Source organism: Chlorocebus sabaeus, chromosome X (genome assembly GCF_047675955.1).
Source record: "Chlorocebus sabaeus isolate Y175 chromosome X, mChlSab1.0.hap1, whole genome shotgun sequence".
Lineage (NCBI taxonomy): Eukaryota > Metazoa > Chordata > Mammalia > Primates > Cercopithecidae > Chlorocebus > Chlorocebus sabaeus.
In genome coordinates this window covers 49,970,976-50,043,064 of record NC_132933.1, presented here as the reverse complement: position 1 = coordinate 50,043,064, position 72,089 = coordinate 49,970,976, and the positions used below count along the sequence as shown (strand labels likewise).

The window sequence follows — 72,089 nt, the reverse complement described above, 5'->3', positions numbered from 1 at the left end:
ATTGCTCTTGCAAATTGGCTGCCTTTCTCTCTTTATACCATATTCATCATTCCACTGGTATTCCATTTAACAGTCAAGGTCAAGCAATTATTGAAAGAGCCAATGCTACCTTAAAATTACAACTTTTAAAACTAAAAGGGGGAGATGGGCGAGATTCCCCAAAACATCAAATTCTGAAAGCCCTTTTTACTTTAAATTTTCTCAACCATTGGTGCCAATTACAGCAGTCTGCAGCGGTGAAACATTTTCAACAGCCTTTAGAAAAACCGCAAAACAGTAATCAGTGGGTGTATTATCCTTCATTACAAGGGAAATATTTAAAAGGAAAAGTTTTACAATGGGGCCGAGGCTATGCTCTTGTCCGTACAGGTGCCGGAGACGAGTGGTTTCCATCTCGATGGTTGAAACAGTGCCATGGCGAAGAGGAGCCAATCCAAAGAGTTCCTGAAGGAATTCCAGGAGCTAAATCTGAGCGCTCAGAGAACATTCACCTTCGGAACTCGACGTGCGGAGCCCCCGACATGGGGACAACTGAAACAGTTAAGAAGCTGAAGGGGTTGTTCAACAAGCTGGGCAGCCCAAAACCCCACTGACTTTATTCCTGGCTATGCTGGCCGTAGTAAACTGTCAGGTAACAGCTGGAGAATTTACATACTGGGCTTATATTCCTTTTCCACCCTTATATCAAGGTGTGGCCTGGGGAGTCAGAGAAGTCCCAGTATTTACTAATGATACTGCTTGGATGCCATCGCCTTTTTTAAACCAGGATCCTGAATTAAACACTGGCACAGTAAATAGTTCATATCAATTTGGGGTTGAAGGGTTACCTATATGTCTTGGGGGGGTAGTCCACATTGTCTGCATCTTTCTCATGAGGCTTGGGCTGTTCGCTATAACCATAGTCATATCTCTGCCTTTACTATGATTATTGTTGCTCAAAGTTTTAAGTATAATCATACTGCAGTACTTAATGAAACTCTGCCAAGTACATTATCTTTATGCCCTATCCCTGATGTGTCCGGAGGTGTTTCCCAACTAGAGTGGACTAGATGTAGAGGTAGTGGTCCACAATTGTTGTTAGAAGTAAAAGGGAAGAGTCGTAAATACCTTGTTACAGATTGGAGTGTACATGGAGATTTTCAGACTAAATTCAACCATGTCAACCTGCGTTGGCATATAGGTAATCACAACATCGCTGCAGATGGCAATGAAACTATTATTTGGCATGATGGTGGTCTATCACCCCCTTGCCACATTTGGCTAATACCTCACAAATACAAGGTCATATTTGGAAGTCGCTAGCTGCTGGTAAACCAATGTTCACTTTCACGAGAAACATGTCCTTAAATCTTACTAATATTGCTAACCCTTTCCATATAGCTTTGCATCGAAATAGTTCTAGATATGTTATTGCATGTGTAAGAAAGCCTTACTTGTTGTTGACAGGAATTTTTAAATGGTATAATAATACAGGGGTAGTTAACTGTACAAACAATTGTACATTCTTAAGTTGTATAAATACTACTTGGTGGAATAATAATTGGAATGAGTCTCATTCCGATTTGTATATACTAAGAGCCAGAAAAGAAACCTGGCTACCTGTAAACTTAACATGTACTTGGAGTGAATCTGCTGGGGTTACTCAAATTTACAAGGTTATGCAAGATCTTGTCCACCGCAGTCAGAGGATGGTTGGAATCGTCATGACCGCGGTGATAGGACTTGTAGCAATTGCTTCCACCGCCGCTGTTGCTGGATTAGCTCTACACCGGAGTATACAAATGCAGAATTTGTGCAACAGTGGCATGAACAATCACATTTGTTGTGGCAGCAGCAACGAGACATAGATGCTCATTTGACTGAACGAGTGAATAATCTGGAGCAAGTGGTTTCTTGGTTGGGAGATCAGCTAACAGTGTTGAATACCCGAGCTTTGTTGAAATGTGATTGGAACACTACCCAATTTTGTATTACTCCTGTTCCTTTTAACAGCACTGTACATAATTGGACTGAGATAAAGAGACTTTTAATTAGTCATAATAATCTTTCCCTAGAAATACAAGAATTAACAAAGAACATTTCTGAAACATTTCGCAATCAGTTACCGTTGCTGACTGGTGCAGATTTGATGACTGGCATTGCACAAAGTTTGACGTCTTTGAACCCTATGAGTCCTGTAAAAACTTTGCTGACCTCTGTTTCTAGTAATGTATTGATTGTTGTTCTTGCCTTTGTCATTTTTCACAGTCTGCTGGAGACGGTGCCAAAGGGCAAACACCGAATCCCAGCGAGCCCAACATGTAATGATAGTTTTAAAAGAAATTGAAACTTGTAAATAAGGAAAGGGGAAATGTAGAGGACTACGTGCTCACAAACAGGGTGTTCCTGCTCTCGCAAATGAAGCAGGGCGTTCCCCATAAGTCCTGCTCTTGCAAACACAAACGAAGCAGGGCGTTGGGGGCCTGTTTATATGTAAATATCTTGAAAATCCGGAAAGTCAGGGAAAGGTCAGAAAAACAACAATGTGTCTTGTGACTTGGCAACATTCCACAAACGACTGTATAAAATAAAGCAGAGCGCACCATTTGAGGTGGCCGCCATGTTTGTCTTGTCGTGTTGTCTTGTGTGTTCATTCCTTTGTTTAGGAAACACGCGGACCCCAACATCTGGCGCAGCGAGCAGGGTTTATCAGGAACACCCTGTTTGTGAGCACGTAGTCCTCTACATATGTGTTTTACACATCACCCTCAGAGGCCCAGTTCATCTCAAAGAGCCTTAAGATACCTCCCTCGGTCTCTGTGTAGTGATGTTACTTCCCTACTGTCACTTTTAAAGCAAGCAAAACTCCTGACAATGAGGAGATGCTTTGTTTCCCAAACTGGGCAGAATTCCACAAATCACCCTTGTATGAGGTTAGTTCCTCTAATTCTTAATATTTCTCAGGTGGTGGCCTGAAGACCGAAGGTGTTTTGCTTTCAGGGGAAGGCAAGAGCCAGAGGGGAGGGGTGTGTGGAGGCATTTCTGGTATGCAGGACCAGCCTAAGCATGCTGGTTGCCATAGAAACCTACCATCATTATGGCAACCGTGACACTTTTTATCTTTTTTTCTTTTTTAATTTTTTAAAATTTCAATAGTTTTTGTGGAACAGGTGTTTTTTGGTTACATGGATGAGTTATTTAGTGGTGAATTCTGAGATTTTGGTGCACCTGTCATCTCAGCAGTATATACTGTACCCAATATATTGTCTTTTATCCCTCACTACCCTCACAATATCCCCCTCCCCAAATCCCCACAGTCCATTATATCACTCTATAGAGTGATTTTTGCATCCTCATAGCTTAGCTCCCACTTATAAGTGAGAACATATGGTATTTGGTTTTCCATTCCTGAGTTATTTCCCTTAGAATAATGGCCTCCAGTTCCATCCAAGTTGCTGCAAAAGACATTATTTCATTCCTTTTTATGGCTGAATAGTATTCTGTGGTGTATATATATGCCACATTTCTTTATCCACTCTTTGGTTGATGAGCACTTTGGTTGGGTTCTATATCCTTGTAATTGCGAATTGTGCTGCTATAGACGTGCATGTGCATGTGTTTTTTTCATGTAATTACTTCTTTTCCTTTGGGTATGTAGTAGTGGGATTGCTAGATCGAATGGTAAATCTACTTTTAGTTCCTTAAGGAATCTCCATACTGTTTTCAATAGTGGTTGTACTAATTTACATTCCCAGCAGCAATGTAAAAGTGCTCCGTTTTCACCACATCCATGCCAACATCGATTGTTTTTTGACTTTTTAATTATGGACATTCTTGCAGGCATAAGGTGGTATCTCATTGTGGTTTTAATTTGCATTTCCCTGATGATTAGTGATATTGAGCATTTTTTCATTATTTTTGTTGGCTGTTTGTATATCTTCTTTTGAGAAATGTCTATTCATGTCCTTTGCCTACTTTTTGATGGGATTATATCTTTTTTCTTGCTGATTTGAGTTTCTTGTATATTCTGGATACCAGTCCTTTGTTGGATGCATAGTTTGAAAGTATTTTCTCCTACTCTGTGGGTTGTCTGTTTACTCTGCTGAATATTTTTTTTTTTTTTAGCTGTGCAGAAGCTTTTTGATTAGGTCCCATTTATTTATTTTTGTTTTTGTTGCATTTGCTTTTGGGGTCTTAGTTACAAATTCTTTGCCTAAGCCAATGTCCACAGGAGTTTCTCTGATGTTATCTTCCAGAATTTTTATGACTTCAGGTCTTAGATTTAAGTGTTTAATGCATCTTAAGTTGACTTTTGTATAATGTGAGAGATGGGGATCCAGTTTCATTCTTCATGTGGCTAGCCAGTTTTCTCAGCACCATTTATTGAATAGGGGGTCCTTTCCTCAATTTATGTTTTAGTATGCTTTGTCAAAGATCAGTTCACTATAAGTATTTGGCTTTATTTCTGGGTTCTCCATTCTTTTCCATTGGTTTAAGTGCCTATTTTTATACCAGTGCCGTGCTGTTTTGGTAACTATAGCCTTGTAGTATAATTTGACGTCTGGTAATGTGATGCCTCCAGATTTGTTCTTTCTGCTTAGAATTATTTTGACTGTGTGGGCTGGGCAGGTTTTTTGTTTGTTTGTTTGTTTTGTTTTTTTGTTTTTTTGAGATGGAGTCTCACTCTGTTGCCCAGGCAGGAGTGCAATGGCAAAATCTCCACTCAGCACAATCTCCGCCTCCCAGTTTCAAGTAATTCTCCTGCCTCAGCCTCCCAAGTAGCCAGGATTACAGGTGCCCACCACCAGGCCCAGTTAATTTTTGTATTTTAGTAGAGATGGGGTTTCACCATGTTGGCCAGGCTGGTCTCGAACTCCTGACCTCAGGTGATCCACCCACCTTGGCCTCCCAACGTGGTGGGATTACAGGCATGAGCCACTGTACCCAGCCTATATGGGCTGTTTTACAGTTGCATATGAATTTTAGGATTTTTTCTAGTTCTGTGAAAAATGATATTTTGATGGAAAATGGGAATTGCATTGAATCTGTAGATTGCTTTGGGCAGTATGGTGATGTCACAATATTGATTCTTCCCATCCATGAGGATGGCATGTGTTTCCATTTGTTTGTGTCATCTATGATTTCTTTCAGCAGTGTTTTGTAGTTTTCCTCATAAAGATCTTTCACCTCCTTGGTTAAGTATATTCCTAGCTTTATTTTTTTATTTTTATTTTTTTGCAGCTGTTGTAAAAAGGATTGAGTTCTTGATTCTCAGCTTGGTCATTGGTGTATAGCAGTGCTACTGATTTGTTTACATTGACTTTGTAACCTGAGACTTTACTGAATTCGTGTATGAGATCTAGGAGTCTTTTGGGTAAGTCTTTTGGATTTTTTAGGTATATGATCATATCATTGATGAATAGCAACAGTTTGATTTCCTCCCCTCTCTTGTCTGATTGCTCTGGCTAGGATTTCCAGTACTATGTTGAATAGAAGTGGTGAAAGTGGGCATCCTTGAGTGATGACCGTTTTTCTTTTTCTTTTTTTTTTTTTTTGTGAGATGGAGTCTCACTGTCGCCTGGGCTGGTGTGCAGTGGTACGATCGTGGCTTACTACAATCTCCGCCTCCCAGGTTCAAGCAATTCTCGTGCCTCACTGAGTGGCTGGGATTACAGGTGCCCACCACAACGCCTGACTAACTTTTCTATTTTTAGTAGAGATGGGGTTTAACTTTTGATTTATCCTCATTGTTGCGTGATTGAATAATTCCTTTATAAAATTGCTAAGTAGTATATGGATATACCACAATTTGTTTTATCCGTTTACTTTTTCATGGACCGTAGGTAGTTTTCCGTTTGGGGTTCTTCTAAATAAAGCTGCCATAACCATTTGTGTAAATGTCTTTATATGTACACATGCTTTCTTTCTCTAGGGTAAACACTAGGAGTTCAATGTCTGGATCATATGGTAGATGTGAGATTAAAATTGTAACAAACTGCCAAACTGTTTTCCAAAGTGGTAGTACCATTCCTTATTCATTCCCATCAGCAGTATATGAGAATTCTATTCTCCATAACCTTGCCAAAGCTTGGTATGGTCAGTCTTTTTTCACTTTAGCCATTCTCACGGGTGCATAGTAATATCTCATTAGAGTTTTAATTTACCTTTTTTTTTTTCAAGACAGAGTCTTGCTCTGTCACCCAGGCTGGAGTGCAGTGGCACAATCTCAGCTCACTGCAACCTCCACCTCCTGGGTTCAAGCAATTCTCCTACCTCAGCCACCTGAATAGTTGGGATTACAGGCGCCCACCACTGCACCTGGCTAATTTTTGTATTTTTAGTAGAGGCGGAGTTTCACCATGTTGGCCAGGCTACTCTCAAACTCCTGACCTCATGATCTGCCTGCCTCGGCCTTCCAAAGTGCTGGGATTACAGGCTAATATGAGCCACTGCGCCTGGCCTACATTTTCTTAACAACGATTATTGTTAAACATCTTTTTGTGTGATTACTTGCCATTTGTATATATTCTTTGGTAAAGTTTCTGTTTCTATTATTTTCCCATTTATTTATTGGAGTGTCTGTTTACTTCTTACTTTTAAATGATTTTATATATTCTGGATATAAATTCTTTGTCAGTTATACGATTTTTCAAATACTTTTTCCCAGTCATTGATTTATTTTTCCATTCTCTCAACAGTGTCTTTTGGAAGAGCAGAAAATTTTAACTTTGAGGAAGTACCATTTATAATTTATTTAGGGTTAAGATGTTTTTATTGATATCCTATCTAAGAAAGGTTTACCTATTCACAGTCACAAGGATTTACTCCTGTCTTTTCTTGTAGGAGTTTATACATTTGGATTTTATAGTTAGGTCTCAGATTCAGTTTGAATTGATTTTGTATGTTGTGATATATGGATTACAGTTTATTTTTGTGTATATGGATATCTACTTATTACAGAACCATTTGTTGAAAAGACTATTTACTTTTTCACTGAATAGTCTTTACATCATTGTCAAAAAATCAGTTGTCCGTGTGTTCATGGGTTTACTTCTGGATTCCTTATTCTGTCCTTTTGATCTACTTTTCCCCTTCAATGGTAATAGCACACTGTCTTGATTACTGTAGGTTTATAATGAGTTTTGAAATTAGGTAGTGTTTGTCCTATACCTTTGTTCTTTTTTACAGTTGTTTTTCACAGTTTAGGTGTTTTGTATTTGTATATGATTTTAACATCCACTTGCCAATTTCTTTGAAAAATATATAGAATATTTATTGGGATTGCACTGAATCTGTATATTAGTTTGTGGGGAATAAACGTCTTAACAATACTGAGTCTTCTGACTCATGAACACAGTATGTCCTCTACTTCTTTGGGTCTTCCTTCTCTCAGCAATGTTTTGTAGTATTCAATGTACAAATGTTCCATATCTATGAGCAGATAATTCAAAAATATTTCATACTTATTGATGCCGCTGTCAATGGCATTATTTCTTAAATAGAATTCTTAATTATTACATTTTCATGGAACCACCAGCAACCAGAATTTTAATAATGACTATTGAAGAATCCTGGTAAAAAGCACAGGCTACTCTAGGATGAAAAAGATATTTGATGCTTAATGTGCATGTACATGTATTTCTATATTAGCTTTTAGAAATCATTGGCAATACACTGAAACTAGGGATAAAAATGTACCCCCAGCAGTTCTACAGGTAATCTCCAGAAAAATCCATCACTAAAATAATATAGGTTAGTAGCTTTCAACTTTATGTTTCTGCTATATTTGAATATGTTAAAATGTGAGGTTGTATTTTTTTGTCCCCAGTAAACCCACCTTAAAAAATTCCTGGTATCTTGGATGGTGAGAGAGCATTGGGGAGAGGGCATGCATCCATATGAGTATTTGTGAATGTATCAATTTGTATGTTGCTGAAGCTGCCAGGAATGTGTATTATGAGGTGTTGAGACTAATTACCATGTATTACGTCAGCGTTATTCATTTCCTAGCACATGTTAGTAACAAGATATAGGGGGTTGTTTGTTTTTTCCCAGTGTTCCTTGGCTAGCCTGGTTACCATGGTGACTCCGTGACTCTTATGGGATTTAGCGTAGAGCGAGTATCCATTTATGATTTTTGCCTGAGTCACTTATTTTGATGATAGTTGTGTTGTTTTACAATTCTGATATTCCTTTCAAAACTATGAGTTGGCGTTTAGAAACGTCTAAACTTATCCCTGCTTTCTGTCACATTTCCAAGTATTCTCTTTGGTATTCATGATGTGAATTTTAATGTCAGAGGCATCGCACTGACAGAATGAAGGAGGCAAAGTTGGAGTGGGGAACTTACATTTGTTGAAGGCCTACTAGATGCAACACGATATGGGTTGTTATCTTCAGACTTTTTCTCTTCAAATGCTCAAAGTCATGCTCTGAGGGTGAGTCACTTCCCTTCCACCAGCCTCATTTATTCAACAGGATAGTAATTCCCAATCTTGGTGACCACACAAGAATACTCTGGAAATTAACAATGAACTCATATGGGAAAGCAATCTGTGATCTTAGGTGGGAGGGAAGGACTAGTCACTTTTGAGTAATTACCTTAACAGAGACAATCCAGATGTCCTAGAGTTCTCCATGGTGGGCATTAAATTAATGGCACAGTAATGTGAGGTGTTTTCATCAGAATTTTGCCAAGTATGGTTCATGGACTACTTCATCAAAATCATCATGGATTGCCTGTTAAAATAGTAGATATTTGGGTCTACCATAAGTCAGCTGAATGAAAAACAGGAAGGTGTGGTGGGAGGTATCTATATTTTGAGAAATTTTTCCAATTGATTGTAGTACTCACCCATGTTTGAAAAGCACTGCTGTGGATTTGCAACAAGGTCTATGAAAAATTTGAATCCTTTCATGTCTAATTTCATCATTGGTTGCTCCTACTACTTTGCTTTTAATATCTGTGTCATTTCTGTTTTGTGAAATAGGTACCAGTTCCTTCAATTCAGTAATTTTCATTCAGTGATTTATGTGTGAAGCATTGATCTAAGCACTGGGAAAACAGCACAGAGAAGAAGACAAACATGGTCCCCGGACACATCATTCTAGTTTGAGAAAACTGGTAATAAGCAGGTAAACAAATCAATCAGCAGAGTAGTTTCATATGGGGATTTGTGTTTTAAACACATGTAGAGTAGAAAGTGACCAAGATAAAGATAATTATAGATGGGGTTGTAAGTGAAGCTCCTTTTCAGGAAGTGACATTTGAGCTGAGTCCTGGATGACAAAAAGAAGCTAGGCACAGACTGACTTTCTGCCAGTGTGTACACAGTGTGCATGGGCACCGTGTGTTCCAAGAGCAGGGAAAAGCTCAAGTGCCTAGAGCCTGGCAGACAATGCACAGACTGGTGAGATGAAGTTGAAAGGGCAGATAGGAGCCATATTGTTTAAGCCACTGTAAGGAGTTTGGATTGTATTGTGAGTGTGGAGGGTTAGAGAATGGGAACAATATCATCTGACTCATGTTTTTAGAAAGTGACTCTGGTCACTGTGCAAAGAATGGACTGGAGAGGGAGAAGATAGTGTGTGGAGATAACCATTAGAAAATATTGCAGAAGTCTAGAGAGGAGCAAGCTGATGGTATCAGTGCTGCAGCCATGTGCAGAGGGAGAAATGGACCTTGACAGGATGTGTTTGGAGGTAGGGAAGGTAAGACCTGTAGTAGCTGTGCGTGTGCGTGTGTGTGGTGTGTGTGTGTGTGTGTGTGTTTCTAGCTAGTCTAGCTCCACCACCTCAAGTACAGCTCACAGTTGCAGTATTATCTTCAGTTCAGACCAGGACTGGCTTCTGATCTCAGATTTAGATATCCCACAAAAAGTGCTTCTGTTAATATTCCAGAAAAAATGATGGATACAGAAGGATAGCTGGACGTAAGTGAAAAGTTCCAGAAAACCATGTCTGGTCCCATTAATCAAGCTCCCAACTTGCATCTCTCCCTGCCCGCTGCTGAGTCCCCTGGTCTACACTCAGAGTTGCAATCCTGACTCTGGCCACCAAGAGGCATTACAGCTATCTCCACGTTCCTTGCTCTTTCTTAATGAAAAGGGGTAAATTTTGCAGAGTAAGTAATGTTATGAAACTTTTCTTTACTGTGATACCAGTAGTTCGGAATACCCATTTGTATACTAAAGCAGGCCAATTTGCTGTTGATTCCAAATCTACAGCGCATTCAGTAATTTATCTTTTCCTTCATTAGTGTAGGTTGAGATGTCCACACTGTAGGGGGGGTCCCTCCTGGAGAGCAGGGTGTTCACCACCCATCACTCCAACCCTGTACAGGTTTCTCAGACCTTCTTCCACCCCTTCCCACTGACCCCCTCTCCAGGACATTATGGACACAGCTGCCCAGACCCCACTCCAGTGCCTCATCCTCTCAGTCACTTCCTGCTGCCCTGGGCTCCCCCAATCCTGCCTCCCAGCAACAGCCCAGGTACATCAGACCTACGTGGTGTTTCATCCTATGGATGTCCCGCAGTATGTTTTTACACTCTGTTTTACACCTGTCAGGGTGGGTTTTTTCCCAGACAGATTTAGAATCATTCTGCAGTTCTTTTCATAGACTGGGTTTTAGGGGAGGCTACCGTATTTTTCTGCTCCTTGCTTTGTAGAGAAGTTTGATAATAGTGGTACAGTGATGCCCCCTCATGACAGAAGCCTGAACTGCAGCAGCTTGAACATCGCTGAGCAGGAAGGTGGGAGGGAGGTGCTGTGGCCCATGCACACTCTGCAGAGTTTTCCGGAAGTGTGGGTAGAAAAAGGGGCATTCCCACTGTACAGGGGTACTGATGGCCACCAGACAGAAAGTGTAGCCTCTTCATGTGCTATGTGAAAGCACAAAATGATCACTTCTATGTTTATGCTTTCTTTTTTTTTTTTTTTTTTTTTTTTGAGGCGGAGTCTCGCTCTGTGCCCCAGGCTGGAGTGCAGTGGCGCAATCTCGGCTCACTGCAAGCTCCGCCTCCCGGGTTCACGCCATTCTCCTACCTCAGCCTCCCGAGTAGCTGGGACTACAGGCGCCCGCCACTGCGCCCAGCTAATTTTTTTCTATTTTTTAGTAGAGACGGGGTTTCACCATGGTCTCGATCTCCTGACCTTGTGATCCGCCCGCCTCGGCCTCCCAAAGTGCTGGGATTACAGGCGTGAGCCACCGCGCCCGGCCTTGTTTATGCTTTCAAACCTCTGGATAAGTAGCTATAGACCTATATAAGCAAAAATGCATCTTGGCCACTAAATGATCTTTGTGACCCACATTTGCCCTCATTGTGGTCATCTTTGCATACACATGCGTTTCCATAATAATGTTTTAAGTTTCTTTCCAAAAATAATTGTAGTCTCTTTTTTTATCAACCAGGTGGTTCATCACGTGGGTGCCCCAAAATTCATTTAATTAGTGTCCTAGTCATAAAAATGTAGTTGCTTTAACATTTTTTCCTGTTACAAACAATAGTATACTTAATATCCTCCTCATATATATGCAAATATATTTGTAAGTATTTCTGTCAAAAAAAAAAAAAAGTTCCTGGAAGTGGTCTTTCAAAACCCTGGAAACTGTAAAATTTTATGTTAACATAATGAAATCCAAATACTATTTCTAACTTATATTCCTTATATAACAGTATGTAAGGACCTTGTGTCTTCACACATTAGAAATAATGTGAATCACTGCTAATCGTATGGGCAACAAATCACCTCTCATCGTTATCTTCATTAAAACTTGTTTTGCTGAATTCTAGAATTCCATCCTATGGATATGATATCAGTTTTCTCAAACCTGTGTTATTCAGATTCCCTGTTATCTACACTGTGTGGAAGACATCTTTTCAGAGTCTGTGCATGGCTGAAGGGCACAGTTCCTGTAGCTGTTTACACTGGTGAGCCAGATGGGTCTTCTTAGAGCCCTACCAACTGTCTTGGAGGAATTCTAGTATTGTAATAACAGAACCTGGTTGCTGTACATGTGTGTGTATTTGTCACTGCTTGTGTGTGTGCACAGCATTTCCCTCTGCTACCTTCTGCCCCTTCATAATTTGGTGCATCTGGTTGGTCTTTCTTCCTAAATTCAGGCCCAGAAATAAAGGAAAAGAATTTTCAGAATGACAGTCCTTATAACCAGATGCTTATCAGCATCCTTCACAATGCCCTGAAGATAAATTTCTACAAGGTAAGTTATTGGCGCAAAAGGTGTGCACGTATGATGCTACATATATTTTTTGTGCAAGTTTTTATGTAGACATAGGTTTCCGTTTCTCTTGAGTATGTACCTGGGAGTAAAGTTGCTGGGTTATATGGCAATTTTCTGCTTGACAATATGAGGAACTCTCAGAATATTTTATTGACCCTGATAGTCTTGAGGAGTACAGCCTTAATCTGTTGTCTTTTTCTCATGATTAGACCGGCATTATGGAATTTGAGAAAGAATACTACAGAGTTGAAGTGCCCTTCTTATCACGTAATATTTGGGTTTACATGATGATGTGACCTCACTGGTGATGTTAACCTTCATCACGTAGTTAAAGCAGTGTTTGCCAAGTTTTCCAGTGTACGGTAACTTTTTCAATTCATGTACTCTGTTCCTGAGAAGTGAGTCACTAAGTGTGACCTATATTCAGGGGTTGAAATAGAATTAAGCTTCACCTCTTGGAGGGTTAATAGCTACAAATACTATTTGGAATCATTCCATAAAGACAGTTTGTCTTCTCACACGCTTTTCTTTATTAATTCACCAAACATTTACTTATATCAGTATGGATTTATACATACTTATTTTAAAGTGGAAATATTTTATTTAATAGATATATCCCAAAAAAATTCCAGCATCATTTGAGTGGTACACTAAAAGAATTTTGACTTAACTATCAGGAAACTGCAAAAGAGCTCCCTATCACCGCAATTATATTTCATCACTATATTTTCTAATTGTGATATATTAGTGCTTTTAGACAATATTTTTAATCATGGCAAAGTTTGGAACAGCATTATAATTTCACATTATTTCATTGCCTACTCGGTACCCCTTGAGAAAGAAATAAAAAACAGATAAGGTAAGATTATTGAAGTAGCCATAAAAATTACTGCTAACATAAAGTAAACCTATTTATGAACTCCCCATCAATGAATCAAAAGTATAAGCTATGTCAGGTAAAATGTATGCTTCATTTGAAAGCATGTCATCTACAGCTCAGCCTTCTGGTTATCTGACTCTGAACGCTGTTATACAACTCTACCTTTTAGGTAACTGATAGCATTGCATACTATCTTTGTCTATAGACACAAGGAAATGAATTCTGTCTTGAGGGAGGGAAACATTTTCCTCCTGGGGAAATACCCATTTATCTCCATTTGAACATTTATTTCAACACTCTTGATCTATAAATGTGACAAAGAGGTGGCTGTAGACTTGGGAGAGTTCAAGTTCAGTGGAAGGATGGGGGAGCTAAGCCCCATTAGATAAGAAATGAAGACTGAGGTGTAGGGAAGTGCAGAGGGAAGTGAGCTGAGTATTGAGAATTCTTCATAGAATATTGATTGCAAATGGGAGAATATATGTAAAGAGAACATCAACTAAAGATGTAGAAATGGCTCCATGGCACTGAATTATGTTTTACAATCATCAGTGATGAGTCTCTATGATTAATCTGTTAGTGGGAAGGAGCCATCTCTTCTGAGATCTGCCATCTGAATTTACCACACCCTCCTTTCCACACTTCACTTTCTTGTTTCTCTTCTGGGGAAGCCTAAAACTTAACCAAAGGGATGGTGTAGAGTTTGGTCTTAATGCCTAGTAACTGTTAACTGAGGAATGACTGAATGGGTGGATGCACGATGTGTCAAACATGTGCTGATAATTCACAAATTTTTATCTCCCAGCACAGAGCTTTTATGCAGATGACTGAACCCATGGAGTTAGGTGGCTGAGAGGATGCAGCTTCCCAGGTCCCTACAACTGATGGCAGCAAGATGGGAGCACCCAGCTACAGTGTTCAGAAGTAGATTTAGGCTGACTACCACACCTTACATGCTGGAGGGATCCCCCCTGACCTGAGCAGGTGAGGTCTCAGGCTTGTTTTCCATCATGGGGAGAGGATTACAGCCTACTCAGAAGTAAGTTGTGGTCCAGCTCTTGTGTCATTCAGAAAGACTCCAGAACGTGTAGATCCAGCTCCTCTCTAAACTTGAACTCAACCAATATCCCAGAGAGACATTCTTAATCTTCTAGGCAAATGCACTGTCATTAGGAGCCACCAGAGACCACACAAATACACACACACACACACACACACACACATATACACACCCTGGAGCCTTAATGCCAGCAGTAGCCCTAGGAGAACCTGCAGGCTCATGTGCTTGTTGCTCATTGTCTGTTAGGCTGCATATGTAACTGGACCCTTTTGCATTAAAAAAATAGCAATAATGATGATTAACAGAGTATTTGTTTAATAGGGAATTATTTAAAAATTACCTTAGTATCCAGTTTAATATGATGACAATGAGAGAATTTCCACCTGTCATGTTGTCAAAGTATTTTTAAAAACCATTGAGGATTTCAGTGAGGTGTGCATGTGGGTATGTCTACTCTGTCTCATATTGGGGGAGGGGATATCACTTAATACAACCTCTTTCCAGGTTGATTTGGCAATATCTTTTAAGTCTATGCATCCCCAGTCTGTATGTATTTGGAGCCTGTCCCTTCAAGTATTCATCCTTAGTGTGACACCTGCCCCTCTATTAGAGAATGCATATTCCTCATGAGGTAGGTTGTCTGGGAGCTCTACTTTTGAAAGCACTGACCCAGACACATTCCCTTATCTTTACAGAGCAGGAAATTGATGTACAACAAGATTCTCTGATCAGAAAGAGAGGCAGAACTAGCAGCCTGGCTTCAGCGGTGAAGATACAGATTTCAGTAGTGACCCAGGTCAGCAGGAAAGCAAGATTTACTTGGTTATCATGTGATATGCAGCTTAGCATCATACAGTCTGCATGGGGCCTTACGGGGTGCTGGTCTCTACTTTTCTACTTACTGTAGAATGCTCCCCTGTTGGGGACCAGCCTCAACACCACCCGTAGGGTACCCAAAGTCTGGTGGCGACAAAGGAATGAGAAGAGATAGGTTAAGAATGCATAAAGAGTGGGGACCAAGAGACCAATTGCAAAATGGAGGCTGCAAAAGGTGCCAAGCTCTGGTCTCCACACTAAATAAATAGTCACTTATATCTAAGTCGAGTACAGTCATATCAGTTATATCGAGTACAGTCACTTATATCTAAGAAGCAGATGTTCAGGGCGAAACGGTGAAAGGGAGGCAGTGCATCATGCACGTAATCTATAGCAAATGAATCTTCTTTGGGCTCAAACAGTGTATCTTTAACTTATGGGAGAGTAGCGAGTGGGAGCGGGTTTAACTAGGAGCCTGCACATCTGGCCGTATTCCAATGCTTCAAAGGAGTGTCTTTCTCCTTGAACACAGTGTTTATAGATAAAAGAGAGCAAGTCTCGCTCAGAGCATGGGAACATAATGGCAATAAGAAGGCTTTCCTCCTCAGAGGCCTCTTGTGGTTTTCCACAACTTATTGTCCATATTTTTATGGCTAGTTTATACAGGCACCCCATAAGCCTTTCTCCCAACACTCCCCAGCCAGACTACTTAACCTACAAACATTTTTGCTTCTCTAACTATAAAATCACATAGAGGTCATTACCTCTGCCTCCTGGTAATGTTGTGGAAATACATGAAATAAAAATGCACCAGCATTCAAGAAAGGTGAGTCCCTGTGACTCTCTTAGGTCAGGCATCCTGGCCTTCTATGGGATTTGTAAGCTCCCATCACCTATATGGCTCTGCAGCTTGCCTTTTTTTCAGAAAAACAGCATCTATCCAGGTTTTTATTTACATTTCATTAGCGAATGTGTTTTTAAATGTTTCTTGGACATGTATATTGCTGTTTACATGAATTCTGTTTATATCTTTATTAGCTATCTTGCATAACCAATTACCTCCAAATTTTGCTGCTTAAAGCAACAAACATATTAATACACATCATTTCTATGGGTTAGGAATCATGGCACAGTTTAGGTTCTGGCTCAGAGTCTCTCACAAGGCTGCAATCAAGGTCTAGGTAGGGACTACAGCCATCTCAAGGCTCAATGGAGAGAGAATCCAATTCCAAGCTCATTTATATGACTGTTAGCAGCCCTCAGGGCCTCAATGGTTCTTGGGCAGAGACATCGATTGTCACATGGTTAGCTCACATCATGGCAACTGGCTCTCCTTAGCGCATCTATAAGAATGTGCCTAGCAAGCACAACACAGCTTTTTGTCACTTGATCTCAGAAGTGACATCCCATCCCTTCTCACATATTTTAATTTTTAGGAGCAAGTCACTAACTCTAGCCCACACAATGGGACAGGTAACACAGGGAGTGAATACACAAGGAAAATGAGGATCATAGGGGACAATCTTAGAGGGTGCCTACCACAACATCATCAGACCATCTCTCCATATTGGCTACTGGGAATGCTTTATATATTATGAGAATTAGCTCCATGTAATTTGTGCATATTTACTTTAGCCTACTGAGACAAGCTTTAATGATTTATTTTGTCATACACAGTGTTTTAAATTTTTCAATATTATGATTTAATATACAGATCATTATATAAATAAATTAAGCAATGACCAGGGCAGCATTAATTGTTATTGTCCAGGGAGATTAGAGCATTTGGATTCCTGGAGGCTTCAGAACACATGAAAAGCTTTAGTGAAATTCCAGACTCCACTCCTGAGGAGACAATAACCAAAGCAGTATCTCTGGTTTATACAACCTCTCTTAATTTCCTATAACTTGATCTAAACTATGTATTTAATAATAGGTTACTTGAATAAATGTTAAGATTAAAGGAGATACAACTTAGAGTACATCTTCTTTATAATTAGTTTTGTCAACATTAGTTTCCTACCCTCTAGATCTTTGTCCCAGAGGAAGCACCTGTTATTCTGAATAAGCCTGTCTGCCACCTTAAATGCCAGTCAATTCACATGATCCACATACCAAGGTCTCTTGGCCCCAGGCAGAGGATTTCACTTCCACCATCATCATCCTCATCATCATCACCAAGAGGGGTTGTTGAGTGAACAGGCGTGGGGATTGTACAATTACCAGTCCCTAACCCTTGGTGGGGCATCATATACAGAAGAGGTTGCTGGGTGCTATGCTTTGAATGTCCCCTCCAATTGAAATGTAACAGCCATTGTAACAGTATTAATAAGAGGTGACTTTAAGCAGTGATTAGCCCATAAGGGATCCACCCTTATGAGTGGATTAATGCTGTTATTGTGGGAGTGGGTTAGTTATCATGAGAATGGGCTCCTGATAAAAGAATTAGTTCAGTCCTACTTCCTCTTTCTGTCTCATGTGCTCACTTGCCCTTCTGCCAAGTTATGATGTAGCATGAAGGCCCTTGCCAGATACTGGAGCCATGTTTTTGGACTTCCCAGTCTCCAGAACTGCAAGAAATATATTTTATTTCTTTATAAATTACCCAGTCTGTACTATTCTGTTATAGCAGCAGAAAATGGACTAACACAGAAAATTGGTACTGAGACATGGGCTGTGGCTATAACAAATACCTGAAAATGTGGAAACAGCTTTGGAACTAGGTAATGATGGGTAGAGGCTGGAAGAATTTGAATGAACAGGCTAGAAAAAGCCTAGACTGCCATAAATGTAGCTATAATGGCAATTCTGGTGAGAGCTCAGAAGAGGAGAGCTGTAGGAAAAGTCTGAATCTTCTTAGATAGTATTTAAGCCTTAAAGTAGTTCAAGGGGTTGTGACCAGAATGTTGGTAGAAATACGGATAGTAAAGGCCATTCTGATAAAGTCTCAGACAGAAATGAGGAACAGGCCGGGCACAGTGGCTCATGCCTGTAATCCCAGCACTTTGGGAGGCCGAGGTCGCGGGATCACCTGAGGTCAGGAGTTTGAGACCAGCCTGGCCAACATGGTGAAACCCTGTCTCTACTAAAAATTTAAAAAATTAGCCAGGCATAGTGGCAGGCATCTGTAATCCCAGATACTTGGAAGGCTGAGGCAGGAGAATTGCTTGAACCCAGGAGGCGAATGTTGCAGTGAGCCGAGATTGCGCCATTGCACTCCAGCCTGGGCAACAAACTCCATTTAAAAAAAAAAAAGAAAAGAAAGAAAAGAAGTGAGGAACAATGTAGGAAACTGGTGTAAAGGCCATCCTGTTATAAAGCAGCAAAGACCTTGGCTGAATTTTGTCCATATTCTAGGGATTTATGGAATGCAGAACTTAAGAGTGATGAAGTAGGGTATCTGGTGGAAGAAATCTCTAAGCATCAAAGCATTCAAGCTGTTACACAGCTACTTTTAACCACGTACAGTGAGATGTGAGAAGAAATAAGTGACTTAAAGTATGAATTTGTAATTAAAAGAGAAGCAGAGCAAAAAAAAAAAGTTAGAAAAATTTACAGCCTGGCCATGTATAATGAAAAGTGTGTTCAGGAGAGAATACTAAGGGTGTGGCCAAGCAACTATTTGCTAAAGAGGTTACTAACGTGAAGGGAAGACGGACAGATGCTATTAATCAAGACAATGAGAAAAAGTCCCCCAAAGTATTTCAGAGATCTTTGAGGCTGCCCCTCTCATCACAGACCCTGAGCTACAGGGGGACAAGCCCAGGATGCCTTACATGGGCTTGCTGCAAAGAGACACTTGGGTCTCTTCTTCCCACATTTCAGGACAGTGCTCCTCAGCCACCCCAGTTGCTGTGGCTTAAGTGGCTGCAGGTGTGACTCAGTCTGCAGCTTCAGAAGACACAAGCTGTAAACACTAGTGGTATCCATATGGTGCTAATTCTGAAGAGTGCAAGAGCTGTGTGGGCATGGCTTTCTCCTCCTAGATTTGAAAGGATGTCTCAGACCGCCTGGAGATCCAGGCAGAGACTTGCACAGGGATAGAGTTACCACAAGGAGCCCCTACTAAGGCAATAACTAGTGAGGTGTCGAGTATGGCCATCTCAGAGACCCCAGAACTATAGAGTTACCAGCATGCAACTCCAGCCTCGGAAAGCTGCAGGCATGAGACTCCAATTTGTGAGAGCTGCTGAGTAGAATGAGTTTAGCAAATCCATAGAGGCAGGACTGCCTGTGTCTTTGGAGGGCCCAGTTCCCATCCCAGTGAGCCCAGTATTCAGGACATGGAGTCAAAAGAGAATGATTCTCTAGCTTTAAGACTTAATGAAAGGATGAGTTTGTGTCCTTTGTAGGGACATGGATGCAGCTGGAAACCATCATTCTTAGCAAACTATCACAAGAACAGAAAACCAAACACCGCATGTTCTCACTCATAGGTGGGAACTGAACAATGAGATCACTTGGACTCAGGAAGGGGAACATCACACACCGGGGCCTATCATGGGGAGGGGGGAGGGGGGAGGGATTGCATTGGGAGTTATACCTGATGTAAATGACGAGTTGATGGGTGCAGCACACCAACATGGCACAAGTATACATATGTAACAAACCTGCACGTTGTGCACATGTACCCTACAACTTAAAGTATAATAATAATAAATTAAAAAAAAAAAAAAAAGACTTAATGGGCCTTGCACAGTGGCTCACGTCTGTAATCCCAGCACTTTGGGGGGCGAAGTCGGGTGGACTGCTTGAGCTCAGGGGTTTGAGACTAGCCGGGGCAATATGGTGAAAACATATTGTATATATTTTGTATGTTTTCTACAAAACATACAAAAATTAGCTGAGCATGGTGATGCACGTCTGTGGTCTCAGCTACTCGGGAGGCTGAGGAAGGAGGACCGCTTGAGCCCTAGAGGCAGAGGTTGTAGTAAGCCAAGATCATGCTATTGCACTCCAGCCTGGGTGACAGAATGGGAAACTCTGTAAAAAAAAAAAAAAAAAAAAAAAAAAAAAGAATGTTGTTGGCCCTGTTGGGTTTTGGATTATGCTTGAGGCCTGTTACTCCTTTCTTTTTGCCTGTGTCTCCCTTTTAGAATGGGAATGTTTACCTACACCTGTGTCACTATTGTATTTTTGGGAGTTGACAGCTTGTTTTGATTCACATGCTCACAGCTGGAAGGAATTTGCCCTAGGATGAATTGGGTTTTGAGTCTCACCCATAACTGATTTAGATGAGACTCTGGACCTTGGACTTTTGAGTTGATGCTAGAATGAATTAAGATTTTAGGGGCTACTGAGCCGGAATGAATGTGTTTTGTACCTCAGGAAGAAATAGCCATCAGTGGCTAGTGCCTACCATATTGGGCAGCAGCAGCTTTACATATTTTTTCCTTTGCTTTTTATTCCCTTAACAGTATATATTTTGGAGATCACTACATAATAGAGTGGGAGTTCTCATTGCTTGTTATATCTGCATTGTACTCTAGGAGGTAGATGTATCTTAGGTTATTCGATCAGTCCCTTATTGGTGGACATCTGTCACATTCTGGGTCTTCTGCTGTTACAATTTGTTCTGCCAAGAATTAACCTTGTGCTTCTGCCTTTTTGTCTTTTTGAATTGAATCTTTGGGTTACATTCTTAGAAGAGAGATTGTTGGTTCCAACAGAAAATACCTGTGCCCTGTGAAATAGATTTTAAACAGAGAACATCTGGAAATGTAGCAGCAAGAAGTGAATGTTGGTCCTATCTCATCATTTCTCTTATTCCACATACTTTCTGCTCTCTTATTTTCTTTCTAGTGTGACACGGGTAAAGGAATTTCTTATTGAGCCCCAGGAAGAAGAAACACTACATAAGAGCAAATAATAAAATCGGTCAGATAGACAGAAGGTGGGAGTCATCAAACCTGTATCCCTGTTGCCAGACCTACAACTGACCATAGGACATTCAGTGAGTCCTTTCCCTTTCTTGGTCTAAGTCCTAACACAGAAAGACACTCAATATAGAAACAGTGGATAGGGAACCCTTAAATCATCTGAAACTTCATGTTTACTGACTTTAAATTAGTTGCCCTCCAGAGCAAAGTACTATATATTGTGATGATGTGGTTTTCCCATACATGGCACACTCCCACTGCAACACCCAGTGTTGTCCACAATTCTCAGCTGTATAGCTACGAATAACTCCACCCCTTTCTCTCCCACTCGGAAAATTATTTCATAATTCAAGAGAGTGAGAGAGTTTTTATAGGTACAACACTGATTCAGCCATAACATAAACAATCCTCAAGCTTCAGTCAACTATTACAAGTAACAAGTTACTTATAATACACACAATGATTGTGACACATTAGCTTGTCATGGCACCATGAATAAGAGGCTCTCATGTAGAATGGCAGCCGTTGCAAGAATGTCTTGACAATAGCTCTCATTGGAAGCCAAAAATACTATACATCCAACCATCTTGAGCTATTGCTACTATTAGAAATACAAATAATATATGGCATTGATTAAATTATTACTCTGTGCCTGGCCCTGTATTACGTTACATGTTTTATCTTAATTGATACTTTCTCCATATGTGTCTACCATTTTAATCTTTTTTATTGAAAGGAAACTGAGGCTTAGAGGGTGTAAGTAATTGCTTAAGATGTAGTAAGTGACAAAACCAAACAAATACAAGGCTGTCTAATGTCAAAGGATATTCTTTTAGCCAATGCTTTCCTTTACCAGAGGAAATTTCTCCAAATATTTGATAATTATTTACCTATAAAGTCTTCTATATACAAAGTAACCTCTATCTCTCTCCAGACTCCAAACTGCCCTTCTTAGTGGCACCACTATTTTGGAGTTATTGTGTATCTGTCCAGAAAAAAACCTCTTCATGTAAAAACTGTATGTGTATGTGTGTTTATGTACTTATAAAATATTAATACTAATATTTTTAAGAAGAAACAGTGGACTAGGGTGTGGGCTTTGGGATTACAAAAACTTGGATTTGACCCTGGGAACCATTAACTGTTATTTGTGTAATTTAGAGCCAGTAACTTATCTACCATATGTCCTATAATTGTTTTCATCTTATATTATCATTTATTATTATTACTATTTGTATCACCCATCCAAAGGCTGGATAATAGGAGTGGAGATTATACTGCCTGGTATTACAATGTTCCTCAAACCTATAATTTTATAACTGTTGGATAGCATGCAAATTAAAGGAAGTCTATAGAAAGCTCTTGAGTAGACCCAGGTGTATAACATTATTTAATATGCTGCAGGTATGACATTTCCATTCCAATGCATTGTTCAAGAATTGGGGCTGTGTCAACTGGATAGAGTAAGATGTTAGATCTTATACCTTGTCATTTAATTAGAACACTTCATAAATGTGTAAGTATTTAAGATAAAAGCAAAAAATATAAAAAACACAGGACACTAAACTGCACATATGGTTATAGTGGTTACATGAATTGTATATATAATGTACAGTACATGTGTATATACGCATGAGAAAATAACCACCAGAATGACATAACACAATCTTAATTTCAGTTATGATAGAGTTACTGGGTATTGATATTTTTAACCTCTGCGCTTGGCTCAATATTAAACATTGGCTGAGTATGGATTATATTTATGATTAAAAACTAATCCCTTAAACCTCTGCTACTTATGAAATATTTTAGATGAAATGTATAGAGAGCTATAAAATTAGTCCAGGTTAAGAAAAATGTTTACTCCTCCCTGATTGTGTCCCTTTCTTTCTTCCCTAGAGATAATCATATCCACAGTGAGATAATTATAATTCCCCTATACTACTTTTTTTCTTTTCCTCCGTATGAGAACTCCCTAAACAAAATGTAGCTTTGTTTTGCATGTTTTCACTGCCTTCATGCACACACACACACACACACACACACACACACACACACACCCCTAATCCTTACATTCAAGGGAGCATTATGAGGAGTTTATGGGGAGACCTTCCTCAAGATCCAAGCGTGGTATTTGGTGCATCATCCACAATGCCAGTATTTGCTTTTTACCCATCCCAACACTTTCATCTTTAACAAGGATGTTATTTCTTTTTTTTTTTTTTTTTTTTTTTTTGAGACGGAGTCTCGCTCTGTCACCCAGGCTGGAGTGCAGTGGCCGGATCTCAGCTCACTGCAAGCTCCGCCTCCCGGGTTCACGCCATTCTCCTGCCTCAGTCTCCCAAGTAGCTGGGACTACAGGCGCCCGCCACCTTGCCCGGCTAGTTTTTTTGTGTTTTTTAGTAGAGATGGGGTTTCACCGTGTTAGCCAGGATGGTCTCGATCTCCTGACCTCGTGATCCGCCCGTCTCGGCCTCCCAAAGTGCTGGGATTACAGGCGTGAGCCACCGCGCCTGGCAGGATGTTATTTCTTAGCCCATTCATTTCTACTTTTACCCTTAACTATTTTTTTTTCCATCTACATTCTTTTATTTACTTTGTGGGTTTTTAAATCAGGATTTTAAAATTGAATATTTAATTTTCTTTTTTATTCATGTAGATATTTAATGCTTTATAATATCTTCTGACAGCTACTCTAGCTAGATTTTAATATGTTGCTTTCATCATTATCCTCATCAAATTCTGCAATTCTCATTGGGCCCAAGATTTTGTTAACAGCCTCAGATAGAGTCCGTTTTCATGAATGTTCTATGTTCGTTTGAAAAGCATGTGTATTGCCTAATATCAGGCTTCCGAGTTCACTGTGTCTATTTATAAGCTCTACTCTTGGGAGTTGGTTGTTTAGGTCTTCTCTATAATTATTAATTTTTTTCTCCACTTGAACATTTTTGAATTCAGGAAAGTATTGTGTGCTTTGGTACATAAGTATTAGTATCTCACACTTTCGTTGTGAATTGTAGCCTTTAGCATTATCAACTGTGCCTTTTTATCTCTTTAAATCCATTTTGGTCTCAATTCTACTCTCTCAAATATCAAGATTATAACTCCTGCTTTCTTGTTATGGGCAATTGCTTGGTATATATTTACTTGTTTTTAAACTGTTAACCTAGCTGAATTCATTTGTTTAAGGTGTATCTCATGAAAAAGCATAATCTTGGATTTTGCTTCGATAGGAAATTTGCAAATACTTTTTCTTTAATAGGTGAGTTAAGTCCATTTACCTTTATTGTTATTGTTCCTGGAATCAAGCCAGGTCTGGCTACATTTTCTCGAGGCCCGATAACAAGAAGCAGACAAACTAGGAAAGAAGGGGATTTACTACTGTAACTGGATACAGGGAGAAAGCCAGAGATAATTCCACCAGACCAACTCAAAGTGTTAAATTTTCTTAGGGCTTATATAGGTTGGGGTTATGTGCCTACTACGTGCAGTAGAGCATTCGCCTAAGTCTACTGGTAACCAATTTTGTTTCAACTAGAAGGTCAGAGGCAAAAAAAATGCTTGCTAAGTCTGATTAAAAGGGCCCCAGTACCTTCAAGGACTGTCTACTGTTGTACCAGAGTGATTATTTCTATCTTATCTCCTTTACAGCTTGGTCCAGAGAGCTGCCTTAGACTCTCCGATGAATCTGTTCAAACAGCTGCCTCTGTTACCTTGACTTCTCTCAGATTTTGTCGACCTGAGGTGGGTCCTATTGTAAAACTGTTTCTGTTATTTTGGCTTGCTCCAGCAAGGGAGAAGCCCACACAAGGCTCCTACTGACTGTATGTTTCATTTCTAGCTTTGATGTCTGGGCAACAGTTTCCCTAGGTTTAACTATTTGCTCAATGTTAAGGCAGCACTGTGGAAATTTGTCTGTGTAACTGGGGTGCTATGCAGGCCTGTCTGTGTGACTGTCATGCAGGCCTGCCTGTGTGATTGTCAGGGAGAATTGGCTTCCCATAATATGATCAAAGTCTTTGGTCATTTAAGTTCAGTTCTGTAGTATTGTTTATAAATATAAGGAAATTATATAGCCTTTCACTAGGTCATGTGTTTGATTTCTTCTTCCTATTTATTTAGTATTTAGCATGGTTATTGTTTTGTTTCAGTGGTTACTTTTACATTAAATCCTTAACTATACTACATCCTTGATATGGAATGAAGTCTTACTAATGAATAGAGAAATGGTTAAATGATATTAACAGATAATTCACACTAAAAAACAATATGTATACCCATTAAACTTTCAAAAATATGCCAAATTACAATAACTAAAGGACTGAAAACTAATATCCTAGGCTACCATGCTGAGTGAGAAAGAAAAATTGCTGAAACATACATATAATCTGATAACTTTGGGAAATAATATATATAAACGAATGTTTTGTGTAATACCCCATTCTTGCCTCTTGATAGATGAATATGACCCTCTAGCAGTGAGTTACCCTTATTGAATCTGACCTTGCTAATCTATAAAATGGGCATAATGACATTTACTTCAGAGAGCCATGAGAAGGAATGAGCAAACCTAAATAAAGCGCATGGTACTTAATACTTCAACAAATATACGCATAATCTCCCTTATGTTCTCCCTCCCACAAGAGATGACTTAAACATCAACACCTCAAAGAGATCAATGGATTTGAACCATCAGAAAAAGAAATGCATACATATTTATATGATGTATAAGCTTTGGTGCTGTTTCTTTCTAGGATGAGATACTGAGGATGGTGGAAATAAGGAAGCAAATCATAGCCTCATTACTTTTTATTTGTTGTGTTCTTCTCTTCTTTTTAAATTTCTATTTGGATTCTGAAATAGCAAGTTCCCATTGAGGGCCAGAAAGGAGACAGCACAGAATGACAGAATGTGAAGATGGGTCTGCTATGCAATGGGCTGAAATCAGGAGACCTTGGCCCCCAATACCAGATCTGTCCTTGTGTACAGGACGGTGGGGAGTCACTTCCCCTGTGTTGGTCTCTGTCCTTACACAGAAAAAGACTGTATACCTAATGGTTAAGGACATGAGCGTTGGCATCAGTAAAGTGAGGAGAAAATTGGGGCACATTTAATTACTGGTTTTATGATGTTTAGGAAATGTTGAGTCTCCAGATAAATGAAACTCATACATTAAATATGACTGCATAGAGAATAAAACGGGAGGAACTGCAGAAAAAAAGGATACATTCTTCAAAATTAATGAGTGGTGGGTTGGTACTTAATTCTTTATCTCTTGACTTAACTATATTTTCAACAATTTCTAAATTAGTATGGTTCTTTTTAAAAGTCAGAAGCAAGCTTCATTGAAACAGTTGTTATGAAATATTTCAGAAATACAAAAATTATAGAATGTAAGAGACGTCCCTGTTCTCATGTTGACATACGTAATATTACATATGCAGTTGAAACTCACTTTGAAGACTTCTCTGATTGCAAGCCTCCTTCTTTCTCAGAGGTAACACAGAATTCACGTTATAGATTTTAAAGACATTGCCCTATACTTTTATTACATATGCATATATCTGTAAGTGAGAATTGTATTGTTTTGTAGCATGGTTTTTTCTATAGATGCCTGGCTACCTCATGGGAAAAAAGGGGAAAAAAAAAAAGGAAGAAACGTGAGGAGAACAAACACATAATCACATCTCAACAGTAGGAGCTGAATGGCCTCCTTGTCATGGGTACTCTTGCAGACATTAAAACAGACATGCCCATTTTCTCAGACTATATGCTATAGGGAGCACAAACAAGCTGTAGCTACTATTTTCAAATGCTTTTTCCCAGCGTGTTCAAAGTCTTAGAGTTTCTCTGGAGCTAACTGGCCTAAAACAATGTCTCAGTGTATCCTAATATTGAAACAACTTCCCATTTGTCTGGGCCAAATTATCTGTCTTTCATGCTCACTGTAACCCTTCAAGGCCTAATCCAGAACCTAATCTTGGCTATGCTGGTAAAAGATAGTACAGTCTACCACCCAAATCCATTATTGGCTTGGGGATGAATCTTATTTAGAACTTGATCTGATTTTGTTTTACAATTGTTGGACCTGTGTATATTTTCCTTCCTTTTCTTCTACTATTTTTAATTGCACAGGGAAGGTATTTCAAAAGTGTTTTAATTCACATGTGCTGATTGTTCCTGCAGTTCTTTGCTGAGTGAGACTGTGACTCAACTTTTACCCCAAACCCAGCTGTGTTAGGATCCTTCCTCTCTGGAGCTGTGGTGCTGAACCCTGGATGGTTTCATGCAGTCCCTCCCTCTTTCCCGCCCCTGTGGCAGTCACTGCTTGGCTAACTAGGTGGGTAAACAGAGGAGCCTACTATCAATTCAAGGGGCTTTCTTTGGGAGAGTGCAGAGAGAAGCATGCTGTGAAACTACTTTCATCTTGTGACCTTCACTGAAATCCTGGGCAGTGGAGATGTCATCTGACTGCTAAATGTAAGCTTCATTTGAGAGACATGTTTTCCCTTCTCCTTCCCTTCTCCACCTCCTAAATTACAGGTGTCTGTAATTTTTCTGAAGCTGCCCAACTGGGACTATCATGTGGGTAGATTCATACATTAGTTCTGGGACCACCCTACTACTTAATTCCCTTGGCTTAGAGGTATTTCCTGTTCCAAAGCTGAACCATCTTATGGGGTAGGGCTGGTTATATTTATTTTTCCTGATTATCATTTTAACTTCCAAAACCAAGACATTTTTGTTGTAGATAACAATGGAAAAGTGAGGAAAGCAAAAAAAAAAAAAATAATAATAATAATAATTGAAAACTAATAAAAGTCTACTACTTATGTAGAAGCACTGTTAACAGTTGAATATATATGTAGTCATGTGTCACTTAATGATGGGGATACATTTTGAGAAATGTGTCGTTAAATGGTTTCAATGTGCTAATATCATAGAGTGCAGTTACACAAACCTAGCCTTCTACATACTTAGGCTAGATGGTACAGCCTGTTGCTCCTAGGCTACAAACCTGTACAGCATGTTACTGTACTGAATGGTCAGTATTTGTGTATCTAAACATATCTAAGCAATAATGAACAGTAAAATTATGGTATAAAATATACAAAATGGGGCCAGGTGCAGTGGCTGACACCTGTAGTCCCAGCACTTTGGGAGCCCGAGGCAGGCGGATCACATGAGGCCAGGAGTTCGAGACCAGCCTGGCCAACACGGGGAAACACTGTCTTCACTAAAAGTACAAAAACTAGCTGGGCATGGTGGCAGGCGCCTGTAATCCTGGCTATTTGGGAGGCTGAGGCACGAGAGTCATTTGAGCCTGGGAGGCGGAGGTTGCAGTAAGCCCAGATCATGTCACCACACTCCAGCCTGGGGGACACAGTGAGACCCTGTCTCCAAAAAAAATAAATAAATAGAAATAGAAAAGAAAAAAAAGATACAAAATGGCACACCTATATAGGGCACTTACCGTGAATGGGGCTTGCAGGACTGGAAGTTGCTCTGGGTGAGTGAGTGAGTAGTGAATGAAAGTGAAAGTCTAGGACGTTACTGTACACTCCCATAGACTCTATAAACACTGTATACTTAGGCTACACTAAATTTAATAATAAATTCAGTACTACGTTTACAGTAACCTTTTTACTTTATAATTTTTTAATTTTTTTTAACTTTTTGCTCTTTGGTAATAACACTTTGCTTAAAACACAAACACATTGTAGAGCTATAAAAAATATTTTCTTTTCTTTCCTTTTTTTTTTTTTTTTTTGAGACAGAGTCCAGCTCTGTTGCCCAGGCTGGAGTGCGGTGGTGTGATCTTGGCTCACTGCAACCTCCGTCTCCCAGATTCAAGCAATTCTCCTGCCTCAGCCTCCCGAGTAGCTGGGACTACAGGCGCCCGCCACTACGCCCGGCTAATTTTTTTTTTTTGTATTTTTAGTAGAGACGGGGTTTCACCGTGTTAGCCAGGATGGTCTCGATCTCCTGACTTCGTGATCCGCCCGCCTCGGCCTCCCAAAGTGCTGGGATTACAGGCTTGAGCCACGGCGCCCAGCCTCCTTTTTTTTGTTGAGACACTTTCTTGCTCTGTTGCCCAGACTGGAGTACAGTGGCCTGATCTTGGCTCACAACAGCCTCTACCCCCCAGGCTCAAGCGATCCTCCTGCCTCAGCCTCCTGAGTATCTGGAAATACAGGCATGTACCACCACACTCAGCTAGTTTGTTTGTTTGTTTGTGTACTTAAGTATGTATGTATGTATGTAGAGACCAGGGCTCATTATATTGCCCAAGCTGGTCTCAAATTCCTGGGCTCAATGGATCCTCCCACCTCGGCCTGTTCTGGGATTACAGGCATGAGCAACCATGCCTGGCCATTTGCTTTCTTTATATCTTTATTCTACATGCTTTTTGCTATTAATTTTTTTAAACTTTTTTTGTTAGAAACTAAGACACAAACACACACATGAACCTAGGCCTACACAGGGTCAGGATCATCAATATCACTATCTTCCACCTCCACATCTTGTCTCACTAGAAGGTCTTTGGGAGCAAAGTAACATGCATGGGGCTGTCATCTCCTATGATAGCAATGCCTCCTTCTTGAATACCTCCTGAAGGACCTGCCTAGCTGTTTTACAGTTAACTTTTTTAATATGTAGAAGAGTATGCTCTAACATAATGATAAAATGTGTAGTATAATAAACACATAAACCAGCAACATAGTCATTTATTATCATTATCAAGTATTATGTATTGTACACAATTGTATGTGCTATACTTTTATAGAACTGGCAGCACAGTAGGTTTGTGTACATGGGCATCACCACAAACACGTGAGGAATGCATTGAACTACGACAGTTACAGCAAGAATTTACATGCAACAAGAATTTTTCAGCTCCATTGTAATCTTGGACTGCTGTTGAATATGTGGTCCTTCATCATTTGAAATGTTATGTGGTGCGTGACTATATATTTTTTTCATAAATTCTATTATGCAAATATAACGATGCATATTTAGGAATGCTGTGAGATGATATCCTACTTACAGCTGTGCAAATGGCTTTTTTTTTTAACAGACATCGTAATATGAATGGCAATCTATGCCAATCAATAAAAATTCACATAATAATATAAATGGCAATACGTTAACACTGATTTTTTAAAAGGTTAATATTTATTATTGGCATCCTCAGTTCCTGACACTGTTGTAAGAGCTAAACCTATAGTTATTTAATCCTCAGCATCATCTGTAAGGAGGAGCTATTGTGGCCTGCCTTTAAACATAAGGGAACTGAGGCACAGTGAAGGCAGGGCTAGCAAGTGCCGAGACTTAGATTTGAACATTGGCTGTGTGGCTCTCAAGCCCCTACATCTAACCAGTATGAGCAGCTGCCTTTCATCCAATAAGATCAGGGCATAGCAGCACAACTAAACAAATTAAGGTTTCCTGTTTTTTCTCAGTTAAGTAGGCAGACCTTTAATTAATTAATTAATTAATTAATTAATTTATAGACCAAGCTTTACTCTTATTGCCCAGGCTGGAGTGTAATGGCGCAATCTTGGCTCACTGCAACCTCCGCCTCCTAGATTCAAGCAATTCTCCTGCCTCAGCCTGCCAAGTAGCTGGGATTACGGGCATGCACCACCACGCCCAGCTAATTTTGTATTTTTAGTGGACACGGGGTTTCACCATGTTGGTCAGGCTGGTCTCGAACTCCTGACCTCAGGTAATCCACCCACTTCTGCCTCCCAAAGTGCTGGGATTACAGGCGTGAGCCACCGTGCCCAGCTGACAATTAAATATTGATAGTATTCTGTGTAGTGTTGAATTTGGAAAAAATATGTTCAGTAATACTGTGGAAATACCTTGTCTCCCTTCCTGCCTTAGGGATATTCCTGTTCTGAAGTAAATAGTTTTCTTGTGGTTGGGAACACAGAATGGTTATGTTTTCCAGACATTTTAATATTTGTGTAATTGCAAGAGGAATAGTGCTTATTATAGGTAAAAACAGAAGATATAGAAAAGAAAAAATAGCTGGGCATGGTGGCTCACGCCTGTAATCCCAGCACTTTGGGAGGCCAACGACGGCAGATCACCTAAGATCAGGAGTTCGAGACCAGCCTGACCAACATGGTAAAACCCCGTCTCTACTAAAAATACAAAAAAATTAGCTGGGTATGGTGGCAGGCACCTATAATCCCAGCTACTGAGGAGGCTGAGGCAGGAGAATCGCCTGAACCCGGGAGGGTGACGTTGCAGGGAGCCAAGATCGCGCCACTGCACTTCAGCCTGGGTGACAAGAGCGAAACTCCATCTCAAAAAAGAAAAAAAAAGAAAAAAAATAATACCCCAAATCCTGCCACCCCAAGATAAGCCCTTGTAGTGATTTCACCTACATTATATTCTTCCAGAAGTTTTCTTTTGCAGGTAAATATATATGTACATATGTAAGTATGGGTGCATTTACATATTTACATACAAAAGATGCTTCATCTTACATTTAGTTTTGTAACTTGCTTGCCTCACTGTAATGGGTTGAATTGTGTCTCCTCAAAAATATGTCCTAATTCTAACACCCACTATACCTTATTTGGAAACAGAATCTTTGCAAATCTAATCAAGCTAAAGACCTAAAGATATGATCATCCAATTGCCAGCATCATTATAAAAGAAAGGAGAGGCATATTTGACACAGACAGGGAGAAAGGCCATGTAAAGATGGAGGAAGAGATTGGAACTATAAAGCAGGAACCACCAAAAGATGGAAGAGGAAAGGAAGGATTCTCCCCTGAGTCTTCAGAAAGACTTGACCCTGTCTAGACCTTGGTTTTGTACTTTTGAACTCTGAAATAATAAATTTATGTAATTTGATATGGCAGTCCTAGAAAATGTATACACTCTCTAACAAACCACAAACGGCATTCCTTGTGAATAAACTTTATATCCTATTTTTATGACTACAGTGATACTAATGCCAATAAAATATATAAAGAGAAATGACTACATTTCTTATATACCATATGCATTTATGTATTGAGTCATCAAATTTTCACAGCACCCTTACATGGTAGAAACTGTGGCTAATCTCTGTTTTATAGATGAACAACTGATGACAGAGAGAATATGGACTCTGTCTGAGACTGTACAGTTAGGGAGTGAGACAGCTTATATTTGTGTCCAGTACATCATGCTCCAGAGCCTGGGAAACTGTGAAAGCTCTGTTGATAGGTGGAAGAAGTAGTCTGCACAAGCATGCATGTTTTAGGAGATTACTTTTAAAAAGGAATACTAATTATGATAATATATTTACACACACACACACACACACACACACACACACAAAACTGAACCTAGTGACCAAAAGGTGAATTTTAACCTCGGTGAGATCATGTTTGTTGCAATCCTGGAAACAGACGTCACAGTGCGATGGGATAAGGACCATGGGAAGTGAAGAATGTTAACAGAGAATGCAGAAAATTCTTTCAGTACTTTGAATTTGAAAGGGAAGACAGAGACCTAGAGATACAGACAGATACATTTATAGAGAGAAAGATTCTGTGTCTGGATAGGAATGAAGGGTTTAATGAGAGACTTTAAAAAATCTTCAATTCCATGAAACTTCAGCAAGTTTTCAAATTAATGTGAAGAAGCTGTCTTATTCTCAGGTTTATCCCTCGAAGTTGTCCATATATTTATTTCCCTTCTTACATTCTTATTTCCACTTTGGAGAACATGAGACCCTTCCAATGAACTAATAGGGGTTTTGAGCTCAATATATATTTACTTGTTAGTGAATGAAAGAATGGACATTGTATGAAAGAAATGCTAGTAACTCTTGGGTTTTTGTCCTTCAAGGGAGGCAGCAGGTGGCTGAAATCCTAGTGTGATGTGGCTGGATCACGCATGATCTGAGGACTCCTGCACAGCTGACTGTAGGATGAGTACAGAATTTTTCTATAAATATACTAAAATACCAAGTAAGCCAGGAGCAGCCACTAGGCAAACACCAAACCTTGCATTCCTGGCCAGACCTATCACAGAGCTCATCAGGTAAGTTCAAAGACACACTTGTCTTCCCAGCATTGGGAACTGGATTGGGTCTGCTCAGAGGCATGATGTTGACCAGATTTTATGAAACACCCAAGAATGTAGAGAACATTCTGTTTCTAAAACTTTGAATTCAAATCATATCAGAGAGATTTGCTTTCCTTATATGGATGTCTGTGTTCTCATTAGGAGAGAAACAATGAAAAAGACTTTTCACAATGCCTGCCTTAGCCCTGAGGCTCAGCCAGCCCCCACTTCTATGTCTCAGCATTTAAAGGGCCATTGAAGTCCCACGCCATGCTATGTATTCTCAAGAGGTTTTCTCATTTACCCCTCAGAACAACTCTGTAAAGATGGTATGGTCAGTCTCATTTCACAGATGACTAAGCTCAGGCTCACAGAGTCTAAGTCTCCTCTCCAGGTAAGTGGCAAGGTTGGAATGAGATTCCATCCCTCACCCTTCCTAGAGAACCCTGAGCAACTTCCATTTTAGAAGATGGACTTCCAGGGCTTGAGAAATGGTCAGATTCCCCCCTGATATTGTGGCCCCACAGGTCCTCACTCCACAACTCCTCTGGGTGATAAGGAAGACAGAAGAGGTGAAATCCTGCACTTTGTGCCATGAGATCTGTGTGTAGGGCCACATGAGTTGGCTAATCCTTGAAGTGGTGAGTGGGCTCAGGCAGAAGCTCAGCTATTGGCCTTCGGACAGGTAAGCTGGAGAGAAGGAAAGTAACATGCACTGAACTACTGTAAGCAAATGCAATTTACAGCTCATCTCCATTAATCCTAACAACCATTTAAAATACTCATCATTCTGACCATTATTCAGATCAGTGTGCTGTCTTTAGGGGAGTTTATGTAAGTCAGGGAAACAACCTAGTTGTCCTGTGATCATTAGCTAACTCTGGAATACTCCAAAGTTGTATCATTTTCTCTTGATATCTCCAGGGCTCTGAATATTGTAATCTCCCTGCAGGCTGATAGCATCTTCTCCTCATGGTGTTGTTCAACATTTTTTCTTTTTAAATTATGACCTGTATATTTTTTGTCACATTATTGACATTTAAAACACTTTCTCAATAAAAATAAGGCTAAGCATTTTTTAACATAAGGGAGAAAACATTTGCAAACTACACCTCAGATACTGGGTTAGTATCTGATTTGTGAACCACATTCTGTAACAAAATGACTGGCAACTATTTTCAACAGAACATTCTCATTAAAATATACATGAACAATAAACATGTTAAAATTTGTCAAAACTGAAAGTACTAATAGGATGCAAATATAAATCTTCAAAAGAATATTATGTGGAAGAAACAAGTTGCAAAAAAAATTAGTACTGTGATTCACTTTTGGAACAGATTGTGTGTGAGTGAACATGTTTGTGTGTACCTCACCTACAGGGACACATCTGGAGAGTATGCACCATTCTGTTGACAACAGACCCTTTGGGTCAGAGGGTAGATGCAGATTCATTTCAATTTATAAATATACTTTTATATATTGTTTGAAATTTTGTATTTAGGGAAAAAAGCATTTCAATAAATACTTTTGAATAGATTGGCAAAAGTAATTGTAATGTATTTCATTAATTTGAAAGTACATTCGTTGTATTCAATTTTATATTGAGACAAAGTAGATAAAAATGGAATTGATAATGTCTGTGTATGTGTGTGTATGTGTGTGTGTGTGTATCTTTTGCTCTATCACCCAAATAAACATAGGTGCAGATTTACCTTCAATTTAGACAGGGGATGGAACCAGTATCAGTTTTAGATATCCCAGAAAATAGTGGATACAGAGAGACAGCTACCATGAGCTGAATAATTCCGGAAAACTCCAGCTTCTTGGAGCCAAGTTCCCAAACTCCATCATCCCTCTTTCCCTCTTACCGAGGCCCTTGTCTGACAGAGATGCAATCCTATTTCTGGCCACCAGATGGCATCCATCTTTTTTTTAATAAAAAGGAGTACATTTTGTAAAGAGTAACGAAGGACTTAAAATGGTTTGTTTACCATGATCATAATTCTGTGTGCAAAAATTCATATATTTTTATTTAATTTATTTATATAAAATATATTTATGGATTTATACAAAATATATTTATGAAATTTTATTTTATTTATATTATATATATTATATATTGTGTATATATAATATATATTTTAAAGCAGTTGCATTATGGTGACCCAAGAATCTATATCGCATTCACTGATTTATCTTTTCCTTCCTCAGGGTAGGTTGAGGTTTCCACACTATAGAGGGGTCCCTCCCTCCCAGAGAGCAGGCAGTTCGCCCTCCATTACCCGACTCCTGTACAGGCTTCCCAGACCCTCTCCCACCCACTCTTAGTCATAACCTCTCTGGGACACTGTGGACACAGCCACCCAGACTCAGTTCCACCTCCCTCATCATTTCTCAGTCACCTTACGCCTGCCCCTGTGCTGCCTGCCCCTGTGCTGTCCTATGCCGGCGGGTGGCTCCGGTGTGTGCTAGAGCTACCTGGTGTTTCATCGTATGGATGCCCCAGAGTATATTTATTTAGTCTTGTTTTGCATCTGTCAGTTTTTTCAGACAGAATAATTCTGAACATAGTTTCACAAGCTGTGTTTTAAGGGAGGTATCGTATTGATTTTTGCTCATTGTATATATTGCTTTGCAGTCTGATAATGGTGCTACGTTAGTGCCCCCTCGTGACAGAAGCCTAAACTGCAGCTTGAACATCCGGGAGCAGGAAAGGGGGAGGAAGGGGCTGTGGCCCAAGCCCACCCCACAGAGCTTTCCGTAAGTCTGGGTGGAAAAGGAGGTATATCCAGTGTTCAGGGATACTGATGGCCAAACAGAAAGCCCAGCCTCTTACTATGCTAAAGAGAAAGCTATATTTGAGAGGAATTTTAAAAATCATTTTCATTTTTTATGCTTTCAGACCTATAGATATATAGCAATACAAGCAAAAATAGATACAGAACTACTTATGACTTTTGTGGGGTTTTTCTCTTGTCACCCAGGCTGGAGTGCAGTGGTGCAATCGCAGCTCACTGCAACCTCTGCCTCCCAGGCTCAAGCAATCCTCCAGCCACAGCCTCCCAAGTAGCTGGGACTATAGGTGTGAGCCACCACCCCTGACTAATTTTTGTATTTTTTGTAGAGATGGTATTTCACCATGTTACCCAAGCTGGTCTTGAACTCCTGAGCTCAAGGGAACCGCCCACCTCTGTCTTCCAAAGTGCGGGGAGTACAGACGTAAGCCACTGCACTTGGCCGTACTACTTAGGACTTTTGTAACCTGTGTTTGCCCTTATTATAACCATCTTTCAAATTCAATTTCAATTTTTTGTATGGAGTTGGTGTTTCATCATATGATGCCCTAAACTTTATCTTCCCAGTACTCTAGTGGTGAAAATTTAATTCCTTTTAATATAGTTTCTATTACAGACAATAGTATACTTAACACCAGCTTTTATATATGCAAATATCTTTTAAAGCATTTCTTTATAAGCTCCTGAAGAGTCCTTTCAAAACCCTGGAAATTAGAACATTTTATTTTAACATAATGGTTCAAAATACTACTACTAATTTACATTCCTAATGTAACCACAGAACCGTTCAATATGCTTTGACTTTGCAACAAAGTGATGAGTTGCTTTTTAGATGCAGTGGATACCCAGGTTGCAAGTCATATAACCTGAGCATGCCCAAATGAACCACGTATGCCTGATTGGTGAACCTGGAGCTGGCCAGAACAGAAAATGTCAACCACATGTGGAACCTAAGTATTCAGATTGAGAAATGAGGACCAAAATGAGAAGTGAGAGGTTCCCTGGTTTTTTCCCAGTATAAACTTAAAAGCCAAGGACTCGGCACCACTTCTTTGCATGATCCAATCAGATCATGTGTCGTTGCATTTCCCTATGTCCCTCATAGTTACTCTCTGCCTCCAGACCCCAGCTCGAGGAAACAGATTTGAGTGTTGCAATAAAGCTTTTTCTTTCCTCAAGTGCTAGTGCCATAGTATTGGCTTCTGTGTGCATTGGTGAGCAAGCCCATTGCTCAGTAACACTAACATCACAGTATGAAAGTGCCTGTTTCTACACACATTGAAATAGTGGGCATGGTAGCTAATCTGATAGGCAGAAAATTATCTCTCATCATTGTCTTCATTATAACTCATTTTATTGCCACCTAGAATTTCATCCTGTGGATGTAACATAATTTTCAGAACTCCATGTTATTCAGTGTTCTGATACTCCCTATTGTCAACACTGTGTCGATGGCATCTTTTCAAAGTCTGTGCTCCGCTGAAGGGCACAGTTCCAGGCACAGTTCCGGTGGCTGTTTGGACTGGTGAGCCAAATGTGTCCTCTTGGAACCCACCAAACTGTCATAGAAGAATACTAGTATTATGATAAAAAGAACCTGGTCCATGTATAAATGTGTGTGCGCGCGATTGTGTATGTGCTGGCGTGATTGTGTGTGTGCTGACAACCACATTTGCCTCTGCTTCCTTCTTTTCCTTCATGGCTTTGCATCTCATTTGGTCTCCCTTCCTAAATTCAGGTTGAGAACAAAAGTTCTCTGAAAAGGAATTTAGAGGAAAGAGACTTTATTCCAGTGAATAGTTTGCAAATCGGGGAGATGTAGCCTTCAGTATAAAATGAAGGTGTGTTCCAGAGAACAAAGGGAAGGTTTGTGGTTTTTTTTTTTTTTTTTTTTTTTTTGAGACGGAGTCTCACTCTGTCACCCAGGCTGAAGTGCAGTGGCATGATCTCCGCTCACTGCAAGCTCCGCCTCCCGGGTTCACGCCATTCTCCTGCCTCAACCTCCCAAGTAGCTGGGACTACAGGCGCCCTCCACCACGCCTGGCTAATTTTTTTTGTATTTTTAGTAGAGACGGGGTTTCACCATGTTAGCCAGGATGGTCTCGAGCTCCTGACCTCGTGATCCGCCTGCCTTGGCCTCCCAAAGTGCTGGGATTACAGGCGTGAGCCACCGTGCCCGGCCAGGTTTGTCTTTTATGAAGAAAATTCCCACCCAGGGTCCCACTCAGATCAACTTATGCAAATGAAGGATTCCAACTTGCTTAGTTCCGATTGGTTGACATAGGTGAAAGCTTATTGGTTGGTTTAAGCACCATAAAAAGGAACAGGCAGCTATGAAAGTCCCAAAGTTAAGCAGACTTGCAGGTTTTCTGGAAACTCGAAGTAATGTGTGACCTTTAGTCAGCAAATGGCCACTTGGCTCTAATTTGAATTAGGCCCGGTTAAACACCCAGGATTCATCTTGAAGGACTGGTTCTTTCAGGCTTCACAAGGCCCAGAAGTAAAGGAAGGGAACTGTCAGAATGGCAGTTATTTTTACCATATCCTTATCCACATCCTTCCCTACATTCTGAAGATAAACTTGTACATGGTTAATTGTTGGTGCAAACTGTGTACATATGTAGGTTTTGGATAAATATTGCCACACTGACACCCATAAAGGTAGTGCTATTTAGACTCCCTAAGTGAAGTCATGCATGCAAGAAAACACACAGGGGACATTTTATTTCTCTGGTTATTAATCCCTTGTCAAATGGGTAGTCTGCAAATATTTTCTCCCACAACTGAGGTTGTGGGTTTTCAGAAGGAATACCACAGAGATGAATTGCCCTTTTTATCACACCATATATGGGTTTACATGCTACCCATATGATATCAGTGATGTTAACCTTCATCACTTGGTTAAGGTACTGTTTGCCAAATTTTTCCAGTGTGTGGTAACTATTTCACATTCCTATACTCTTTTCTGTAGAAGTAAGTCACTAAGTCAGCCCTGTTCTTAGGAGGTAGAGGACAGAATTAAACTTCTCCTCATGAACTGTGGGGTAGCCATATATATATTATTTAGAATTATTTGATTGAGATAATTTGTCTTCTCTGATCCATTTCTTTTTCAATTGAAACACTTATTTATATCAGTATGGAATCATGTACACTTATCATATAGTTGGGATAGTTTACCAAATGGAAACATTCCAAAAGGAATTCCAGCATTATGATTTGTGTGGTGCAGTAGAATTCTGACCTAATCAGGAGATTGCAGGAGTTCCCTCTCTCTACTATTATATTTCACCACCATTATATTACCTAATTATGGCATATTAAACAATCAGACAATGCTTTTAGGCAATATATTTAACCATGACAAATTTTGAAACATTTTAATTTCAGGTGATTACATTGTATACTTAGTAATTCCTTCAGAAAGAAATAAAACAATAAACAGAATTTATTTAAGTGATCATAAAAATATTGCTAACATGCAGTAAATCTATTTGCAACATTCCTTTTATTGAAGCAATATTATGGGATATGTTGGGGAAATGCTGTACTTCAATTGATAGCACAGTTCCTGTAGCACAGCCTTCACATTATCTGACTGACTCTATGGAAGCTATTTTACAATGCTAGCTTTTAGGTAAATATAGCATTGCCATAAAATCTTTGTCTATACAAAAGCAACTGAATTTTGTCATTGCAGGTGAAGCTTTGTCTCCAGATAGATGTTCATTTCAATAGTCTTGATCTATAAATGGGACAAAGGCGTGGCTGTTGGTTTTGATGGGGTTCATTTCAGTGGAGGGGTACGGTAACAAAGCACCATTAGATGAGGAATGAGGACTGAGGTGGAGGGAGGTATAAAGGGATGAGTTGAGTATTGAGAATTCTTCATAGAACTTTGGTTGCAATGGGAGAGTATATGTAAAGAGAACAGTAACTAGGATTGTAGAGAGGGGTCCAGGGTTTTTAAATTATGTTTTGAAATGATCAATGATAAGAGGCTCTCTCAGGATGGAAATATTAATGAGAAGGAGCCATCTCTTCTTAGGTCTAGAAACTGAGTTCACCACAACCCCCTTACTTCCTTGTTTCTATTCCGGGGAAGTCTAAAGCTTAACCAGAAGGATGGTGTCATTTGACCTTAATGCCTGTTAACTATGGGGATGGATGGATGGATGGATGGACAGATGGATGAATGGATGGACAGATGAATGGATAGATGCACGATGTGTCAAACAGGTACTGGTATTTTATCTTCTAGCACCGAGCTCCTCACACAGGTGACTGAACCCATGGTTTTGGTGTCTGAGAAGATGCAGCTTCTCCAGTCTCTGTAACTGATGTCAGGAAGATGGGAGCACTCAGCTTCAGTGTTCAGAAGCAGATTTAGGCTGACTGCCATACCTTACATCCTGGAGGGATCCACCCCGACTTGAGCAGGTGAGATTACAGAAAGGCTTGCTTTCCATCACAGGGACAGTATTACAGCCTGCTCAGAAGCATGTTGTGGTCCAGCTCTTGTGTCATTTAAAAAGACTCCAGCTCTTCTCTAATACTGAATTCAACTAATATCACAGAGAGATGTTCTTAATCTTCTAGACAAACACGGTGCCATCAGTATCCCCCAGAGGCCACAAACACACCCTGGAACCATAATGCCACCAGTAGCTCTAGGAGAACTTGCAGGCTAATGTGCCTGTTGCTCATTGTTTTTAGGCTACATATGAAAATGGACCAGTTTGCAATAAAAATATAATGCAATGATGATTATCAGAGCATTTTGTGTACTAGGGAATTTTTTAAGTTATCTGAACACCAAATTAAATATAATGACAATGAAAGAATTTCCACCTGTCATATCATCAAAGTATAAAAAGAAACCATTCAGGATTCCAGTAAGGTGGGCATGCAGGGAAGTCTACCCTGTTTCATATTGGTGGTGGGGATGTCATTTAGTACAACCTCTTTCCAGGTTGATTTGGTAATTTCTATTAAAGACTCTATGTATCCCCCATCTGCATGTGTTTGGGGACTGCTCCTTCAAGTATTCATCCTCAGCATGACCCCTGCCCCTCTGAGAGTGCATATTCTTCCTGACACAGGAACTGTCTGCAGACTCCAGTTTCTAAAGCAATGGCCCAGACACACTCCCTTGTCTACAGAGTAGGAAACTTAGGTCTGACAAGGCTCTCTGTCTTTCAGAAGAGAGACAGAACTGGCAGACTGGCTTCAGAGCTGAAGATACAGATTTCATTAGTGACCCGGGTCAGCAGGAAAGCAAGATTTACTTGGTTATGGTGTGATGTGCAGCTCAGCATCAGTCTGCCTGGGGGCATATAGGGTGCAGGTCTCTGCTTTTCCACTTAGTGGCAGGATGCTTCCCAGCCAGGCTGCTTAACCTGCAAACATCACTGTTTCTTCAGCTACAGGATGGTGTAGAGATTATATCCTCTACCTCCCAGGAATGTTGTGAGAAATTCATGAGATAGAAAAGTACCAGCGTTCAGGAAGGGTGAGTCCCCAAGGCTTCCTGAGGCCAGAGATACTGCTCTTCTGCGGTACTTTATTTATAATCACCCTATGACAATGCACAAATAAATGGTCATTCAGTTACAAGAGTGCAAGGACTTATATTTACTCAGTTCATCCAATATAGATTATTATAATATTCACAATGTAAATTGGAAAGTAACTACGTGGAAATCAGTTCTTCTTCCTTCCCATCTAAGGTCTCAGAAGTGCTTTCCCAGATGTCATCTCATTAACCTCTATATTGATCTGAGATTTGTTAACCAAAACTGGCCAGTACAGGGGAAATGACTCACCTAAAGTCTTATAATGGGCCTGGCCCCGCCATGTTCTATTGCAATGTTTTTCTGCAAACCCTCATCTTGCGAGGTTACATTATGTATATTTTTCTTTTTCTTTTCATTTTACCAAAAGAGAAAAATATATACCTTTTTATTGTTAAGAAATGTTTTCTCAAATAAGTACTTATTTCATTCCTTACTGAAATGGTTTTTTCTTACTGATCCATTGAAACCATGTTGGCTATGTTCAACATAACTAGAGATATCTTTGGCGTTTTCCTCCCTTAGCTTCATATCTTGTAGAACATCTTGTACAAAAAAAGTAGATTTATAGAAAAACATACATATAAATCACGAATGAATCCTCAAATGTAGTAAAATAACATAGCAAAAACTATCAAATCCATTTCATGCACAAACTGGACAGATCTGTTACATATAATCTCTATATGCATCTGCAGTGTTTTATAAATTGGTGCTTTGACTTTAAAAGGAGGTTTACAAAAAGGCCCGTCTTGTAGTATCAATGACTAAATTATCTCACTATCATTGCATCTCAAATTCCCTTGAATTTATACTCATCACTGCCATATCACCATTCTTACAAAGGCAGTAATTTTAAGGAAAAAGTTGCAGTGTGATGATGATATAAGTAACATTCAAAATTTCATGTTACCAAGAGTTGAGCAGAGTACTAATTTCCCGTTTATAAACACGTCTAAAACGAGAGCTTCATGCACATCCATATAGAAATTCAAAGTCAAACTGCGTAATGTGTTTTTATTGACAGAAGGCATCATACCCTTCCCAAGCAGCATGATTCCCTTGAGAAACTGAAAACTAATTTCTTGAATCTAGAATGCGACTTCCGACTTCCATCTTCCAGGTGTAACCAGAGTTCTTCCTGGAGCGATTCCAGCTTGTTTCCTTTTGGTGCCTTCCTTAAGAAATTTTGCAGCTGTTTCTGGTACAGTTTTTGGGTGGGCTCTGGGGTGGGCAGACGATCTCCACTTTGCAGAGGCTGCTCCTTTTGTGGGTGGAGCTGGTGGTGAGGGAGTAGGAGAGGCCTCGCATCATCCTGGCATTCAGGCCCTTAGCCATGGAGAAGGACTTGAGGTGGCTTCTTAAGGCACTGGGGAGCGGGAGCTTGTCCACCAGGTATACGGGTGTGCAGGACACGATGGTGCGGCAGCAGAGGTCTTGCAAGCTCAGTACCTTGCTCGGCCTCCCGAGCCAGTTCAACCTGTGCCGCAGCAGCACGATCCTGGCCAGCTCCGTGAAAGACTCTATGATGTTGAAATTGCACAGAGGGCTGACCTCAAAGAAGGTTATGCCCAGGCGCTCAGCATAGGCCTGGGCCTGCTCCCTGGGCACCTGCCTCTTGAATGCCAGATGTAGGCGATTCCCCACCAGGATTTTAGGGACACCAGGGGCATGCTCATCGATCTTCTTAATCCATCGATCCATACCCTCGAAAGACCAGCGGTTTGCAATGTCGTAGACCAGCATCACTCCTTGTGCACCACGAGAGTAGGAGCGGAATATGGTACAAAATCTTCCCTGCCCCGACGTATCCCAGAGCTTCAGCTTCACCCGCTGGCCGTCCAGCAGGATGGTGGTCGTCTTGTAGTCGATCCCCCTCAGGTGACTGTATGGGGACTCGGCCGCGCCATCCTGCAGGCTCTCCAGGATCTCACTCTTGCCCACGTCGCTGTCGCCCACCAGCAGGAACTTGAGCAGGAAGTCGTAGGCCTGGTCGGGGCTGCCTGGGGCGCTCATCGTGCTGGCCCCGCCCCGCGCCTGGGCCAGACCCACAGGGTTGTGTGCAGAGGTAATGCCGGGCCTGTTTTTCTTGAGAAATTAACATAGAACATAAAAAATGAGATGGGGGAAGTCTATGAAATAAAGCGAAATGAGGTGGTGGCTTTGATGGATTTCTTTTACAAACCCAGGAAACTGGTTCAGTGATTGTTTTCCTTTTCCTTACCCAGCACAGAGTAGTGACACAGCAGTTAATTAATCATGGAAACCTATACATTTCCCTTAAAATTTTCATATGATCATTATGGAACCATGCCTTTTGGATTATGTCAAAGGAATCTCCTTTAAAGGAAGGACGGGTATGGGATAGGAAAGGGACTAAGATGTGTTGAGTACCGTATGTACCCTACGCTGTGTATGACACTTAAAAATATTTTGTTCTTTTGCTTTCAGAACAGCTGTCTTTGTTAGCTATGATTGTTTCCATTTTACAAATCAGAAAAGGCAAACTCAGAAATGTTATGTAATTTTTAAAAATCTTGCTGTTAGTGTAGAGATCACAGAAATCACAATCCTGAGCTGGGGCTCTCCTCATATAATGCACCACACATCCTTTTTACTCTGTGGCCATGCAGGGTTTAGGAGTAAGTGTGAACTGCCTGTGCATGTGATCCTTGACAAGCCACGCATGTTTGCATGGGCACTAATACTTTTCTTGCTGCAGGTGGACATCTCCCAGAAATATAAGAGCCAAGATCTCAGAAGAGACATCTAGGACATAGATTTTGCTAGAGTGTCTCATAAATAATATTCACCCAACAAAGATGTGTTGAAATAATGCATGCATCCATCAGTGAAGGGTTTTAGGTTTAACACATGTACAGCTCCTATAACAAAACAGCAAAACTGACAAAATATGTAAATGGTTCACAGGTGAAGAAACGCAAATGGCCAGTAATCACAAGAAAAAGCATTCTAGCTCACTAATACATTAAGGAATGCAAATGAAACCATCTAAATATCCTTTTATCACCTATCATCTGACAAAATTTAAATGTAGAAAAAAAAGCGAAAAAGAATTTTTTAAAAATTTGAAAAACGAAAAGGTGAAAAGTGGTTCTGTGTGTGTCTGGGTATGGGGGCGGGATGAGGGACCAAATACATCAAGGAAATGGAAACACACTTATCAGTTATAAATACATTTAAATATTGTAACAACAGGTACAAAGATGGTTAAAGAAATGAGAATGCTCAGACACATATAAGGAAGTTTAAATTATTGAAATCAAGCCCCAAGGGATAGATGTTTACACATGTAATGGAGGAAAAAATGTTCACATGTCCAAAATAGCCAGGTAAGTGGTTATTTGAAATAGCATTGCTGAAATCTTTTTAAAAAGGAAAAAATGAGAAACATTCTAAATACTCATCAATACAGAACAAACATGTGAATAAAGGATAAGAAAAACATTTCTATTTCTCTGTGGGCTTCAGGGCAAATAGAGAAAAAAAAAAAGCCTTTAGATTAATTCCAGAGTTAGCTGACAATAAGGAGATAATAAAGTTGTCTCCCTGATTTATATAAACTCCCTTAAAGACAGCACCCTGATTGGAATAATGATCATAATCATTGGTACCTTGAACAGCCGTTAGGATAAAGGAGATGAAATATAGAGTGTATTTGCTTAAAGTAGCTCAGGGCAGGTTACTTTCCTTCTCTTCAGCTCACCCGTCGCAAGGCCAACACCTAAGCGTCTGCCTGAGCCCACTCACCACTTAAGGGATCAGCCAACTCATGCGGTCCTATACCCAGTCTCTTGGCATAAAGTGCAGGATTTCACCACCTCTGTCTTCCTCATCACCCAGAGGGGTTGTGGAGTGGGGGACCCGTGGGGCCACAATAGCAGGGGAGTGGAATCTGACAATTTCTCAAGCCCTGGAAGCCCATCTTCTAAAAGGGGGTGCTTGGGGTCGTTTAGGGAGGGTGAGGGATGAAACCTCATTCCAATCCTGCCACTTACCTGGGAAGGTGACTTAGGCTGTGAAAGCCTGAGCTTGATTATCTGTGAGATAGAACTGACTGTATCATCCTTACAGAGCTGTCCCAAGGAGCAAATGAGAAAACCTGTTGAGAGTATATGGCATGAAGTGGGACTTCAATGGCCCTTTAAATGCTGAGACACAGACGTGGGGGCTGGCCGAGCCTCTGGGCTAAGAAGGCATTGTGAAAAGTCATTTTTCACTGTTTCTACTAATGAGAACACAGACATCCATATAAAGAAAGCAAATCTCTCTCTGATATGCCTTGAGTTCAAAGTTTTAGAGACAGAATGTTCTCTACATTCTTGGATGTTTCATAATCTAATAAAAGCTGTTCAACATCATGCCTCTGAGCAGACCCAAATCCACTTCCCATGTTAGAAAGAAAAAAAAGATAGATGTAAAACAAGACTATAAAAACATATGCTCCAGGGCATGAAACACCAAGTAGCACTTACAGGGCTGAAGAAAGGTGACAGAGAGGATAGAGGTCACAGGAGCAGGGTCTGGGCAACTGTGTCCATAGGATCCTAGAGAAGGGAGGACTGAAAGGGAATGGGAGGAGGTCTGGGAAGCCTACACAGGGGCAATGGAGGCTAAATGCCCCACTCTCTGTGAGGGACCTCTCTGTAGTGTGCACGGGACAACGTATACTGAGGAGGGAAGAGATAAATCAGTGAATGCCATGTAGATTTGGAGTCCACAGCCAATGGACCAGCTTTAATACACATATATTTTTCAAACAGAACTGGCATCATAGTTTGTCACTCTTTGCAAAATGTCCTCATTTAAAAAAAAAAAAAATGGAGATAGCTGTGATGCCTCCTGATGACCAGAACCCAGATCACAGCTTTGAAAGTCTCAGACAAGGGGCCCAGGGAAAGGGAGAGGGATATTGGAGGTGAGCTACAAAGATATCAGCCAGAGTTTTCTGGAATTATTCACCTAACGATAGCAATCTCCGTGTATCAGTCATGTTCTGGCATATATGAAACTGAGATTGGTTCCAGCCCCTGTCTGAATTAAAGATAAAACTGCATCTGTGAGTGTGTATTTGAAGTGATACAGCTAGACCTAGACACACACACAAATGTGCACACACACACACACACACGCAAATACCCTGTCGATTAAATTCTTTTATTTTCTGTTTTCACCATAAAATAAAATACAATGAATGCTTTTTCAAAGTAATAAACATATATACAGTACCTTTGACAATCTGTTCAAAAGTATTTTATCACAGCCATAAAAAAAAAAAAAAAAATCATGTCCCTTGTAGCAACATAGATGCATCTGGAGGCCATTGTCCTAAGTGAATTAACACAGGAACAGAAAACCAAATACCACATGTTCTCACTTATAAGTGGAAACTAAACATTGGGGACTCATGGACATAAAGATAGCAACAACAAGCCCTGGGGACTACTGGAGGAGTGGGGAGAGTTGGGGCAAGGGTTGAAAAACTATTGGGTACTATGCTCACTACCTAGGTGATAAGATCATTCATATCCCAAACCTTAGCATCCCACAATATACCTATGTAACAAACCTGCACGTGTACCCCCTGTATCTAAAATAAAAACTGAAATTTAAAAGAGAAGAACATTCTGCCTCCTATAATGAAGAAACATCTCAACTAACTTATTTTTTGAAAAACAGCAACATTTTTTCAAAGTTTGGGTACATTTTTAAAATTCACTATGGCTCTTTCTTTCAGGTCCATTTCATTGACTACAGAAAGGCATCAGAATTTTTTTCTTTTTTTTTTGGACAGAGTCTCGCTGTGACATCCAGACTAGAGTGCAGTGGTGCAATCTCAGCTCACCGCAACCTCCACCTCCCAGGTTCAAGCGATTCTCGTGCCTCAGCGTACTGAGTACCTGGGATTATAGGCATGTGCCACCACACCCGGCTAATTACTGTATTTTTAGTAGAGATGGGGTTTCACCATGTTGGCCAGGCTGGTCTTGAACTCCTGGCCTCATGTGATCCACCCACCTCAGCCTCCCAAAGTGCTGGGATTCCAGGTGTGAGCCACTGCACCCAGCCAGGCATTAGAATTTAACTTTATTGCCTTGAATATTTTAATTAATGTTTTATATTTAATCTTGAAGAAGGGGAAATTTTATATCATTGAAGAGACACTTATGCTTACAAGAACTCCTTTTAATAATAAAAGCAGAATTTATTAGTAAAAAAGGGAAAGAAATAGAACATTATCTTCACTTCAGGAGCTTCCTTTATGACCTTACAAGTTATTATTCCCCCAAAAGTAAACTACACTAACTTCTAACACTAGAGATTTGCCTGTTTATGAACTTTTCATATTTTATATACCTGAAATTATACTTTTTTGTTTCTGCTTTCTTTTGCTTAATATTATCCTTGTGAGATATATCCATGATTTTGCATATGGCAACATTAAAATGAGCATTCTAATTGTGGTAGAGTATTTCATTTTATGAATACTACAAGTTATCTGTTGGATGATATTTGGGTTATGCCCACAGTTTGACTAATATTATAGTACTACTACATACAGATTTGTGGCGGTCTTTAGTGGATATATGTACACGATTCTGTTGAGTATATCAAAGATTGGAATTGCTGGCTCATAGGTATGCATATAGTTAGCTTTAGTAGATATTGCCAAATGATTTCCCAAAGTGTTTTCACCAATTTACTTTCAGTAATAGTACATAATGGTTCTACTTGCCCCTTATTCTTTTTTTTTTCAGTTCATGGGGTTACTGTAGTATCTCATGACAAGTTTAATTTGCATTGTCCTAAAAACTAAAAATGTTAAGCACCTTTTTATACATGCAGTTGTTGTATGGGATTCTTATATTGTAAAGTGCCTGTTTACTTCTTTTGCTCATTTTCTACTTTTCTCCTTGTTTCCAAAAAATCAAATCACTGTATATATAAAATCTTTCACTCTGTATTTCAATATTTTCTTTCTTAGGAGTATGTTTTGAAAGACAGAGTCTTTAATTATAATGTAGCTCAATTTATTATTTTTTTTCCTTTGGGATTAACAGTTTTTTGTCTAGTGATTAAGAAATATTTGCCACCCCAACTACATAAAAATATTTTCCTACATTGTTATAGGTTATTCTTTTACTTTTGCATTTAGACTGACAATCTACCTGAAATCAATTTTTGTACGTATCTAATTCAGCTAGCATACGTAAAATATCATCCTTCTCCCTTCACTGCACTGTCACCTGTGTCATAAGTGAAAATGACCACATATGGATTGGGTCTATTTCTTGACTCTATTAAGTCCATTGGCCTGTTTTTTTCTATCCTTACACCAATTCTACATTCTCTTAATTACAATAGCTTGTTTTTTTAGATCTCAATTTTTAATTTTTTTTCTTTGAATAGCTTCAGGAGTACAAGTGGTTTTGGTTATAAGGATCAATTGTACAGTGGTGAAGTTGGACTTTCAGTGTACCCTTCACCCAAAATAGTTTACATTGTACCCAGTAGGTGATTTTTCATCCCTTACTCCCTTCCCTCCCTTACTCCCACCTCCCCCTTCTGAGTTTCCAGTGTTCATTATTAATTATAATAGCTTTATATTTTAATCTTAGTTTGTAATAAAATGTTTGAACTTTGTCCTTTTCAACAAAGGTTTTAAAAAACTGACATGCTTTTTAAATATATATATATGTTTTAAGTCCTTGGGGCATAAAATTTAAATCCAAACAGATCTAATTAAAACATAATCCAACATATTTTACGACAAATGAATAGATCATTGCCAATTCTTTACTTGCCAGTTAAATTTTTTAAAACTGTGCATTCAAATATTCACTAAAATACTTTTATTCTCAAATATGAAACTTCAAAAACTATATAAGAGTATATTCACAAGTCCAATTTAAACTGCACCTCTCACTGGCCCAACTCCCACCCCCTTACCCCGAGGGGTCTGTTGTCCCTAGAATAGTGCACATTCTCCAGAAGTGCCCCTGTAGATGAGGTGCACATCAACACATTCACCTTCACACACAGTCTTCTCCAAAAGTACAATCATAGTCCTCATTTTTTGCATCTTGTCATTATAAATTCTCAGGATTTAAAATCATTTGCGTCTTGTTAGTTCTTGTGGTTTTTGTATTTATTTTATTTCTTCTAAAAAAATGGGATACATGTGCAGAACGTGCAGGTTTGTTACATAGATATACGTGTGCCATGGTGGTTTGCTGCACCTATTGACCCATCCTCTAAGTTCCCTCCCCTTACCCCCACCCACAACAAGCCCTGGTGTGTGATGTTCCTCTCTCTGTCCATGTGTTCTCAGTGTTCAGCTCCCACTTATGAGTGAGAATATGTGGTGTTTGGATGTTCCTGTGTTAGTTTGCTAGGATGATGGCTTCCAGCTTCATCCATGTTCCTGCAAAGGACATAATCTCATTCCTTTTTATGGCTGCAGGTTTTTGTATTTTTAAATGTTTATTATTCATGTATATACTGATTTAAATTTTCTGTTGAAATCATTGCCAATTGTTTTGTTACCAAGTATGTTTCACAAATCATGGCTACTAACCCAGTATCTGAGATGTAGTTTACAAATGTTTTCTCCTTTGTTTTAATACAGTCTTTAGTGTTTTTTTTTCCTTTGGAAAGTGTTTTAAATTTTATTAATGGGACCTAAACATTATAGAGGTCATATTTTAAAAGAAAAAAACATTAAAAACCACCTGTGGAGCAGATACTGCCAGCGTTGAAGGAGATTAGAGCACTCAGAGTTCTGGAGGCATCAAGACAAAATGAAAATAACCACCGAAAAGAAAACCTTAAGTAATTCCAAAGTTAGCTGCTGATCAGGAGATTAAAAAGTTTTCTCTCTGAATTACATAAACTCTCCTTAAGCTTAGTTTCCTGATTTGAATAATTATCAGAATGACTGGTTAAATGTTGTTAGGGTAAAAGCAGACGAAATACAAAGTGCATTTGCTTACAGTAGTTCAGGGCATGTTACTTTCCTTCTCTCCAGCTTGCCTGTCCCAAGGCCAACACCTGAGCTTCTGCCTGAGCCCACTCACCAAAAATCAAATTTAAAGTGCACCTCTCACTGGCCCAACTCCCACCCCTTGACCCCAAGGGGTCTGTTGTCCGTAGAATAGTGCACACTCAGGTCTACAGGTTTTTGTATTTTTTAAATGTTTATTGTTTATGTATATACTTATTTGAATTTTCTGTTGAAATCATTGCCAATTGTTTTGTTACCAAGTATGTTTCACAAATCAGGGATACTAACCCAATATCTGAGATGTAGTTTACAAATGTTTTCTCCCTTGTTTTTAATACAGCCCTTAGTGGGGTTTTTACACACTAGGTCTACACCCAGGTCTCTTGGCACAAAGCGTAGGATTTCACCTCCTCTGTCTTCCACATCACCCAGAGGAGTTATGGAGTGAGGACCTGTGGGGCCACAATAGCAGGGGAGTGGAATCTGGCCATTTCTCAAGCCCTGGAAGCCCATCTTCTAAAAGGGAGGTGCTCAGGGTCCCCTAGGGAGGGTGAAGGATGGAACCTCATTCCAATCCTGCCACTTACCTGGGGAGGTGACTTAGGCTCTGAAAGCCTGAGGTTGGTCATCTGTGAAATGGGACTGACCATACCATCCTTACAGAGCTGTATGAGGGGTTAATAAGACAACCCTCCCAGAGAATATGACATGAAGTGGGACTTCAATGGTCCTTTAAATGTTGGAACACAGCAGTAGGGGCTGGCTGAGCCTCAGCGCTTAGGTAGTCATTATGAAAAATCATTTCTCATTGCTTCTCCAGACGAGAACACAGACATCCAGATAAAAGAAGCAAATCTCTCGAATATGCCTTCAGTTCAAAGTTTTAGAAACAGAATGCTCTCCACATTCTTTAGTGTTTCATAATTCATAAATACTGTTCAATATCATGCCTGTGAGGAGACCCAAATCCACTTCCCCATGGTGGTAAGACAGGCGTGTTTGTGAACTCACCTGGTGAGCTCCATGACAGATCGCATCAGGGACACAAGGGGCAGTGATTGTCTAATGAGTGCTCTAGCACTGCTTTGTGTGTGTGTGTGTGTGTGTAGATATATAGATATAGATATGAATATTCTGAACATATCCTGCAGTCACCTGTGCAGGGTTCTCAGATCATGCATAATTCAGCCACATCACATCAAAATTTCAGCGACTTGCTGCCTTCCTGAGAGACAAAAATCCAGGAATTACTAGCATTTCTGTAACACACAATTATCCATTCTGTTATTAGGTAATAACTAAATATGTATTGAGCTTGAAAAACATACTAGTTCATTGGAGGTATCTCATTAACTCTAAACTGGAAATAAGAGAGCAAGAAGGGAAATGAATATATGGGCAACTTCATAGGTTAAATCTGAGATGAGATGGCTTCTTCACATCAACTTTTAAACTTGCTGAAAATTTCAAGGAATTGAAGTTTTAAAAAAATCTCTTTGGATCCCTCATCACCCAATCAGTCACAGGATCTCTCTCTCTCTCTCTCTGTCTATCTCTTCTTGCCCCTCCCCTCTCCCCTATCCCCTCCATTCTTTCTCCTCTCCCCTTTCCTTCCCTCCCCTCTCCTCCCCTCTCCCTCTCCCTGTCCATCCCCCTCTTCCTCTCCCTTCCTCCTTCCCTTCCCTCCTTCCTTCCCTTCTTCTCTCTTTTCCCCTTCAAAGTCAAGAACCAAAAAGAGTTTTCCGCATTTTCTGTTAACATTCTTCACTTCCCACTGACTCCTTATCCCACTGCACTATGGTTTCTGTCCCCAGAATTGCAATGAAGATGCTCTCCAAGGTCACATTCCACCTGTTTTCATTATGACCAGTTTTTTTCATCATGAGCAGTTTTTTTTGTATAAATGTATTAACATACGAAATATTTCTTTTTTTTTTTTTAGATGGAGTCTTGCTCTGTCGCCCAGGCTGGAGTGCAGTGGCACAATCTCAGCTCACTGCCTTCCTGGGTTCAAGCGATTCTCCTGCCTCAGCCTCCTGAGTAGCTAGGATTACAGGCATGCGCCACCACGCCTGGTTAATTTTTGTATTTTTAGCAGAGACAGGGTTTCACCATGTTGGTCAGGCTGGTCTCAAACTCCTGACCTCCTTATCCGCCCACCTCAACCTCCCAAAATGCTGGGATGCCTGGCCGAAATACTCCTTTTAATGAGCTCCTAAAATATCCTTGCTTGTGCAGTTGCATCTTTCACCTAACAACAGAGATTTCACAGTTTCTCAGACTCCAGAGCATGATGTACTGGACATAAATCCAATTGTCCCACTCCCTAACTGTGTGGTCTCAGGCAAAGTCCTTATTCTCTCTGTCCCTCAGTTTTTCATCTATGAAATGGAGATTAGCCACAGTATCTACTTTGTGAGGGAACTATAAGCACCAAATGACTCAATATCTAAAAATCACTCGGATCATAACATATTTTAGCCATTTTTATTTCTTTTTCTCTATCTTTATGGGCCATTAGTATCTCTGTTATCCCTATGGTGCAGCCTGATATTTACTCACAACCTTTCATGTATATTGTTTGTTAGACAAGCAGGTTACAAAAGTAAATAGGATGAAAGTAAGTAGAATGAAACTTTATCTTTCATGAATAAATATATAAATGCATGTAGTTCTGCTTAAATATATAAATACCTGAATAAGGAAACTTCTAAAAGAATTTATACAGATAAACTCATTACCAGGGCTTGGCTTTGAGTGTTCTGTTTGGGATTAATGTTATTTATTTCCTCTCCTATGCTATCTATTTTTAACTATAATAAATAGCTACTGCTTTTACAATTTTACAAAATAATAAAATGGTGGTGAAACTTAAGCATTCTCAGCCCTAAGCACAGGAAAGACACTGATATTTAGAATGAGGAATGTTCCTGAGACTCAGAAAGGGAGAGAAGATTTTGTGGGAACCTCATCTACATTATAACAGGGTATATTTTCCCCAAATTCCCACTCACACTGATAATTATCAATACTTTAATTTTTGCCTAGTTCACTGGGAAAAATCAAGGTATTATTGTTTGGTTGCATTTTGTTCCCCCAAAAGATACATTGATGTACTAACCCCAGATACCTGTGAATGTGACCTTATTTTAAAATAGAGTCTTTGACATGCACACATATGTTTACTGCGGCACTATCCACAATAGCAAAGACTTGGAACAAACCCAAATGTCCATCAGTGATAGTCTGGATAAAGAAAATGTGGCACATATACACCATGGAATACTATGCAGCCATAAAAAAGGATGAGTTTGGCCAGGCACGGTGGCTCATGGCTGTAATCCCAGCACTTTGGGAGGCTGAGGTGGGTGGATCACGAGGTCAGGAGATCGAGACTATCCTGGCTAACACAGTGAAACCCCGTCTCTACTAAAAAAAATACAAAAAAAAAATTAGCCGGGCGTGGTGGTGGGCGCCTGTAGTCTCAGCTACTTGGGAGGCTGAGGCAGGAGAATGGCATGAACCCAGGAGGCGGAACTTGCAGTGAGCTGAGATTGCACCACTGCACTCCAGCCTGGGTGACAGAGCGAGACTCCGTCTCAAAAATAAATAAATAAATAAATAAATAAATAAATAAAGAGTTCATGTCGTTTGCAGGGACATGGATAAAGCTGGAAACCATCATTCTCAGCAAACTAACACAAGAACAGAAAACCAAACACTGCATGTTCTCATTCATAAGTGGGAGCTGAACAATGAGAACACATGGACACAGGGAGGGGAACATCACACACCAGGGCCTATCAGGGGCGGGGGGGGGGGGTGCTAGGGGAGGGATATCATTGGGAGAAATACCTAATGTACATGATGGGTTGATGGGTGCAGCAAACCACCATGGCACGTGTATATGTAACGAATCTGCATGTTCTGTACATGTACCCAAGAACTTAAAGTATAGTAATAATATAAAAAAAGAGTCTTTGCAGATGTAATCAAGTTAAGATAAGACTATTAGGGTGAGCTCTAATCCAATATGACTTGTGGTCATATAAGATAATGAAAATGCCACTAAAGACAGAGACACACAGGGAGAGCAACATGTGGTGACAGAGGAAGAGACTGGAGTGATGTCCCTGCAAGCAAGCAATATCAAGGATCTATGGCCATCACCAGATACTAGGAACAGGAAAGAAAAGATTCTTCTCACAGACTCAAAAGGAGCAAGGCCCCATCGACACCTGGACTTCAGACTGATATTCCTTGAGTTCCATGTTTTGTAGACAGAAGGTTATTGACATTCTTGGGTGTTTCAAAAGTGTTGCATCCAGAACTGTGAGAGACTAAATTTCTGTTGTTTTAAGCCACAAGTGTTTGGTACTATGTACAGCAGTCATAGGAAACTAATACAAAGCCTTAGTTTTGGTTAGCTTTTCTTTTGTTTGTTTGTTTTTTTGTTTTGTTTTGTTTTGTTTTGCTGTGCCCTGATCAACAGTAAGGCTGGAGATCTAATGAGCAGGAGTAGCACATGCTGGTTAGATAAATTTACTCAGGAACCACAGAGCCTGTGTTCAAATCTCAGCCTCACAACTTGCTAGCCCTGCCCTTGTTGTACCCCAGTTCTCTTATGTTTAAAGTTGGAAACAACTGCTCCTCTTTATAAATGGTGGTGAGGATTAAATGAAGTATGGGTTTAGAATTACAGCAGTGTCAGGAACTGAGAAAAATCACAATAAATATTAACCATTTCTATCATTTCATACCCAGATTGACTAGTACTGTTTCTACTGCCATTTTTTATTATAACGTAGATTTTGTTAGTGTGGGTTGACCTTCACAATATATGTCATTAAAAAGCAGTTTACAAAGCTAAAAGCAGGATACTATTTTATTTCTATTCTTAAATATATAGTTACATTTGCATAATATAATTTCTGAAAAAACATTCAAGTGTTGACAGTGCTTATCCATGCATAATAAAATTTTAAGATTTTTAAAAGATTGTATTCCTTTCAGGCATTTTCCGTTTTTGTCTATAAGAAAGGTGTCTTGGTTTTGGAAGCGAGAAAAACAATAAAAACAAAATACCCCTGCCCTTTTCATAGGAAAGTTGCTCAACGTTAGGAATGATAACATGTCTAAGCCAAGACAATTAGGTACTAGGGTGGTCCTAGAATTAAAGTATGAATCTATCCACATGACATCCCCAGTTGGGCAGGTTTAGAGAAATTATAGACACCCGGGGGAAGGGCAAGCACGTCTCTCAGATGAACCTTACATTCAACAGCCAGATGACATTTCTACTTTTCAAGATTTTAGGGAAGGTCATGAGATGAAAGTGGTTTCATAACATGCTTCTTTCTGCAGTAGCACAAATAAAGTCCCTTGAATTGACAGCAGACTCCTCTTTTTACCCACCTAGTTGGCCAAGCAGTGCCACAGGGGAGGGAAAGGGGAGGGACTGCATGAAACCACTAAGGCTCAGCACCACAGCTTCCAGAGGAGAGAATCCTAACACAGCAGGATTCAGGGCAAAAGTAGAGTCACAGTCTCACTCGGCCCTGGGCCCCAGGAGTAATCAACACACGTATGAAGTACCTTGCTCATACAATTAAAAATATTGAGCAGAAAGGAAAATATACACATGCCAATCACATGTAATACCAAATCATATCAAGTTCTAAATGGGATGCATACCTAAACTAACCAAGGGATTTGGATAGTAGATTGGACACATAAAAACCAACTCCTGGCAATCACTGACTTTTTTTCACCAAGATTGCCCAGATTAGTTCCAGACTTACAGACATAGATGTGTAATCGCATGAATAAAAGTGGGAAATTATGCCTGGACAATGGGAAGATACTTCACATTCAAGATACACTGCAAATCCCAGCTACTTGGGAGGCTGAAGTGAGAGGAACAATTGAGCCCGGGAGTTCTAGGTTGTAGTGTGCTGTGATTGTGCCTGTTAATAACCACTGCACTCCAGCCTGAACAACATAAGGAGGCTGAAGAGATCCTGTCTCAAGGAAAAAAGACCAAAAGAAACTGGGAGAACTGTATTTTTGTGGACAGCCACGCAGTATGATTGGAGGACAAAGACTATGATATAATTGTAATAAACTGGGGGAACTTAAAAAAAAAAAACCACAAAGATACACTGTAACATTGTTTTGGGCTGGCTGTCACCTGGGAAACTCTTAAGACTTTAAACACATCACATTTTTTTAAATCACTGAAAAGTGATATGTACCAATTCTGTTAGTGCTCTCTATAGCAGGTAAACTGGAAAAGTGGGTGTGTCTGGTTTAGTAGCTCTGAAAGACAGTACACATGTAAAGAGGCATATATGGCAGGTCACAGTGTTGAGATATGAATGGGTATTTGTTCTTCTCATGTTTCTTCCTTTCTCCTTTCCGTCAGATAGCCAGACAACTACAGTTATAACACAAAATCACACTATATTTCATGCAGAAATATATACATATGTAACGAAGAATAAATAATGAAAAGTCTAAATGCTTGTTACTGATTACTCCTTTGTAAGAAGGAGGCTAATGCAAGCAGAAGAAACGTTTTCTTTCTTTTCTTTTTTTTTAAAGACAGGTTCTTACTCTGTCACCCAGGCTGGAGTGTAGTGGTACAATTATGGCTCAGCACAGCCTTGACCTCCCTGGCTCAGGTGATCCTCCCAACTCAGCCTCCCAAGTAACTGGGACTACAGTCCTGCGCCACCATGCTCAACTAATTTTTGTATTTTTTTATAGAGATGTGGTTTCACCATGTTGCCCAGGCTGGTCTCAAACTCCTGGTCTCAAGCGATCTGCCTGTCTCAAACTCCCAGAGTACAAGGATTACAGGTGTGAGCCACTGCACCCAGCCCAGACTTTGAGTGAATTTCAATTGTACATATAATGGTTTATATCTTTTTTTTTTCCCTCAATCTTCTTGTTTTCTCTTTAATTCTCTTTAAAGGAATGAAAAAAAAATCTGTATGTCCTATTCAAATGCCATACATTGGTCTTAGGGACTGGAACTGAAAACTTTTTTTTTTCCTATTATTATACTTTAAGTTCTAGGGTACATGTGAACAACGTGCAGGTTTGTTACATATATATACATGTGCCATGTTGGTGTGCTACACCCATTGACTCATCATTTACATTAGGTATATCTCCTAATTCTATCTCTCCCCCTTACCCCCTCCCCACAATAGGACCCAGTGTGTGATGCTCCCCTTCCTGTGTCCAAGTGATCTCATTGTTCAATTCCCATCTATGAGTGAGAACATGCGGTATTTGGTTTTCTGTTCTTGTGATAGTTTGCTAAGAATGATGGTTTCCAGCTGCATCCATGTCCCTACAAAGGACACAAACTCATCCTTTTTTATGGCTGCATAGTATTCCATGGTGTATATGTGCCACATTTTCTTAATCCAGTCTGTCACTGATGGACATTTGGGTTGATTCCAAGTCTTTGCTATTGTGAATAGTGCCGCAATAAACATACGTGTGCATGTGTCTTTATAGCAGCATGACTTATAATCCTTTGGGTATATCCCCAGTAATGGGATGGCTGGGTCAAATGGTATTTCTAGTTCTAGATCCTTGAGGAATTGCCACACTCTTTTCCACAATGGTTGAACTAGTTTACAGTCCCATCAACAGTGTAAAAGTGTTTCTATTTCTCCACATCCTCTCCAGCACCTGTTGTTTCCTGATTTTTTAATGATTGCCATTCTAACTGGTGTGAGATGGTATCTCATTGTGGTTTTGATTTGCATTTCTCTGATGGTCAGTGATGATGAGCATTTTTTCATGTGTCTGTTGGCTGTATGAATGTCTTCTTTTGAAAAGTGTCTATTCATATCCTTTGCCCACATTTTGATGGGGTTGTTTGTTTTTTTCTCATAAATTTGATTGAGTTCTTTATAGGTTCTGGATATTAGCCCTTTGTCAGATGAGTAGATTGTAAAAACTTTCTCCCATTCTGTAGGTTGCCTGTTCACTCTGATGGTAGTTTCTTTTGCTGTGCAGAAGCTCTTTAGTTCAATTAGATCCCATTTGTCAATTTTGGCTTTTATTGCCATTGCTTTTGGTGATTTAGACATGAAGTCCTTGCCCATGCCTATGTCCTGAATGGTATTACCTAGGTTTTCTTCTAGGGTTTTTATGGTTTTAGGTCTAACATTTAAGTCTCTAATCCATCTTGCATTAATTTTCGTATAAGGAGTAAAGAAAGGATCCAGTTTCAGCTTTCTACTTATGGCTAGCCAATTTTCCCAGCACCATGTATTAAATAGGAAATCCTTTCCCCATTTCTTGTTTTTGTCAGGTTTGTCAAAGATAGGATGGCTGTAGATGTGTGGTATTATTTCTGAGGGCTCTGTTCTGTTCCATTGGTCTATATCTCTGTTTTGGTACCAGTACCATGCTGTTTTGGTTACTGTAGCCTTGTAGTATAGTTTGAAGTCAGGTAGCGTGATGCCTCCAGCTTTGTTCTTTTGGCTTAGGATTGTCTTGGCAATGCGGGGTCTTTGTGGTTTATTTCTTAATGTGAGTATATACAGTATATTCTTTTTGTAAGTTTCTTTATGTCTAAAATATTTCAGAACCATAAATGTTTCTATGACTAGTTCTGATTATAAAAATGATTTGTATCAATTAAGAGGTTGTGAAAAATATAGTTATGTCCGGAAATAAATATATAATTAATCAAGTAATCCTACTACTCATTAACTTAAAAAAACGGTATTATGTTTGTATATTACCCCCTTTATTCTCTGTATGCATGCATCATAATGTACATTCATTGCATGTAAGTCTTATATATTGAGACATTCAAGATTTGCCAGACAGCATGAAATGAGTTATTAAATGATTCCAAGTTCAAACTAAACTCTGACTCTCAAGTCACCATCCCTAACCATTGGGATATACAATCTTTTTCTCAATAAGTGCTGTGTTCAGCTCAGGGAAAGTATCTTCTAGACAAGGTCAGATCTGGCATTCAGTCCCCAGGTCTCCTGATTTCAGTCTGTTGTACAGAATATTCATCTTTATGCTTTTTTATTCTGTACTGTCTCCTTTCTGGGGTTCAAACAAAGGTTCCTATTCCAGTGTCACAATGGAAGGTAAAAAGGAAGAGAAGAACACATCAAATAAAAAGTAACAAAGTGATTATTTGATCCCAAACTTCCACCATTCTCAGGTATCTCATCCACAAAAAAATGTTACCAAAGGTGTTCTATAACATATAAGTATGTATGTTTCCTTTCCCAATGTTTCAAATTTAAATGATCTCTGTAGGAGGTTCATGTTTAAGTCTTTTGAGGAAGGGAAAACCAAGGGGAGACCAAATATATATTTATTGCAAGTATTATGTATCAGATGGTTTCTTTAGTTTTGTTCATTTCTCCTTATAACACTCCTGTGAGGTAAATATCAATATGCTAGTTTTATTGATGAGCAAGGTAAGGTGCACTAAGTGTAACTCACTACCATAGCATCATACAATAGAAAAGAGTGAGTATTCTTCCCTCATCCCAACTTCATCACATTGCATAGCACAGAGATGGCATCTAACTTCCTACATAATATAGATGAGTGTGTGTGGTTCTCTCACATTCCCAAATACTCACTAAAATATAGTGATGCTATCCAGATTATGAAACAACATCCCTGTTAAAGATCAGAAGAGTTGAGATGGGAAGGAAGCAAACACTGGCACTGTCCATGACGCACCAAATACCGTGCCAGCATCTTGACAAAGATCTCCCCTTGAACACGTCATAATGCTCTCTTGAGTGTAAGGATCAGGTATATGTGTGTTTGTGGTGAAACATGCAAAACAATACTATGTTTTGTTTAGGGAAGCTTTCATATGGAATAAAAGGATAAAGTCACATTTGGGAATTATAATCATTGCTTTCTGGATGCTGATTATCTATAGCAGAGAAGGAAGGAGATACAATTAGGGAGGAGTAAAGTTTTTCCTAAGCTGGACTGATTTCATAGTTCTCTCTGTTTTTTATTTGAAACATTTCACAAGTAGCAGAGGTTTTAGGGGATATAGTTTTTATCATACAGATATTCCCTGTTGATGTTTTGACTTATAATTTTTCAATTTTATGATAGTGTGAAAGTGGTACACATTCAATAGAAACTATACTTCAAGTTTTAAATTTTGATCTTTTCCTGGGCTAGAAAAATGCAGTATTATACTCTCTTGTGATGCTGGTTAGGGAGCAGCAGTGAGCTACAGCTCCCAGTCAGCCATGCAAGCATGAGGATAAACAACTGAGACTCTACAGTGTACAGTGTTGCCAGCATTTTTTAATATTGTTTTGTGTTTTCACATCCCATCTTGTCTACAAATGCCCATTTTTGACCTACAATTATTTTCAACTTACAATGAGTTTATCAGGATGTAACTCCCATAGTAAGTCAAGCATGGGGTATGGAATATGTACAATCCATACTCTCACCTTAGCAAATGTTTAATATTGAGCCAAATGCAGAGGCTAAAAATATCAAGAGCCAGCAATCCCATCATAATTAAAATTAACATGGTACTAGATCTTTCTAATGATTTTTTATACATGGATATATGCACATGTACTGTACATGCATTACAAATGCAATCATAAAGCTATTATAATTACATGTACAGTACAGTATCCTGAGTTTTTTGTTGTTATTTTCAGTTTTGCTTTTATCTTAAGTACTAACATATGGATGAAACATTCTGCGTACATGACAAGGTATAAGATATAATCTAACTTTGCTTTTTAATGAACACTTTACAGCTGGTCCAGACCCAATTCCTTAACAATGCATTTGATTAGAAATGCCATACTTGTAGCATCTTAACTGATGTTATATGCCTGGGTCTACTCCAGAGCTTTCTTTAGACTTCTTTAACCTGCATGTCAACCACTCTGTCCAAAACTTACGAAATCATACGCTCAGAGAACATTGTACTACCTGGCAAAGTAATCCCCACTTTTTCATTCAGTCTTTGTATGCGTGACAGGAATAATAATAAAAGACATAAATGGTTACAGGGCACACAGTAGATAAATTGGTTGATATAGATCATGCAACCAGCAAGTAATGGTTCCCAGGGTCAAATCCCAGTCCTTCTCACCCAAAAGCCCCCTCCCCTAATCACTGTTTCTATACTGAATGTCCTTCTGTGTTAGAACAGAGGCCAGCAGAGGGAAGAGACTCACCCCAAAAAACACAGTCAATTGATGGGTCAAGTAACTGGGGTACAAATCTGATGACTCCTGTCTTCTGTCTAGCTGACTCATTATTATTCTTTGCTCTTCTGTACTATTTCTTCCTCCCATGGCTCAATAAGAACTCCTTCACCCACGTCACACTAGAAAGAAAATAAGAGAGCAGAAAGTACATGGAATCAAAGGAATGATAAGATAAAACCAGCATTCATTTCTTGCTACTATATTTCTAAATGCTCTCTGTTTCAAATCTTCTATTTCATAGGGCACAATTATTTTCTCTTGGAACCAACAATCTTTCTTTGGAGAATGTACCCCAAAGATACAATTCGAAAAGACAAAAAGGCAGAAGCACAAGGTCATTCTTGGCAGAACAAACTGTAACAGCAGAAGACTAGAAATAAGACAGACGTCCACCAATAAAAGATTGATTGAATAATCTAAGGTGCATCTACATTCTAGATTTCGATGCCAGTATAAACAAGCAAGGAAGATTCCCTCTCTCTACTGCTATGTAGTTATTTCCAGGATATACCATTAAGTGAATAAAGCAAAGTGCAGAAAAATGTGTAGAGCTGCTGTTGTCCCATACTATAGCCACTGGCCACTCATGGCTATTTAAGTTAACTAAATTTAAATGGAATTTTAAATTCACTTCCACAGTCACACTTACCACATTTTAGGTGTTTAATAGTCACAGGTATGTAGTGGCTACTATGTTGGACAGTTTAGACATAGAATATTTTCACCTTTGTGAAATTCTATTGGACTCCACCAGTGTAGAATATGCCACCTTATATGTATTAAATAGGAGAAAACTAATAGAAACATTCTATTTGCTTATATTTTAAAAATTGGAAAATTTTAATGAAAATTGATTTAAAAAATCATTACCTATAAAGAGAAGGAAAAACAGCCCAGGATGGAAGCCAATAATGTCTTTTCTCTTAAAAATATAATATATATATACTGGCTCCATGCACTGGAAAGGTGAGAAACATGATAGACCCAGTAGCAATGAGCAACTCTAGTACCCGTATTGAATCCACTTAAAACACATCACACTGAAAGGAACTAGTTTATTTTAGACAAATGGCTGAGTCTAGGTCTGTGTAGCCATTCTACTAGATGAATCTGGACCAAACTATCATACCAGAGTACGTCAAAAAGGCTCAGAAGCCAAGCTTAAGGGGCTCTCACTGGACAAAGATTAAGCAATTTGAACATTAAATAAAATAATGACTACTATAGATTAAAACACGTTAAATATAAAAACTTCTACAGCTCATGATGACACTCCAAAAGAAAAATAAAACAAAACAAACAATATCAACTCATTGCTTGCCTTTGGAGAACCCTAGGGAAACAACTCATTGTTTTGAAAAGTGGAAACATTGCAAAAGAATTAGGCACTCATCCAACCCTTTCTATACATACTACCCCTCAGTGTAACCTAATGGTTTATGAAAGGAAGTTTAGTTAATAGAATAATTCCAGCTAATAAAGTAGAAAAAATTATAGAATTAGAATATCATCCTTTTATGACGTTTAATGATACAGAACCAAGCAACAATCCTTAGAGGTTGCAGAAAAATCGAGGTGAAAAAGGGATGGGAAATTTTATAATAGATGGATCAGCTTAACGATACTTGAACATAGTAATTAAAGTAATTAATCTTAATATCACAAGAGGAGAGACACTTAGACACAATGAGCCCCTTGTGTAACACTATAGGAATAAACACCACCACATATGAAGTACTTCTGACCAAAACAAATCTAAATTGAATCAAGCCTCTGAATCTAACACCAATTTTTTTACAATTTTTTTATTACACTTTTAAGTTCTGGGATACATGTGCAGAATGTACAGGTTTGTTACATAGGTATACACGTGCCATGGTGGTTTGCTGCACCCATTAATCTGTCATCTACATTAGGTATTTCTCCTACTGGTAATATAAAAAGAAAAAAATACTTGGAATTTGATTTGGAAAACCTTTCTTCTGTAGCCAGTCCACCTCCATGTGGTTGATGCAGTTGACACTTCTTACCCTACAGAAGATTATTCAGCCTATCAGCCAATCTAGAAAATAAAATCATCAGGATCCATGTTTGGCGGTATAGGAACTATTAAGTTTATATTGGAACATTTTGCAAAACATGTTAAAATTAAGTTAAAATGAATGTGGCTTGAAATTAGGATTGTAAGATTTTGGATTTCAACTCAGTTTCCACAGAGAAGTTTGGTTGACCTAAATTTTAAATATGTTAGGAACAAGCCTCTGATGAACATCATTATATTCAAAGTTCTCTGTAGCTTCAGTTGTGAAAACAAATGGATGAATGGGTATATATTTTTAAAACATGTCTTTGGGATAAAAAGGTATTTTGAGTTCTTGGTTTTCAGGATGTTCCTTCTGGTATTCTCCAAATACATGCTTCTATAATATTATAAAGATAATGTCATTAACCTGCTAAAATGGGAATGTATTTGTCTATAGCTACAAGGTGAAAAGTGTTATGAATAATAATTTTAAGATGACAGATATTAAATAGTTCAATTATTATTGATAATAAGATTTTTTTAAAAAAGAAAATATATGTCCATCCAAAAGAATGAACATGAACATTCATAACACCATTATTCATGTCAGAAACTGGAAAATGCACAAATCTCCATAACAGATAAATATAGTGTGAAATATCCAAATAATATAATACTTTACACCAATGAGAATAAGCAATCTATAATACAGACCACAATAAATATTAATTTCACATACATTATGTTGACTGAAAGAAGCGAGACATAAAAGAGCACATGCTGTATGATTCCAAGAATTTCTCTTCTAACCTCCCAATAGAGATTGGGGCAGGAGAGGAATATCAACAACTCATTTCCTTTTATTTCAAGGTACTTAGTGTCTTTTTATGTTATCTGTAGCTTAACCTCAGATAAGTGAAGCAACTTTCTTCTGAGCCCTTGAAAAGTGATTAACTACACATAAGATGAAAAGCGAATACTATATCTGATGGACAGGCAATGTGGTATGAGAGATTTGGGCAAGAATCCTAAATGGATGCTCAGTCTGCACCAAATCACACAGCAGTCACTGAGTCACCATGGTAACCATTCTGGTCAAGGAAAGCTGAGAAAAAACAAACACCACTACCCCGAGCTTGTTCCTAATATGTACCAGGAACTAAATAGGATTGACATAATGCACAGTAATTAACCTCAAGTAGTCCTTACAATAAAAATTCCTGACAGCTTCAGTGACATACAAATGTATACATACTCACATACATACATGCTTGCTCACCCTCTCACCACTCCAAATCCCAGGAATTTATTGAGGTTGATTTACTGGTGGGTAAAGAAGTAAATCTAGCCAGGCATGGTGGCTTGTGCCTATAATCCCAGCTACTCAGATGGCTGAGGTAAGAGGATTGCTTGAGGTCAGGAGTGTGAGAGAAGTCTGAACAACATAGCAAAATGTTGCCTCTGAAAAATGTTTTTAAGTTTAGCTGAGCATGGTGGCACACACCTGTAGTGAGTTACTCAGGAGGCTGAGGTGGGAGAATTGCTTGAGCCCCGGAGTTCAAGGCTGCAGTGAGCTATGAGTGCACCACTGCACTCCAGCCTGAGCCACACATTGCAACAAAATCATTTCTGACCACACATATAAAGTTGAAAGCTACTAAACTATGTTCTTTTAGTGTGATTTCTGAAGATAACCTGTAGAATTATCTCTGGAACATTTTCTTCCATCGTTTCAATATATCGCCAATGACTTGTAAAAGCAGATACGGAAATACAGGTAAACACAGATTAAGGATACATTTTCCATCCTAGAGTAAGCTGTACTTTCAACCAAAAAAATCCCTCACTGATGTTAAACACTTGGTTGCTGATAGTACTGTGAAAATATAGTAATTAGCAATTGTGTTTAACAAATAAATCCATGTATGACATCATCAAAAGTATGAAATATTTATGAATAATCTGTCCACAGATGTGCAGTGCCTGTACACTGAACACCACACATCATTGCTGAGAGAATTAAAGAAGACCTAAATAAGTGGAGGACATACCATGTTCATGGGTCACAAACAATACTGAGAAGATTCAGTATTGTTAAGATGTCAATTCTTCCAAAACTGATCTATAGATTCAGAGCAATTCAAATAGAAATCCTATAAAAAAATTATTTTAAAGAAACCGACAGGCTGATTCTAACATTCATATGGACACGTAAAAGACCTAGACTACTGTATTAGTCTGTTCCCATATTGCTAAAAACAAACACATGAAACTGGGTCATTTATTTTTTTAAAAAGGGGTTTTCGTGGCTCATAGTTCTGCAGGCTGTATAGGAACCATAGTGGCATCTGCTTCTGGGGAGGTCTCAGGGAGCTTAACTCATGGCGAAAGGTAAAGCAGGAGCAGATGTTTTACATGGCAGGGAAGGTGCTACACACTTTTAAACAACCAGATCTTATGAGAATTCTATTATGAGAACACCACCAAAGGGGGAAATCCACCCCCACGACCCAATCGCCTCCCACCAGGCCTCATAGCCAACATTGGGGATTACAATGTGACATGAAATTTGGGTGGGGACACAGTTCCAAACCGTATCAACTATGAAGTACAACTGTGATAAAGAACAAAATTAGAAGACAAACACTACGTGATTTCAACACTCCTTAGTAATCCAGACAGTGTGTTATTGGCATCAAGATGGATTAGTAGGTAAAAGGAACAGAATAAAGAGTCCAGATATAGACCCACAAGTATATGGACAACTGAGTTTTGACAAAGATGCAATGGTGATTCAGTGGAGAAAGGATTGTCGTTTCAACAAATGGTGCTGGGACAAGTGAATATTGACATGTACAAATATAAACTGTGACCCAGATATCATACTGTATACAAAAGTCTATTCAAAATGGACCTGAGATCTAGATATAAAACTTGAAGCTATAAAACTTCTAGCAGAAAAAAAAAAAAAAAAACAGGAGAAAATCTTTGTGACAATGGGTCAGGTGAAGATTTCATAGATGAGACACCAAAACTACAATCTATAAGCAAAGAAATTGAAAAATTGGACTTTCTCAAAGTTAAAAACTTTAGCTTTCCAACTACATGGTTGAAAAAAAAATGACATGTAAGTTACTGACTGGGATAAAATGTTTGAAAATTATATATCTAATAAGGGACTTGTATCCAGAATATGTTGAAAATCTTAGTGAGAAGAAAACAGGCACACCAGTAAAGAAACAGGCAAAAGATTTGAATAGACATCCCACTAAAGAAGACATACAAATGTCATGTAAGCACATGAAATGATACTCAACATCACTCACTGTAAGGGAAATGTAAATGAAAACTACAACGAAAAATGGTATAAACACTTGGAAACAGGCAGTTTCTTACAATGTTAATCTTACATCTACCATATGATCCAGCCATTGTACTCGTAAGTGTTTATTAATGAGAAAGAAAGCCTATTTCCATGGAAAGACTTATTCACAAATATTCATAACAGCTTTGTTTACAAGAGATCCAAATTGGAAATAATTCAAATATCCAACAACAGGTGAATGGATAAAAAATTATGATATAGCCATATACTGGAATACTATTCAGCAGGAAAATGAATGAACTATTGATATGTGCAACAAAATGGATACATCTAAAAATAAATTGGTGAATGAAAGAAGCCAAACCACAAATGAAACACAAACAGAAAATCATTTCTATGATTCCATTTAAATAAATGTCTAGGATGTAAAACTTAATCTATAGTGACAAAGTATTGTGTTTGTCTGGGGGCAGGGCAATAGGAGGGATAGAGAGTCCTAGTAGTACAGAACTGAAAATCTTACGTCCTGGGAAACAATGATAATAATATTTAGGCCTAGCTGGTTATTTTAGGGGACATGGCTGGGTATCATTGTAATACAGCAAATTATATGGAAATTATTATTTTTCAAACCATGGAACTTTTGTATCTGACATTTTGACAGTTTTAATTAATACTTTGTACATTTCTGCCTTCTTAAAAAATTTATTATAGAATGGATAATAATGTGGTTACCACTGAAAAATGCATATTACAATCTCCAGTTGCTTGGAAGACCTTCTGACCTACTGTGTATTTCAACGCCCATCTGAGAGATACATGGGAATCACCGATGATTATTTATACAGGCAGAAAACATGTAAATTTATTTCAAATACATGTTAAACATCAAGTTGCTTCCCCAAATGAGTTATTCATTGCTTTGTGACAACAAAAGGCATTTTTAACATTGGCCTCAAGGGCCGCTACAAAGCACATAGCTGCTGATGGAAGGAAATTCCACCTGCTAAACCTCTTCTCCAAAGATGGGATCAAAGGAGTTTCTCTACTTTTAGACGATTTTATAATCCTCACAGAGCTATTCCACAACATGCTTTTGTTAGGATCTATTAACTCACTTGTGCCAGGCATCATATCCCACCAGGGATGGAAGTCTTGGGGGTGTCCTTAGGACTGCTGCCCTTCAAATCTGAAGCAGAAGCTTCAGCAGCCATCAAGACCCAGATCCTCAAAGCCCATCTCCTTCATACACCTGTTATGAGTTCAATAACCTGATTAAGATCTGCAGAGGGACAGAGAGAATCCAGCAATCCCTGTGCTTTCTTAGAGTAACAGTGTGCCAGGAACCATGCTAGGCACTGGGTCAGTGACCAGGACACTGATACAATTGGGTAGTGATCATTACAATCAGAAGATACAATGGGTTTCTCACCAGGGCCTTTTCTTTTCCTTTCCTCATCTATCTCCTAACAACAAATCTGTAAAGGACTAAGAAGAGGCCTGAATTCACACAGGCATTCCTAATCGTGCAGTAACCACAGGGCTATGGGCTTGCACCTGTGTTATCACTGCAGCTTGCAGCAATCCTGTGGGTGAGCATAATTATCCCCATTTTACAGAGGGGATGCTAGGCTCAGAGAGTCCTTACCTGTCTCATCCTCCCACATCCCACCTTTACATAGAAAGTAGCTCCAGAACACCAGGAGCAGGACACCCCACTCACTGGGGCCAGAAGGGTCCCAGCTCTCTCCCTCATAAAACAGTGAGAGCAACTTGTTTCAAAGTGGGAGTAAGGGGACTTAGATCTGGGATTCCTTCGTCTCCCCACATCCCTCCCACTGTGGGACACTCACACCCTCAACTGAGTTCCAAACACCTGAAGGTGGGACCCTGCTATTCTCTCCAGCCCACAGGGGTTTCTATTAAAAAGTCATCAAGGTCACAGTAATGACTTCTGGTTTCTGTGGCAACCGTGGTGCTCAGGCTTGTCCTCCACATCAGAAATGCTTCTGCACAGCCCTCTGTCCCCTTGCCTTCCTCAAAAAACAAACAAACAAACAAACAAAAAACTTCACTCTTCCACTCTTCAGGCCACCTCCTGAGAAAGCTTACTAATTAGAGGAACTAGCCTCAGACAAGGACGATTTGTGGAATTCTGCCCAGCTTGGTAAAACAAAGCATCTCCCCATCGGCAGGAATATTGCCTGCTTTAAAAGTGACAGTAGTTGAGTACCATCACTACACAGAGACGCAGGGAGGTATCCTAGGGCTCCTGGTGATGAGCTAACCCTCTGAGGATGATGTGTAAAACTTACACAACATGCTAAGCAGTTAGCTATCTGTGGCAGAAGACTAAGAGACTGTCTATAATCATGTGTGTAAATGATGTAGGAACACCAAGAAATGTCATTTAAGATATCTCAGTTATTTCAGGGTGGCAGGCCTATAATAATGTAATCATTTCGTAGGCAGAAATCTAGTCAACTGAAACATACATTGGCTCATTTTGGGGAATTCTTATCCACCATTCTTTTTTTTTTTAGTAATAAAAATTTATTGAGAATTCCTGGGTTGGTGGTTATCTCCTCCCAGCCTTGAGGGAGGGAACAACACTGTAGGGAATCACTGAGAAATCACACACTGTCCCAACAGCCCCAGTTAACACAGGGAGGAGGAAAGTAATTCCCCAGAAAACGGGCTGGTCTTCAGTCTTCCTTAATCCAAGAGGGGTTCAGGGGACCGGTGTGGGGGACCATCGCATGATACTGGGGTGGGGTAGGGCTGTGCTGGACCCCTGGCTGGCTCCTCAAAAACTAGAGAAGCAGATCCACTTCCTCTGGGGGTGGAGTTCTTGGTGACAAGGCTCATTTCTTACCCTTGATGAGGCTATCACTTCCTCTGGTGAAACTTTCATCCTGTAGGTTCAGCAGGAGGTTGTCAGCCGTGAGATAAATACGATTCTGTGATGTGGCGATCGTCTTGGAGATGTTCTGGGCTGCTCGGATCTTACGAAGTTTGATGTAGCCAGGGTTCTTGCTCAGTGCTTCTCCAAGCATCTTGGCAGCCTCGGCCTCACGCTCGGCCTGCACAATTTTCTGCCGCTGTTCCTGCTTCGCTTTTTCTACCAAGAATTGGGCCTGATGGGCCTCCTGCTGGGCCACTTGTTTGGCTTCTACAGCAGCTGTGTACTCTCTGCTACAGCTCAGCTCTGTGATGGCCACATCATCCAGGATAAGGCTGAAGTCCTTGGCCCTCTCTGTCAGCTCCCGGCGGATCAACAGGGATACCCGGGCCCGCTGGGTGATCAGCTGTGAGGCATTGAACTTGGCCACCACACTCTTGAGCACCTCGTTGACAATGGACGGCAACACTCATTCCTCGTAGTTCAGCTCTAGGCGCTGGTACATGCTAGGAAGCTCCTGAGCATTGGGTCGAGACAGCACTTGCAGGGAGATATTCACCATCTGTAGGTCTTTGGAGCCTATAGGGAAGGAGATTTTTCAAGATCTGGCCTGAATGTCATAGATAATGGGGTACTGGAACCAGGGGATCCTGAAGTGAAGGCCCTCAACCAGGATAGTGTCCTGCTGCACTCCACCGATCCAATCGAAGAAGATGGCTCTGTGCCCACCTTCCACAGTGAACACGGATTCACGGACACCGTAGGCCATGGCGCTGGTCCCCAGCAACAGCTTCAGTGCTGTGCCCATGCCCCGGGGCCCGGCAGACAGCCGTCCCGCCAAGTCCTTCAAGTTCTGGGCCATGTCTGATCTTGAGGCCGGCGGCACTGGAGGTCAGAAGTGGGTGCTGGCCTGCCTCTACCCCGCTCCAGCTTAGGTACTGCTTGTCCACCATTCTTAATATTTTCTTCTATGTGGAGAGACATCGATACCCAAAACACTTCTGGCCTCTTGATACACTCACTCCTCTATCACAGGAATGTCCCATCTAATTGGTGAGTTTGGAAGGAGAAACAGGTTGCACAGCCCAGGTCCTCTCCCTTTAAAACTCTTGGTTGTAACCTTCACTTAACCAAGTATATGTTCTGCTCTGCCCTCAGGGGTGGGGCTTCCAATAGGTCCACAGCTCTACTCTCCTGTGTGTCGCTTGCTCCCCAACTATTCCTACAGTCTTGTTTTGCAATGCTTGGATCTTTAAGGGGCCCCCAAAATGCCCTCCAGCTCCAAGTCTGAGTTGTACACCAACTGAGAAATACGACAAAAGAATAAGAAGAACAATACATTGACTTTATTCCTTATAAAGGAGATACTGGAGAATGTGACATAGATTTGCTGGCACATAGGTTTCCTATGAACAAACCCCAGAATTGGACAGACTTATCCAGTGATACATTGGGACCATCACAGAAAACAAGGTCTGCATTGCATATCTATCTGCTGTCTGCTGAAGGAGCCCTGTCTGTGTACCTAAGGAAAGTGACTTCCTTTTTAAGGGCTATCCCTGTAGCAGGAGAAAATCTTTCAGTACACCTTCTTAGAGAAACACTTCTCAAAGTCAATAAATATACCTTGTACTCCTTGTATACTCACCAAGCAACCTGCAGAAGATACAGCTTTCCATATGGCTCAGGGAACAGTTTATATCAACATTCTCTCAATTTCTTAACACAAGTGATTGCATCGGAGGCTTATCCTATAGAGAGAGAGATTGGAATTATGTTCTAAAATGCAAGAATAGGTAGAAAAGCATATTTTATGAAAACCTCCCTTGAAAATCCCATCAAAAAGGAATTAATGGTATGTTCAGAAATACATACCCACACATAAACTAACACATAGACTATAGTCAAAATTATAACAAAGCCCCCCCGAGCCTTCACGATCTGTGATCTGAGAGCAGATCACAGAAAATGAAGAAAAGGTCACCAAAACCGTAAGGTTTTAGATAACCACTTGTGCTTAACAAAATGTCCCCAAACAATAGCTATTTATTATCTCTCAGGATTCTATGAATTGACTGGGCTTTGCTGGGTGTTTTCTATTCTATGTGGTGTCTGTCACCTGGGGCTGCAGTCATCAGCACGCTACACTTGCCTGGGACATCCAAGAGAGCTCACTCACATGGATGGCGAATGGTGCTGGCATCTGCTGGGAGCTCAGCTGGGGCTGTTGCATGAAGCAC

The 72,089-nt window shown here is 39.7% G+C and overlaps 1 protein-coding gene and 1 pseudogene across 1 annotated transcript; both read right to left on the bottom strand.

The window, feature by feature from the left end:
• Nucleotides 1–42,307: 42,307 nt before the first annotated feature.
• RAB40A (RAB40A, member RAS oncogene family) lies at nucleotides 42,308–71,600 on the bottom strand. The gene is made up of 3 exons (XM_007992401.3): nucleotides 71,498–71,600; nucleotides 61,567–61,718; nucleotides 42,308–43,395 (listed from the first exon to the last, which is right to left on the bottom strand). Exons 2-3 carry the CDS (start codon nucleotides 61,684–61,686, stop codon nucleotides 42,487–42,489), a joined length of 1,029 nt encoding a protein of 342 aa, XP_007990592.3. The 5' UTR covers nucleotides 61,687–61,718; nucleotides 71,498–71,600; the 3' UTR covers nucleotides 42,308–42,486.
• On the bottom strand, nucleotides 69,478–71,600 carry LOC119620851 (prohibitin-2 pseudogene; annotated as a pseudogene).
• Nucleotides 71,601–72,089: the final 489 nt, after the last annotated feature.

Coding starts and splice junctions, on each gene's coding strand:
- RAB40A (XM_007992401.3), bottom strand. CDS start 61,686: ATGGGAGGAAGAAATAGTACAGAAGAGCAAAGAATAATAATGAGTCAG. Junction 43,396..61,566: donor AATTGACTGTGTTTTTTGGG/GTGAGTCTCTTC, acceptor TAATTTCTCAAG/AAAAACAGGCCCGGCATTAC.